General features: G+C 44.8%; 4 protein-coding genes across 8 annotated transcripts; 3 read left to right on the top strand and 1 right to left on the bottom strand.

Annotated features, from left to right (window-relative positions):
* Positions 1 to 3,284: 3,284 nt before the first annotated feature.
* Positions 3,285 to 6,150, top strand: pnx (posterior neuron-specific homeobox). Of its 2 annotated transcripts, none has more exons than XM_018751188.2 (2): positions 3,285 to 3,913; positions 5,299 to 6,150. In XM_018751188.2, the coding sequence occupies exons 1-2, from the start codon at positions 3,667 to 3,669 to the stop codon at positions 5,787 to 5,789; spliced, it is 738 nt and encodes a 245-aa protein (XP_018606704.1). In that variant the 5' UTR covers positions 3,285 to 3,666; the 3' UTR covers positions 5,790 to 6,150. The 2 variants fall into 2 exon arrangements, with proteins under 2 accessions (XP_018606704.1, XP_018606695.1); XM_018751179.2 differs by having other exon boundaries at positions 3,286 to 3,913; positions 5,296 to 6,150.
* Positions 6,151 to 19,177: 13,027 nt separating this feature from the next.
* aebp1a (AE binding protein 1a) lies at positions 19,178 to 39,368 on the top strand. Its single transcript, XM_018754797.2, has 20 exons — positions 19,178 to 19,533; positions 23,478 to 23,795; positions 24,471 to 24,530; positions 24,673 to 24,762; positions 25,335 to 25,406; positions 27,450 to 27,512; positions 27,783 to 27,839; positions 29,519 to 29,596; positions 31,055 to 31,164; positions 31,461 to 31,600; positions 31,958 to 32,042; positions 32,783 to 32,927; positions 34,205 to 34,284; positions 34,465 to 34,588; positions 34,849 to 35,045; positions 35,157 to 35,336; positions 36,277 to 36,667; positions 36,791 to 36,930; positions 37,143 to 37,242; positions 37,975 to 39,368. Exons 1-20 carry the CDS (start codon positions 19,281 to 19,283, stop codon positions 38,526 to 38,528), a joined length of 3,237 nt encoding a protein of 1,078 aa, XP_018610313.2. The 5' UTR covers positions 19,178 to 19,280; the 3' UTR covers positions 38,529 to 39,368.
* Positions 39,369 to 40,989: 1,621 nt separating this feature from the next.
* On the bottom strand, positions 40,990 to 47,520 carry LOC108932222 (glucokinase-like). The gene is made up of 10 exons (XM_018748469.2): positions 47,315 to 47,520; positions 46,487 to 46,649; positions 45,893 to 46,047; positions 45,635 to 45,754; positions 45,446 to 45,541; positions 45,094 to 45,193; positions 44,821 to 45,004; positions 43,847 to 44,002; positions 43,007 to 43,240; positions 40,990 to 41,772 (listed from the first exon to the last, which is right to left on the bottom strand). Exons 1-10 carry the CDS (start codon positions 47,393 to 47,395, stop codon positions 41,634 to 41,636), a joined length of 1,428 nt encoding a protein of 475 aa, XP_018603985.1. The 5' UTR covers positions 47,396 to 47,520; the 3' UTR covers positions 40,990 to 41,633.
* Positions 47,521 to 52,175: 4,655 nt separating this feature from the next.
* Positions 52,176 to 62,437, top strand: LOC108934883 (synaptobrevin homolog YKT6-like). Of its 4 annotated transcripts, XM_018753091.2 has the most exons (9): positions 52,176 to 52,245; positions 52,730 to 52,836; positions 54,846 to 55,008; positions 55,384 to 55,466; positions 56,577 to 56,677; positions 56,997 to 57,101; positions 57,630 to 57,695; positions 57,841 to 57,942; positions 59,113 to 62,437. In XM_018753091.2, exons 3-9 carry the CDS (start codon positions 54,905 to 54,907, stop codon positions 59,146 to 59,148), a joined length of 597 nt encoding a protein of 198 aa, XP_018608607.1. In that variant the 5' UTR covers positions 52,176 to 52,245; positions 52,730 to 52,836; positions 54,846 to 54,904; the 3' UTR covers positions 59,149 to 62,437. The 4 variants fall into 4 exon arrangements, with proteins under 4 accessions (XP_018608607.1, XP_018608597.1, XP_018608588.1 ...); XM_018753081.2 differs by lacking the exons at positions 52,176 to 52,245; positions 52,730 to 52,836 and adding an exon at positions 53,682 to 53,833; XM_018753072.2 differs by lacking the exons at positions 52,176 to 52,245; positions 52,730 to 52,836 and adding an exon at positions 53,683 to 53,805.
* Positions 62,438 to 70,327: the final 7,890 nt, after the last annotated feature.

Here is a 70,327-nt window from a genome sequence, read left to right as displayed (position 1 = left end):
ATTTCACGGAAGCCTTGACCAGCGAGCAACACCGTTTGGAGTCATGGCTGATAGACAAAAACATATAGTTATGCAAAGAGAAGAAACCAATTCATTAATAAATTCATTTATTTATTTCTCAGCATGGGGTGGGGTGCAGCAGGTTTGACTGGTGCCCACTGTGCCGCGGATCTGGGGTTCAAGCCCTGCGTGGGGTGCCCTGCGGCAGACTGCCGTCCCATCCTGGGTGTGTGCCCCCCTCAGCCCCGCATTGCCAGGTTAGGCTCCAGCTTGCCATGACCCCACTCGGGACAAGCTGCTGTGGACAGTGTGTGTGTGTTATTTATCAGACACTTTTCTCCAAAGCGACTTCCAATGAACTCTATTTAGTGTTATCAGCTCACACACCTTATTCACTGGGGTGACTTACACTGCTAGATACACTACTTACACTGGGTCACTCATCTACACATCAGTGGAACACATACACTATGGGTGAAGCTCAACAGCATGTCTTTGGAGTGTGGGAGGAAACCAGAGCACCCAATGACTTTTACTGCTAGATACACTACTTACACTGGGTCACTCATCCATACATCAGTGGAACACACTCTCTTTGTGTCACTCACACACTATGGGTGAACAGCATGTCTTCGGAGTGTGGGAGGAAACCAGAGCACCCGGAGGAAACCCAAGCAGACCCGGGGAGAACATGCAGACTCCACACAGACCGAGCAGGGATCGAACCCACGTCCTCCCGCACCACCCAGGTGCTGTGAGACAGCAGCGCTACTCTCTAAACTTGCAAACCACACTCTCTTCCCTTCTCCTTTAACCGTAATAATCGTGGAATTTCAGACACTTTTGTAACACCGATCCCTCTGAACTTTGCACAGATCAAAAATGTGGATGTTCTTTTAAAAGCCAGAATCTTTATTTGCAGAGTTTCACTTCTTTACATTCGAATTCCTCTGAACACAATGATCTGCGCATCTATTGATGTTTGCTTGTTTACATTAAAGGTAGCATTGAATCTCAACATGTTCTTAAAAAGTGTAACTTCACACTCCCTTACACGGCAAGGCTGTACGATTCAAACCGCATTTCTGGCACGTTCACAATACGAATACGAAACGTTGACTTTTCCTACCGGGTCAGTTAATTTTTGTCCGGCCTGTTTGAAGTGACGTTACGTGATTGCGGCGAACGTTTAACATCACACAAAGGCTCGGCGCGCTCAATACGTCACACGCTGAGCAATTTCTCTGTTAATTCCGTCAGCATTGAAGACGCTGCCTTGAATGGTTTCATGCTTTTTCTCACCCTGTTCTGTCCTCCTTTGTGGTCATTTCTTTGCCCCTGTATGGGGCAGGTCCCATTATCTCCGCGGTCCACCCCGCAGGGCGCAGCTCCGGCAGTAAAGCAGGTCTGCAGGCACACTTCAGCCAGCTGGCCTCCTAACAGCAGCCCTCTGTCCCTGTGCCCCCCTCCCCCGAAAGTCACACAGGTCAGGAGGGGTCAGCACCACTGGGGACATCTGCTAATTGTCCCGGTGGGCCGGGCTCACCTCTCTCGATCGGCCGCAGCGTCGCGGCTGGGCAGCTGCGTTGGGGGGGGACCTGCGCGCTGAGGAAACCGCGCAGGTCCGGCGCCGACATTTACTCCAGACCATCTGGACGCGCCGCTTAGGAGCTGCGTACGAGTCCATTAAAGGCAGGACGACGAGACCTAGTGCGACACGAGGACAAGCGAGCGTCCAAACTGCAGCCAGACAGACAGACAGAGAGCTCACGAACTGTTAGTTTCTCCCTGACGGACTCCCCTCAGGAAGCTTTCTAAATCACAGCAACGGTTATGAGCTTATTGATGTTAAATGTTTGCACGACTTCATTTATCAGACACTTTTCTCCAAAGCGACTTCCAATGAACTCTATGTAGTGTTATAAGCTCACACACCTTATTCACCGCGGTGAATTACACTGCTAGATACACTACTTACACAGGGTCATTCATCCATACACCAGTGGAACATACTCTCTCTCTCTCTCTCTCTCTCTCTCTCTCTGTCACTCACACACTATGGGTGAACCTGAACAGCATGTCTTTGGAGTGTGGGAGGAAACCAGAGCATCCAGAGGAAACCCACAGAGACAAGGGGAGAACATGCAAACTCCACACAGACCAAGCAGGGATTGAACCCACTTCCTCTCACACGACCCAGGTGCTGTGAAACAGCAGCGCTGCTTGCTGTGCCGCCAAGAATATCTTGATATATCTTTAAACTGAGTAATGAACTGAGGTCAGATCCTTCTGATCCCTCTTTTGACTTAACCTCGTTTTTATTTCGGGTCACTCAGCCTCTGCTACTGAATTGTGGGCCATAAGGACAGTTAAACCAGCACTGGATTTAGAATGAAGTGAGTGACAGAGCACAGTCAACTCCTCCTGAGGTACTACGAACAAAGGTTGGTTTTCCACCGCTGTCCAGTGCAACACCTTCAGGAGGGAAGGACACTTCAGGAAGGGCTGCAGCAGCCAGAGCCACTGAAACCATCACAAGAACCAACGCAACTTGGTGTCTGTGGCACGGCAAGTAGCGCTGTTGTCTCACGGCACCTGGATGGTGCGAGAGGAAGTGGGTTTCATCCCCGTCCGGTCTGTGCATCGTTTGCATGTTCTCCCTGTGCCCGCGTGGGTTTCCTCCGGGTGCTCTGGTTTCCTCCCACACTCCAAAGACCCATAGTTTCACCCATAGTGTGTGAGTGACAGATAGAGGGTGTGTGTTCCACTGTCGTATGGATGAGTGAGCCAGTATAAGTAGTGTATCTAGCAGTGTAAGTCACCGCGGTGAATAAGGTGTGTGAGCTTATAACGCTTCATAGAGGCCTTTGGAAGTCGCTTCGGAGGAAACTGTCTGATAAATAAATAAATGCAATATATCACATCAGGAGTGTTGGGTTCCAGGAGTTTGGGTATAACTGTGGAGGATACATTCACAACCCACGTGTAGCGGAGAGCTCTTCAGCCCCATGAAACACCTCAATGCCTTTACCTTCACTTTCTTTTTTATTTTGGTAAACAAACACGTGAATTGCTCTGTTGAAAAAAATCATGATTCATTATTTTACTTTATCGTTCTTCTTCAAGCACCACAACCTAACTTTCTGCACGCGCCACGGCCCCAGCGGCGGACCGTTCACCGTTCAGAGTAAACGCGGTACGTTTACAATTACAGCATTCCGCCGCGCGAGCCGCCCACGTGTGTCCGAATCACAGCGAGCGCCGATCGCCGGGACTCACTTTCCTTTTCAGCGCGTTTCCATCACAAACGGCTTCACGTGTCCGAGCGGCGCAGTAAAACCATAGCAATGCGGTAAATGACACGGCTCGCGACAAAAGGCGAGCACGAGCGTAAAGAAAACGGGGACATTTGGAGCAGATGCCCCCTAGTAAAGAAGGGATTTTACCCTCCGAGGACCATGATTGGCTTAGTTTGCGCAGCGCGTCATGCGGCCCCGCCGGGGATGGGCAGCGGCACGCGGGCGGAACGGTGTAAACGGTGTAAACGGTGTCAAGGCCTCCTTTGTCTTTGATCACCGTGGCTCGTTTTGTCATCGAGAGGCTTTTAAAATGTAAATTCGACCTCCGTGAGGGTTCGCGTCGCGCGCGCGGGCGCGCGCCACCGGCATGATAAAACGGAGCGACACGGCGCGTCGGAGCAGAGCGGCGCGTCCGACTCCGTCTTTCTGGAAATTTCCCCGGGAAAGTTGGACGCGGCTTCGCAGAAGGGCACGAGTCAGCATGCAGGCCGAGAAGGTGCCAGAAGTTACAAAAACCGCCTTTTACATCGCAGACATTTTAGATCCTGCTAAATTTAACGGCAGACAAAGTGGAACCAGGAGTCGAGGCCCTTTTTCGGCACAACAGTGTGGCGGTAAGTGAGGAATTTGGTGCTTTTATGAGGGAAACATCTCTAGTTTCACAGGACATCAGTAAACTAGTCGTCCACTTATGTCGATTTTCTGTGTATCATTGATTATTAGGTCTGGTAGTTTAGTAGTGGTTCGCGCTGCTGACTTTGACCCCAGGTTGTAGGTTCGAATCCCCCCTCCAGCTGTAGTACCTTGAGTAAGGTACTTACCCTGCAACTGCTCCAGTAAACTGGCCAAACTATGTACATAATATGGGTAAATAATTGTAGGTAGAATAACACTAAGTCGCTTTGGGGAGAAAAAAAAAAAAAGCCTCGCCTGAATGAATGTAGTTCTTCACACACGTTTTTCTTTTTTTTTTCCTGTAAACTTAAAACCAGTTTAGAGAACAGGAAAGAATAACGGAAATATTTTGTATCCAAGCAGATCGCTCACAAAGTTCAGAAGCAACAGGTGAGAGAACTTCACATCGCGACCCGCGGAGGAGGGAAACAAGAGCGGTTCGTCTTAGATTTTAATTAACAGTAATTAGTTTGCACAAAATGACAAAGAACCCACTATTGTCTTTTTAATCCTTATCAATTATTATTATTAAAGATAAGGAAGGACAACCACTCTCTCTCACATGAGATGGATGGTTTGCGCTGCACGGCGCTCATCATGACCGAAAAGTGCGTCTCATGTCGCTCATGATGTACAACATACTGTACATGTCTGTAAAAACTTTTTTTTTAAGTATTTTAACGCGGGGGGTGCGGTGGCGCAGTGGGTTGGACCACGGTCCTGCTCTCGGGTGGGTCTGGGGTTCAAGTCCCGCTTGGGGTGCTTTGCGACGGACTGGCGTCCCGTCCTGGGTGTGTCCCCTCCCCCTCCGGCCTTACGCCCTGTGTTGCCGGGTAGGCTCCGGTTCCCCGTGACCCTGTATGGGACAAGCGGTTCTGAAAATGTGTGTGTGTGTGTGTGTGTATTTTAACGCGATGTAAAACTACAAGTACGTGTTCGCTGAGTGATCAGCTGATGTCCAGCGCTAAGTCACGTATCCGTAACAACGTTTCAATAATATTTCGGTGAACATCAATGCCGCATTCGGACGTGGGTTCGAATCCAGCGTGGCTGTCCTTCCAGAGGCGCGTGTTTCACACTCACTGACGGCGCGAAATTGTCCGCGGCGCGTCGGTGCGTGCGCTCCGGCCAGGGATAGGCTCCGGACCACCGCGGCCCTGTCAAGGACGCCTCGTGCGGATATTTGTCACTTGTGATGTTTAGTGTTATGTGAAAGATGAGTGTAATGCGCGGACATGTATAAGTGTGGTAAAAGCAGGTATAAACAACTTGACAAATGTGTTCAGTACAGTTTTTCTGTTTCGCGTTTTCCATCATCCAGCAGAAGCAGAAGGGAGGCAGGAGCGCGAGGAGAAGGGCAGCTGTCCCGATTCGAGCCCACAGCAGGCCCACGCGAGCCCGTCGGGTCGAACCCGTGAGCAGTCGCGGTGCCGGAACCGCCGGCGCATCCGGACCGCCTTCACCCTGGAGCAGCTGCGCGTGCTGGAGAGCAGCTTCCGGAACAGCCGCTACCTGTCGGTGCTGGAGCGCTACGGCATCGCCGCGGCTCTGCGGCTCTCCGAGACCCAGGTCAAGATCTGGTTCCAGAACCGGCGGACCAAGTGGAAGAAGGAGCGCGGGAGCAGCGCGGCTGAGGAGCGCGACCACAGCGCACCCCGCGCGGCCCCGCCTCCCCAGCGCGTGCCCGCGCATCATCATCATTCTTCTTCTTCTTATTATTATTATCGTTATTATTACCACCCGGGGCCTTCGTGGGAGGGGCCAGTGTCGCCGTGTTCGCTCGTGGGCGGAGCTCTTGGGCGCCGCGTGTTTTGAAAGGCTGCGGTCCGCTGCGAAGGTGTCGCGAGGCGCGCGCGCGCGCGGTGAACTCGGTGCGTCTCTCTAAATTATTCTTGTTCTCGCGCTAACGGGGAGGCAGATGTGTATCTGTATTTAGATATTAATATAAATGTCATTACGAGCCATTCTATTTATGAGCCTTTACCTTCTGTTCCTGTTTTTATTTCATCATTAAGTGTCTGCGTGTGTGAAGCTTCATTAGGCAAAAATGAGGAGGTCCGTGTTCACGTGCAGTGGGGCCTTTTCTCCTGCCCTGGGGGGGGGAGAACAGAACAGGACAGGACAGAAGAGCACATCTGGGGAAATCCATAGTATTTTTCTATTAAAATGTATATTTCCAATGTCCTGTCGACTGTCGTTATTCCTGTTTATTCTATTCCTATGTAATTATTTTGTCAGAAAGTGAGCAAACAGCTGTGCTTTGTGTGCTGGGGGGGGGGGATTTGGGACTGCTGGTAAAATACACCATAGATCTGATTCCATGTGAAACACTTTGGGAATTTCCATGGAATAAAAAAACTAAAAAGATTGTTTGGAGTTGAAGAAATCTCGAACGTTGCCCTTCCATTTGGACATGGAGAACCTGTGGTGAAATTCCACACATGGTTTTCATTCACTTCCTTCATCAGTGCAATTTCCAGCAGTAGAACCAGAATTTTTACAAGTATTCTTAATAGTGCTGGGCTAACTTTGGAACTTTTTTTTTTTTTTTTTTTTTTAAATGAATTTTTTTGATTAGATGTGCCAAAAACAGTGCTGGTTTCCTGTGCTAGTGTGATCCAGTAGATCACGTAAGCAGGTAGTGGATGGAAATAAGAATGGAGACCTAGCAGATTTCATATTGGTGTGAAGTGTCTGTCTCTTCAACCACTTGAGTGAATTTTCCAACGTAATAACGGTGCCTTCGAACATCGAGGACCCCCAGGAGAGTGTTTCGTGCAGAATAGACAGCTAACAGCTTGGCCAAACAATTTAAATCTTCATGGATGCTTAGAAGTGCAAGAGTTGGCTTAAGTGGAAAGTGAAATTTCATTTGTTTCAAAGTCCCAAAATTAATGTAAGAAGAGAAAGGCTTTATTCACACTTTGAAAAATATGCATCTTTCTCTTTCTTTCGGAGAGCTTCTGCACTTATGGCGTGAACTAAATCGAAATGGGTCCTGGATCAAGTGAAGAGCCATTTAAATGTAGGGTAACGTGTGTCATTATTCTTAAGTCGGAGCTGCCTGCTGCGGTGAGCTCTGATCCAGGACCAGGGTCCGCAAGTTGCTGTCTCACCTCGTGTGTCTTTCTATCAGATGTTATCACTGTCAGATTAGGTGTGTATATGTGTGTGTCCCAAGTTATGCGATTAGTGCTGATGGTGACTTGAGTATAAATTCCCCCTCCCTCATATAACAGGGTCTCATAAAATGCAAACTATCTATTAAATACACAACATCCTTGTTATTTATCACAATGGGATTTTCCCAGCAATATGGTAATTTTACCTTTATTCACTCAGCTGATGGTTTTCTCCGAAGCAGCTTAGAGTGTTAAACTGACTACAGTTATTTATCCATTTGTACAGGACCAATTTTTTGGGTAAGTATCTTACTCAAGGGAACTACATCCACAGGTGAGATTCAAACCTGTAACCTTTGGCTTCAAAGGGAGCAGGTCTAACCACTACACTATCAGCTGTCTCATTCATACTCCCTTAATAATAAGTTCACGTCCCTAACAAGCGTTTTATTCACTGCCTACTCTGTGTTTCACTCGGCAAAGCATGCAGATTTTATGATTTTTTTCATAAGAAAACTAACTACCCTTTATACTTAATATTTCCTACTTCCTGTCTCAATCGGTCAATATGGACAACTCGCTCGTTTCACCATCTTCATCAGCTCAGAGCCTGGAAGTAACAATTGACTCAAGTCTGTGTTTCTCTCACCATTTCGAACCCACAACATGGTCCTCCATCCACATGCTGCATAAAATCCACAGTATCCACCCTTGTGTCATAAGAAACTCCGCACAGCTCCTGGTCCAGGTCACAGTCATATCCCACTTGGACGACTGCAACTCTCTCCTCCCTGGACTTCCGTCCTCCTCCATCCAGCGGCACGAGTCGTATCTGACCTGCTGAAGTGTTCCCATATACCCCCCTCCATCTCTCTGTACTGACTTCTGTAGCTGCCCGTATCAAATTCAACACTGTGGTCACAGCCTCAACCATCAACGGATCTGCTCCCCGATATCTACAAGACTTGATCGCTCACTACACCCCAACCAGACTGGTACACTCCTCCACCTCCACCTACTTCGTGGTCCCACACGCAAAAGGTCCAAAATCAAAAGCACAAAGGTTTTTGGTTATGGCTCCTATGTGCTGGAATGAGCTCCCCCTCTCCCTCAGAACTGCTGAATCCCTCTCAACATTCAAGAAGGTCCCAAAACACATTTCTTTCAGACTCACTTTTCCCCTGATCTCCTGTGTTCTCGATAAACGTGTACTATGTGATCTGTTTCATAAAAAAAAAAAAACCTTTATGCAGCTACTAGTGTAATGTATACAGGTTTATACTGTGATTCGGAGCAAACTCACTGTACTATAAAATCATGTGTCTCCATACAAATCTCTCCTTCTGGTGAAGAAATGCACTCTTTGTAGTTTTCTTTGAGCTGTATGTTGCTTTGGAGAAAAAGCGTCAGCTAAATAAATAAATGTGCATGTAAATGAACTGCTTTGTTCTTGGTGCCACATTTTTTTATTTTTACTCTTAGTCAAAGGTGATGACTAATCTGAAATCACAAAAGTGTTCTCAAGTTCTGGCAGCCAGACAATGGCCAAATATTTTGCCGTTGATCACGAGGCAGGACTAAGAAGGAAAGCATTTGAAAACATGCAATATTAGGCCAGGAGGAGCACAGATGTTCACAGTCAAGCATGTGGTTCCCATCCTCTTCGTATGGCAGGTCTGTAAATAAATACTCTGGACTTGATTCACAAAAGGCCTGTCTTGGTATTCTTGTTAGAAATGCAATGATGAAACGAAACGTGTCAGAAGAAAACAGATGAATCTGGGTTCCATAACCAAAATACAAAATGCTGCACATTCACAAATGAAGAGATGCAAAAGATTCACAAGTTGTTAATTGTAGACTGTTTTTTTCTTTATTTACTCCATCCCTCATTATTTATTCGTCCCTCATTATTATTTCATCCCTCATTATTTATTTGAGCCCTCATTCTTTATTCCATCCATCATTATTTATTCCATATCTCATTATTTATTTGATCCCTCGCTATTTATTCCATCCCTCATTATTTATTCCATTCCTGGTTATTTATTCCACCCCTCATTATTTATTCCTTCACTCATTATTTATTCCATCTCTCATTATTTATTCAATCCTCCATTTTTTATTCCACCCCTCATTATTTATTCCATCTCTCATTATTTAATCCATCCCTCGTTATTTATTCCATCCCTCGTTATTTTCTCTTATCCTCCGGCACTGTCAATGCATCTTTGCAGATGTCTTATGTATGTAAGTATGTTTATTCTCAATGTGTGAACATGTATGTTGGGAACCGAAGGCAAATTCCTTCTATGTGTGCGCACACTTGGCCCGAAAAATCGGATTGTGACTCCGATACTCCGTTTTTTTCTGTTGTTTTGCACTCACAGTCTCCTCTCGCTCACAGGCGACGGTAAAATGTAGAGCGACCGCCTTCTGTGTTCTCAAGTGTTTATAGCAAGCGTACATGGAAGGCCAGAAATATCCTTTCGAATCAAGGTCCCCTGTGCAGAGACGGTGGACGTAGTTATTAAAGTCTGCTCCCTTTGGTACCCGGAGAGCCTTGCGGTGCAGAGCTTTTCTCTGACTCCTTGTTTCCTTCCCTGATGTCAGAGTCCACCCCACCCTCCGACACGGTCCGATGTTTTGGTTACTACTCTGTGGTCACATTAATGTCACTGGAGATTAAATTGTGCGCGTGTGCATATGTCTGTCTGTGTGCGTTTGGGCGTATTTGAAGGTACATGTTGCGTCAGTAAAGCTCTTCTACGACCTTAACTGCAATAGTCACTATTGACACTTTTTCTGTTTGCATTGACAGTTTTCCTCATGAGGAAAGTGTTACACGAATGAAAATAATGAATGTTTTTAAAAGCTGGGAAGCTGCGGGACTCGAAGGATTGCTTCATTCTGAGGAGAGACGTTCATCCCATGACGGACACAGAGAAACGGGAGGTACTTTATGAGGACGCACAAAGTAACTGAAGGGACGCTGTCCTGCAAAAGAGCTGTTTTACCTTATTTTTGAAATTATTGCATTTTTTCTGTTACTTGAAAAACTAAGTATTGGATAAGAGAAATCTTGAGCAGACAAAGGTAGTCTTGTTGAATAACGCCAGAGATGCAACACCACAAAAGTGTACAAAAAGAAATCGAAAGTGAAAGTAGATCATCAAGGGGCTGTGGTGGTGCAGCGGGTTTCACTGGGTTCCCCTCTCTGGCCATTCTGGGGTTCGAGTCCAGCGTGGGGTGCCTTGCGATGGCCTTGCGATGGGTTGGTGATGGACCGCCCTGGCTGCGTCTCCGGCCTCGCGCCCCGTTTTGCTAGGTTAGGGTCCGGTTCGCCGTGACCCTCCTCGGGACAAGTGCTTTCAGACAGCGTGCGTGTGAGTAACTCGTTGGCTTTTCCATCTTTAGCTGCTACGACTTTAACAGAACGCGTCTTGTAGCTTCCATACCGAACCGCTGACGCTCGTTGACATTTGTCGGTTTTCAAGCACGAACAGCTCCCCTCAGCTCTTGCTGCATAAACATCTCAGTAGGCTTCAGGTCAGGACTTTGACGCCACCGTGTAACTTTACTGTGATGCTGAATTGTTGTTGTACGTTTCCGATCATTCTCTTACCGCATGACCCAACTGGTCTTTAGCTCCCTGAAAACTGGCCTAGAATTTTCCTTCAGATTTTTCTGACACAGCAGAGAATTTGCATTATTTAGCGATGGCAAGCAGTCTATCCCCGAGACACCAAAACATCCCCAGCCTGTCACATCACCACCTTGACCACGCTGGTCTTTGGGAATTTCTTCCGAGAGCCTCCAATAATCTGAGTTTTGCTGAGTCTGTTTACTCTCATGATAAGTGTAACTTGTCCAGTTACATTTTTACACCCGATTGCACATTTGCTGACTTTACACACCAAAGAACTGAAAGAAGAACAGTTATGGTCTCATCTTTTGTCTCTCAGGATACACTTTGTGTATTACTGCATTACAGGGAGTCTCCGGATTTCTAATGAGTTCCGTTCCTAAGTCTGTCTGTAAGTCAGATTTGTACATAAGTCGGAACAGTTCGGTACGGTTCGTATCTAACGACAGTTAGTCAAATGTTTCTCTTAGTATATAGTATATAGTGTAGCTTTCTATGCATAGAAAACATTAAAGGAACACTTACGGACACTCTAAAACATCTTTAATATAATAGTGACCCGGTGTAAATAGTGTATCTAGCAGTGTAAGTCACCCCAGTGAATAAGGTGTGTGAGCTGATAACACTAAATAGTATCTATTGGAAGTCGCTTTGGAGAAAAGCATCTGCTAAGTGAATAAATGTAAATGTAATAATAATAAAAATAATAATAATAACTGATACTACAGTATTTATAATAGAGCGAGAGGAGGAGGAGAGAGAATGTGTGTGTGTGTAGGTATAACAAACAAAGAAACTTTAATGTTCCCTTTTGCAGTGTTCGTTGGCATTCCACGTTTTCCCGATGGCTTTATTATTTCAACTTTAGTTTCAGCTGTGATCGTTTTCCTTTTCTTTGATGCATCACCATCACCTGTATCACATTTACTCTTTGGTGCCGTGGTTAGGAGGGTAAAAACAAAAAAGTTAAACCAAATACGGTAACACATGTAACACTGCAACGTGGTCCGACGGAAAAGAAGGAAGTCTTTACCCTACCCGGGGCTCACGAGCTGACAAACTGCTGTAGACGTTCAATGTTTTGATGCTCGTCGCAAAGTAGCGCCGTTTGTTATTACAAACCATTGTATGTAACTTGAATTTTTAATATAATAGACTTTATGGGAGTTGGTTCATAACTACGGGTTGTATGTAAGTCAGATGTTCGTAACCTGGGAACTGCCTGTTTCCAAAATATATGGAATCAAAAACGATGCAGTTACTTTCTCAGTTTGCCAAATTACTGTCCATTACAAATTAAATCTGAGCAACCAACACCCCGCTTTACAGTGGACCATCAGTACCACAGGTGCGCTGTCATATGTGCCGTTCAGGGCTTCAGAAATCACTTTGTGTCATGATTTGGCCCTTCACAAGAGGAGAGAAAATGATCAAGATGCGCTGACTCACTCTTTAAGAGAATGTGGAGCTTGTTGACTCATCATAATGGGTTTGTTTTTGCCTGGATTTCTGAGAATATTTTTCTGCTGTTTCCTGTCCTGTGCCCCACGCCTCTCTGGTGTTATGTTTCATATTAGCTTTTTGCAACCCAAATCAAAAACACTTACATAACAGCTGTTGTGCATTTTCTCAGTGTTCCTAAAGCTTAAAATATAAGCTGCTGGGAAGCTTCTGGAAGCGTGAGAAGAGGGACTGCGAGCGGTTCTTCGGAGGCACCTCATTCCTCGGAATCGCACCCAAGAGAGGGATGTAGAGGCAGCCTGAAGCACACAAAGGCACCAGAGCTGCTGTCCTGCAGAGGAACAATTCATATTGTAAATTTACATTTCAGACACTTTTCTCCAAAGCAGCTTACAATGGATACTATGCAGTGTTACCAGCCCACACACCTTATTCACCGCGGTGACTTACACTGCTAGATACACTACTTACACTGGGTCACTCATCCATACATCAGTGGAAGACACACTCTCTCTCTGTCACTCACACACTGGGGAACCTGAACAGCATGTCTTTGGAGTGTGGGAGGAAACCAGAGCACCCGGAAGAAACACACACAGAGTGAGCAGGGATCAAACGCGCATTGTCTCGTACCCCCCAGGAGCTGTGAGACAGCAGCGCTACTTGCTGTGCTACCGTACCACCCCGCTGTTTCAGATTTTCATGCTTTTCAAGAATGTTGGTGAGGAAGAGGCACATGAACCACACCTGGTCCAAGTGTACCTTCAAGGTCTTAGGACCATTTGAAATTCCAAGCGGTTTTGAATTGCTTTGAGAGTAACCCTCCTTGGGAGGGAGAAGGTCTGGATACGGTGTAATCCTGAGAAAGAGACGTGTTGAGTTAAATCTTGTATTTTTTATGTCTTTGGCTACATGCAAATGACCGTGGAACTTGTGCGGTTTTAATCATTCTTGATGCCGTGCAACACTTTTCCAGTCTGTGCAACTGTGCAGGACTTCATACGTCCTTCATAAGGAGGCAGCTGGTGGTGTAGTGGCTGGTGGTGCTGCCTTTGCGCTCAACGGTTGCAGGTTCACATTCCACTACAGTACCCTTGAGCAAGGTGTTTACCCTAAATTACTCAACTATATAAATGGGTGAACAACTGTAAGGTGCTTAAGATTGTAAGTCTCTTTATAGAAAAACAATAGATTAAAATAGAGATGTTGTAACACTCGTCCATACTTTGTTACCAGAACTTGTTCCATCTCTGACTCTAGACTCTACAGACAGTCCTTGGGTTACAAACACCTGACTTACGTACAACCCGTCGTTACGAACCACCCCCCGTAAAGCCTATTATATTAAAAATTCAAGTTACATCCAATGGTTCGTAATAACAAAAGGACAAAAGGGGGCTACTTTGCGACGAGCATCAAAACACCGCGCGTGGGCGCGAGGTAGGACAATGACTTCCTTCTTTTCAGTCGGACCGTCAGGCCCACGACGTCCTGACGTCCACAGCTCCCGACAATTGCATCGCCTCCTCTACTACGACATCGGATTCTCCCCAAGACTTACGTTAGTGCATCGACCGTTCCGCTCCTGTGCCCGACCACGAATCTCGCCTGCACCTTTGTGTACTGACAAGAAAGATCCCGCGGATGGGTCCACACACACACGCACACACACACACACACACACCTACCTCAGTCTCCTGCCTGCTCAGTATGACACAGACCACGTTGCTGTTAACAGTGTCTTGTGTGTTATTGTATTTGGCTTAAATTTTTGTTGTTTTTACCCTCTTAACCACGGCACCAAAGCGTAAATGTGATGCGAGTCCTGGTGATGCATCAAAGAAAAGGAAAACGATCACGACTGAAACTAAAGTGGAAATAAAAAAGCGATCGGAAAAAGGTGGAACGCCGACGAACGTTGGAAAAGGGAACATTTGTCGCAATATACCAGTAATATTGCTTCCTGTACGACAGCCGCTGAGAAACTGGACGTTGTGTTTCTGGCAGCGTTTGTACTTCTGCAGGCCACTGTCACTGATTAAAGTTTAGGGTCATTGGCCTAAAGACTGTGGTGTAGTGCTGGAAAATTTAAGCATGAAACGGTCAATTTACAAAGAGACTGAAAGAAATGTGAGCTAGTAAAAACATGTTAGCGAATTCTCGTCAGTCGTTGTTGCCCCAAAAATGTGTTTTTGAAACCGCAGCGGAACCACCAATGACAGGAGAGGGGAGATAAAGCTGTGGACCAATCACAGTGCAACCAGGCCACTTCATTATGCATAAAGAGAAAACTGTTTTCAATAAGGGCTCCTTGCAGCTTGGGAACCCCTTAAATGCCACTTGCTATACATATATCTGTGCATAAAAACTGATAATAATAAATATTTATAAATACATAATAAAAACAAATCTCGTCATTCTCGTCGTATGGAACACACCATATACGGTAAATTACACATTGAAAGTTCCTTCCTTCATATTGTAATTTAATCTCTGTGTACTTTCATTTTCACTTTTTATTTTGAGAATTTAGTGTACTTCACTTGACAAAGTCAGAAAATGTCGATGTAGATAAATGCTTTTCCCGGAAGACAAACGTGCACCAGATGAACGTTTTTTTTTTGTTCTAGATAAGCAAGAAGCTTAAACATGAGACTATTTTGATCCACTCTGGTTTGGGGAAAAGATACAACAGCCAGCAGGGAGCACATTCCAGAAGACTGTGCCAGAGCCTGACCTCCATTGTTCAGAAGAGCCCATGATGAGCAGTAAATACGGGCGATGTTATATACTGGAGTCTTACTGGCTTCAACGAGAGTCTTGAAGGAAGGTGGGATGGAACAGATGTTTTTTTTTCTTTCATTGTGTGTCTTTTGGCTTCTTGGTGCGGCAGCATCCTTACAGGAATTGAACGCAGATCCTGTACGTTGTGCTCATCTGAGTCCATGTGGAAGAGGACGCAGACTAGACATTCAGTCTGTCTTATTCCATCGCTCTGCATAGTCACAGCCAGTGGGAGTTTTCTCAAGGATTTATAAAAGCTGCCCCAGATGTAAGTCCATAGTGGTCTCATTTCCGGAAGAGAAAGGTATTTTTGTTCGCTGGAATACTGATGGCGCACAGACTTCCTTAGACTTCCACAATTTTTCCTTGTTAAGGCAGAGGAAAGGAGACGTGGTGCTGGACATGATGCACGAGCGAACCTTGGCACGAGTGCAAAGTGCATCGTTTCAGTGTAAAGTGTAGTGCTGCACTCTGACATAACCACAGCGGTGCCACAAAATGTTCTCTGTGCATCACTTTGCACATTCCAGTTCAGCTTGAACGATGTGTTGGTAATTAATTAATTAATCAAAAATATAGCAACTATTCTTCTTCTTCTTCTTCTTCTTCTTATTATTATTATTATTATTATTAACAACAACAATAATAAAAATAAGAAATTGATTAATTGATCGATTGATCGATTGGTTAATTGATTAATTGATTGATTTTTTGTGGCGCGACAGTGACCTGCATTGGCACATCCAGTCTTTAGCTGGAAGTTAAATGCACTGAAATGGGACAGGACTGCAGGACTGCCTGATTGCCTGATCGCCTGATCCCACCGTGTTTATAGAGTATTGTTGGTCCAAGATTGGTGAGTGTTGGTGATCAATATCAAGATGACAAACACTGCATGTGATTATGGGACGAATCGATCAACGGCTGACAATGAGGAGTTTGTTGCGGCAACGTCTTTTTATATTTTTATTGTCCGCGATTTACAATTCAGTTTCAGTGTGATGCAGCTCAAAGTTACCAAACTGTACCCAAGACTTTTACAGAGTCTTGCAAAAAATCTATAAGTTGGAGGAGTTCTGTATTATTAAGGCCTTGCTGATGGTGTGGGAAATAATAAAGTCAAAAGAGGCCAAAAGGTGATGAACAGTAGACAGACTTCAGCGCTGAAGCGATCAGTAACCATCCTGAATGAGGGCTTGAGAAGACGACACATTTTCTTCCCAGTGACTTTGTTTTTAATGTTTCGGTTGATGTTTGAGTGCTGTTGTTAACAATTAAAGCCTTACAGAGTATTTTCCTTACAGGTTTACTTGAGATTTTCAAAGAAACTAACCAGCAAATAAATTGAAGGAGGTCTGTGTTACACTGTTTTTACTGACTGTGGTAAAAATGACTTTGAATTTGTCAACTGTGTCCATAAGGTACAGATCCAGGGTATCTGAATGCGGTGCTGCTGTACAAGTCACCTCATCATGTTGAACGCGGTCATGTTGTGATCCTTGATTCCCTCCTTGGGGCCCACGCTGGAGACGAGTTCCATCTGGGCAGGTGATACGAACTCCTCGTTGACATTCCAGATGGATGTTTCAATTTTGGATTCACGCCTGAAGCCGCCCTGCTGCGTTGATCATTGTCTTCATTATCCTCCTCTGAGTGATTCTATACATAGAAGAGACACTCAAAATGATCCTGTAGCATCACACCTTGGACTTCCTGCTCTTGAACAGCATAGAGAACGTCCACGTTTCATCCCATTGCTTCGACATGGATCAGCCTTGGAGGTTCATGCCAGAGGTCTGCTTAAAATAACACTCATTAACCCATGAGTCTGTCAGAAGGTCCTCGTCAGCCTACGAGACCCAGTCTTGCAGTAATGTAAACATACAGTAGACATGGGCTGGTTAATGTTATGTGTCCAAGTGGCATCTCAACTGAGTTGTCATTTCAGAGTAATTTGAGTGTGTAGCACTGGGGCGAGGGTTCCTGCAGCAGCTGAATTTCCCGTATTCCTTCCTCCAATCATCTCGAGCAAAGCAAACCAACCAAAGCGCAGCAAAAAAGCAAATGGACTGAAAGAGTGTTTCACACATCAAAAGAAGAAATAAACAAACTTTCAGCAAAGCAACCAAGATGAGAACTGAACTTGTGAAACGGAGCGAGTCAGATCCCGCCCTGCTAGCTGAGTTCGAAAACATCTCCTCTGAATTGTACCTGAAAACACACTTTCACGCAGCTTCTCCGCAGACCTTCTTTCCTCTCCAGTTTGAGCTTTACGTGTCTCTTGATTCATCTGAATTAGTGCTTGTCTCTCACTCCAGGTTTGGCTCTGAGTCCAGGCGGGGAACGGTGGGGCACCCGCCTGCCAAAGCATGTTTCGGTTCATCCATCCCAAGAAGCTCCATCCATCGTGATGGACATACACACATAAAGCCTACACCGCACACTAGAAACGGCAACGGTCCACAAGTAACGAGGACAAACACCTTCTGGAGGTCTGAGAACTCCTAGCCCTACCCAGGTAAGGGTCGCTGCAAGGAACCAGAGGAACCAGGGTAGCAGGTCGAGGGAGCTACGCTTCAGGGAGAACTTCTTGCATTTTCACTGATCCATTCAGGATGGGTCCACAGCCCCGTCTGCCCTGCACCCTCACCGCATGGAGTAGGAAATATGGAATATGCGTGTATCTCCAGCCAAACCCATGTCTCCTGATTCACACTGACAGTCCCTCTCAGTCACCGGACGCGCTGGACTTTCCAAAGCCGTGTGTTTATAGAGGAAGTTTGGTCTACGAAAACAAAGCTGCAGCTGAGACATGGCCTTACACAGCAAAAAGGAGCTCTACGACTCCCTCATTCAGAAAACATGCCATGAGACCCATCTGTACTCAATTATGATAGTTAAACGCACATTTTCCCTCCCTTTACTTTGAGGTGATCCATTTCTCTTAATTTAGGTTTTGCTGACAGGCTCTGGTTGGGTTCGGCGTATCTCCGTCACCCACACAGAAACGCACCGTGGGGTTGCGTTTTTTGTACGGTTTGCCACTTCCGGAGTCGTTTCAACGCGTGTGTGGACTGGCTGGGAACGGACGGAGCGCGTGGGTGGAATGGACCCCCTTCGGACCCATGGAACGATCTCCACTTTTCAGATAGCTGCTCTTAAAGGACCAATGAGTTTTCCATCCAGCGTGGCTCTGGCGTGGGCTAGAACATCTGGAAAGAGCAAGGAAACTGCTGGAGACCACACATCTACTCCTACTCCTACTCCTGCTAGTGGTACTACTTACTACTGCTGCTTCCACCACCATCGCTAGCAGTACTTCTCCTCCTAAGACTGATGAAAACTCTTCTCTGACTGAAATGTATTTCACTTTGTTGCCTTAAGCACTTTGTTTTCTTTCCCGTTTTTCCGTCCCTTTTCAGCTTCCCACTTTCTTCCGAAGCAAAGACCGAAGTTTAATATTCAGTTACGGAAATACGAGAAAGATTAGCAAGGCATCTTACTCACCTCGCTGAGAAATGCCAAGCCTGGACTTTGTGTGCTTTCAATAAAGAAGGATTAGGAGCCACGTCTCTCTCTCTCTCTCTCTCTCTCTCTCTCTCTCTCTCTCTCTCACTCTCTCTCTTTTTCTGTGTCTCCGTCTCCCTCACCCTCAACCCCCCTCTCCTACCCCGTCCCCTGGCCTCCACCTCTGGAATGTGGTGTCTTGCAAGGTTTCCCGCCCCCCGTAACCATTTTGCTCACCCCTCGCTCTATGACAGGCTGAGGAGGACATTTCTGGAGGCATTCCTCTGCGCAAGAACCTTTGTCAGGACAGGAACAGCAAGAAAACGCTCCAGAGCTCTCGCTGCCCACAGCTGGACTCCCGCTGCTGAGCCCATCGTGACTCGTCCCAGCTTTACGCTGCAGCTCAGCGCTGAGGCATAAGCGCAGACTGGAAGATTCCTCCCCACCATCTGCAGCAAGCCATTCGGACCAACCTGGACAAACCCCCGAGATCCCAACACCTTCCAGACCCTGACAGCAACCTGATATTTCCAGATCTGACTTTGGTCTGATACTGGTCACCTTCATCAGAACTGTCTTTAGCTGCAGGCCACTTTACAATTGAGTGACTCCTTGGTGAAAACCTTGGACTCCTGGAACCCAAATCCACGCTTGAGGTTTGAAGAAGAGTCCCTCTTTCCCTTTTTCCCTGGAGTTTCTGCAGAAAATTCTGAAGACTTTGAGAGCAGAGCTCAATCGTCTCCTTCACCTGCTGGTTCGGGGCTGATACTCCAGCAGTGCGAAACAATGAGGGGCACGGGACTATTTCTCGGTACCACCCTACTGGTCACGGCCTTGGTGTCGGTGTCCTCAGTGATTGCAGATGGCGAGACTACAGGGGTCAGTGTGGTGAAGGACAGGAGACCCTCTAGACACCGGAGGGAGGTGCTCACGCTGGGTGAGCCAGCGGAAGGGATGATGATGGATGACCCCAACCCTGAGAGGGATGCTGGAAAAGTCAAACCTGTGGTCAAGAAATCCCCCGAGGAAGTTTTGGCAGGTAAGAAGGTCCAATGCAGGTTATGTACAGTGGTAAAGCATAGTATATGGGAAGCTGTTTTACCAGCTGGAGACATTTCTCAATGTCGTGACTGGTTGAGTGAAGTACTGACACATGTACTTATGTTCGGGTTACCTTTACCTTGTCCAGTTTAAGGGCCAAAGAGCCCTGTACGTGTGCAATGATTTCTTTCCCATAGTAAATGAGAAATCCAGCAGGTTTATGGCACGGGAAGAGCGACTATCAAGAGTTTACGAGCACTGCACCTCCTCTCGGAGGCCTCTCTTTCGTTCCCTCATTCAGGCTGAAACAGCAGGACTGTCTGTGGTTAAAAGTGCTATGGCAGGGAAATCATGGCTAAATGCTGGGCTTCTGCACAATGCTGATCTTTTGATTTACTGTGCGTTAGGGAATTTTACACATAGCAATTCCTTTCTGAAAGAGTGCCTTGCTGGCAGAAAGTTATGAAATGGATACATTTTTTGAGTAAAAAAATTAATAACATATATTTTTTTCAGTCACCCAGTGCTTTTTTTGTCCAAGGTAAACTACAGTTACTGACCCATTTACATGACTGGATATATTTTTTTCTGGAACAGTTCAAGGAAAGAACCCTTGTCAAGGGTTGCAACGAGAGCACGATTCGAACCTGTGCTCTTCAAGGGTATGATACTACCGTCTGCACTGCTACATTGCAGGAGTATCTGAAGTTTCTGTCTTCACCCAGTGTTCATGTGGGTTTCTACCAGATGCTCTAATTTCCTCCCACACTCCACAGACATGTGTTTCAGGTGAACTGGTGACTGTAAACTGGCAATCGTGTGTGTCTGTATATCTATGTGTGCATATGTGTGTGCGTGCAAGTAAAAGTGAGTGTATGCGTGACTGCCCTGCAATGGACTGGTGTACTGTTTACTGTAACCCCTCTCTTACACTATTGGAATAGGCTCTGGACCACTGCGACCCTGTACTGAGTAAGTGATTATTGACAATGAAACAATGAATAAATGAATAAATGACTGAATGAAAAACTGCCAGTGTGCTACTAATCTAGTGTGTCATTTGATATTGTTGATATAAAATGGCACACTAGATTATTATCACGTTTGCATTGTTGATATCGTATTGACATTGTTTCTTAATCACAATTATACATCATGTTCTGTTGGTGACAGTAGCACAGTGAGTAGTGCTGCTGTCTTGTAATGCCTCGGTGGCGCGAGAGAATGTGGGTTCGATCCATGCTCAGTCTGTATGGAGTTTGAGTGATCTCCCCATGTCTGTGTGGGTTTCCTCTGGGTGCTCTGGTTTCCTCCCACACTCCAAACACATGCTGTTCATGTTCACCTGTAGTGTGTGTGTGTTCCACTGATGTATGGATGAGTGACCCTGTGTAAGTAGTGTATCTAGCAGTGTAAATCACCATGGTGAAAAAGGTGTGTGGGCTGATAACACTAGATAGAGTTCACTGGAAGTTGCTTTGGAGAAAAGTGTCTGATGAATAAACACATGTAAATGACCAGTGTTGCTCAACTTTTGGCTGTTCCACTCCTAACTGGTCAGCTATTGTTCAAAACACACACACAATAACAACACGTGAAGCTTTCCCCTGAAGTTGTGATGTAGAATATGATATTTTACATCAAAAAAGGTTGCTTCATAGCAGGACAGAGGGACAGCTGGTAGCATAGTGGTTAGAGCTTCTGTTTTTGGAGCCATGGGTTGCAGGTTTGATCTCCAACTGTAGTACTTACCCTAAATTGCTCCAGTAGAATTACCCAGGTGTATAAATGGATAACTAAGTGTAAGCTTGTAATAACTGTAACTCTAATGCTGTATGTTGCTTTGGATAAAAGTATCACCCAAATGACCAAATGTAAATGTTCACGAGTGGGTCCCACACTTTGGCATTTCCACAAAGCCAGCTCGTCCAGCACCATCCACTGCGGCGAACGTCCTCTGGCATCGCAGTGCCTGATGCAAACCAGACCTCGGATCTTCACACACATCTGCGCTCGCTTGCGGACAGCCTCCTTGGCGCTCATCGCCAGTCTTGTTCTCCCACGTACAAGCACTTTGCGCAGCCTTGAAACGACTCCTTCGTTTCTGTTTGGTACGGCTCCTGTCCAGCCTTTGCTCAGCTTCCCTCCAAAGCTGAACATATGTTCCTTGTCTAATGACCATAAACACCATCTTGTGTTGCGTTCTGCTCCTATTTTCCTATATCTCTCTTCTGAGCCATATATATTCTTCCAGTTACTCAGTGAAGTGCAGAAGAACACAATGGTAACCTAAAGAAGTAATCGTTAACCATTCAGTAATGGTTGGACAGAGGTCAAAGACAGGTCAGACAGAGGTCTCACCGCATTTTTACACATTTTTCCTGGTGTTTCAGGTCTCGTCTCCTGGACTGCGACATGACTTAGGGTGAACATGGCCTAAATGAATATGGGTTTCAGCCTGCTCTCTCAGTCTGCCAAATATTTGAAAACTAAGATCAGTCCCACTGGGGGCATTGGGATCTGGACTGTGACTTGCTCTATCACAGGTATTGGGTTAGGCGAAAAGAGATCATGAGATCATGACTGTATATGTTTAGTTAAAGGTACTTTTTCATAGCGAAAGCCAGGCTTTGATATTACACCTATGAGTACTTATCTTTTTTACATTTACATTTACATGTATTTATTTAGGGGGGTGCAGTGGGTTGGACCGGGTCCTGTTCTCCGGTGGGTCTGGGGTTCAAATCCCACTTGGGGTGCCTTGTGATGGACTGGCGTCCCGTCCTGGGTGTGTCCCCTTCCCTTCCAGCCTTATGTCCCTGAGTTGCAGGGTTAGGCTCCGGTTCCCCGTGACCCCGTATGGGACAAGTGGTTCAGAAAATGTGTGTGTGTGTTTAGCAGACACTTTTCTCCAAAGTGACGAACATCTCGTAGAAAATACAATGTGTTCATTACATCAGCAGAAAGAGACACTTAGATGCAGACGTGTGATTCTTAAGTGCCGTTAGTTTGTTTCTTTTCACCATATGAACCAACGTTCATCACACGAGTAGCTGCATGAAACTTTATCCGAATATCAACGACTCCTGATCATCTTCCTAGTAATGTTTTTTGAGGTACATATAAACATTTACGTTACATTACAGGAATAGCTGTGTAAAGGTTTATCCATTGTTTAAAAGGCATTATCTTAAAGTTATGGTGCATGCACATTTACACCTTACATGAACTCAAGAGATGATGGGCCAACTGAGTCTGGAAGAGGTGAGTTTTTAGAGAATTTTTAAATGTGCATAACAGTCTAGTTGGGGTGTAGCAGATGATCAGGTCTTGTAGATATCTGGGAGCAGTTCTACTGAAGGGAGGGGGGGCACAGTGGTGCAGCAGGTTTGGCCTGGGCCTGCTCCATGGTGGGTCTGGGGTTCGAGGGCCGCTTGGGGTTCCCTGTGGTGGACTGGCGTCCCGTCCGGGGTGTGTGTCCCCCGGCCCCGTGCCCTGCAATGTCAGGTTAGGCCCTGGCTTGCTGCGACCCCGCTCAGGGCAAGCAGCTGTAGACATTGTGTGTGTGTTCTATAGATGCATTTGCAGGCCGTAACCAGGGTCTTAAATTTGATCCGGGCAGCTTTTTTTAAGCATTTTTTTTTTTTAGCAGGCCACATTTTTTCCTTTTGGGATTTGCATTTTAAATCAGAACAAACTGGTTTCTGTAAAATGCCAGAGTCAGCAGCTTGTGCTGCGTCTGTGTCGGTTAATATCAAAAAGGCCTGTAGTTACACAACACCAAAACATCACATTTGTTATTCTGTTGTGTTCTTATAAGTCAAGGTTTGAGTGGTGCTTGTACATTTTCATGACTTTAATTTCCTCTACAAAATGGGAGAGAATATCAGGCCAGAAAAATTCATGGGGTCACCTCTCTCTTGTTCTTCTCCAACCATCCAGCTAAAGCTAAGAAAGCAGCAGAAAAGGAGGCTAAAGCCAAGAAGCAGAAAGCCCCCAAGTCCACCAAGAAACCAAAGCTCCCAAAACCCACCAAAAAACCTAAACCCACCAAGCCCCCCCGACAAACCAAGAAGCCAAAGCCCACCAAGAAGCCAAAGCCCACCAAGAAGCCCAAGGCCACAAAAGCACCCAAGAAAGCCAAACCCACCAAAATACCCATGCCCACCAAAGAAACCATTGAAGAAGTGAAGCCAGTAGAGCAACCTGGCCTGGAGGAGGAGGAAGAGACGTTTCGGACTGAGCTGGGATGGGACAAGTGTAAGTAGTCCTACCATGGCTCACGAGTGGGCGTCTCTCATATAAAGTCATGGCAACCTGATTCATACTCGAGCTGAAACCTTAAAAAAACTGATATCTCTCATTCCTCCAGAATGTCAGCTCCTCTCTGTTCAAGTAAAATGTGCTGAGCTTTCCATCGTGACGAAGAATGGGATTAGAGTAGCAAGTTAAAGCAAAGAACTTGTGAATTAAGTTGGATTCAAAGACTTTGACAATCCTAGTTGACCGGCAAGGAGAAATTCTCTTCCCTCAGTTTTCTATTTGTCCAATAGTTGATAGATGTTATGTCTCATGGGGAGGGGAGTGCAGTGGTGTGGTGGTGCAGTGGGTTTGAGGGGGTTCTGCTCTCCGGTGGGTCTCGAGTTCAAGTCCTGCTTGGGGTGCCTTGTGATGGAGTGGTGTCCCCTCCCCCTCCGGCCTTCTGCCCTGTGTTGCCGGGTTAGGCTCTGGCTCCCTGCATAGGACAGGTGGTTTCAGGCTGTGTGTGTGTGTGTATATCACTGATATCTTTTGATCACACAATGTAGTCCTCAGAACACATAACTGACCAAAAGAGGCAAAGCCAGATGTCAAACTCAAGCTGTATTATATAATGGCCTATCTTTTTATGACCTGGAGGTCACTCTTGTAACTGCAAACACTTTTTCCCAGCAGTGCTCCCTACGGTAGACCATAAGATTCCAGAAAAAGAAGATACTCTTTATCCTGACCAGGGTAAGAGAAGATGGTTAAATGGAACAAGCAGACGAAGCGCAATGGATCATGTTAGAAAAAAAATGTGTCTTTAGCGGATTCATGGTTCTGCAACCACTGAATGACAAATCATGATGACTGGCCTTTGGTTATTTTTCTGTAGATGTGTTTGGGAAACCCGAGGCACCCATACCCCCAAGCACGGTGACAAAGACTCTGAAAGAGACCGAAGAGGACTACTGGGACGCCAAATGCACGTTTAAAACTATTCCCTTTTAATGCAGCTTTAAGAATGATAGAAAATCTGCATTTTTATCTGCCTTTGTAATTCAGTCCGCAGCCTGGGGTCATGAGCCAAACCACTCCCTGCAGGGTTGGGATTGACTCTTGGCTTTGTTTTGGAGAAGCTGGTAGCGTCGTGGTTAGAGCTACTGCCTTTGGACCCAAAAGTTGCAGGGTCAAGCTTTCCTTCCCTCTGTTGTACTCTTGAATGAGGTACTTATCCTAAAATTACCCAGCAGTATAAATGGGTAAATAATTGTAGCCTCAACACTGTAAGTTGTTTTTGAGAAAAGTGTCAGCTAAAGGAGTTAATGTAATGTAAGAAAAAAATGCAAAGGCATTTATTAGCTGGAAGAGTCATCGGTTGCATGTAGCTTCCTTGAATAACCCTTAATTCTCAGTTCACTTTTTTATTCAAGAAACACAATCTACTGTCTTGACTGCTTCTTTAAGCACCTTGTGAAGCCTGTGTTGCGCACAAGGGGAACCAACTGGTGCTCAGCATAGACCCCGTGTGTGTTAGCATCCTCAATCTCTGGACAGATGATGTGTTGGAGCCCTTCCCCGACGGCAAGGAAGCAGAACCCACGGAGGAGTCGTACCCCTTTATCCCAGGTAACTGTGCCGTGCTGTGGAATGGGATGAAGGGGCGAGTGAGGACTTTTGGGTTTTATCACCAGGACCATCGAGGTTCAATTTGTAACTCTCTCACTTCTCAAAAGGGCTCAACTTAGGATTTTCAAATGGGTGGGGAGCTTTTTGTGCCCACAGATTTTTAAATCTAAAATCTCAGTTAAGCATTATAATAATAAGCCCCTCGACTCGACTCCAAACAGGAGACCATTCATCACTGTCCTGGGAACAGGCAATGGCCTGTTTACATGCAAAGTGAAAGCACGGTCAGAGGTGGCGGGAAGGAACTCTGGGGCTCTGTTTATGGTTCCTCCAATGTGGACAAGCAGAGGCGGCTCTCTATAATTACACTTTATTGACAATAAACACATGCAGACCTTCACATGTGACCACACTTAAAAAACCACCCTCTGCTAGCGTGGGCAAAACATTATCATAACTCAGACCTTTAGTTTGGTTAGCCTGCATGAAGCCATAACTACAATCACATGTGGATTCACTCATTGGTCCAGTTTGGGTAAATAAATTCTTTGCCCTTAGTTTACATCTCATGTACAGAATTGAAGCCGTACCTTGAGGAAGGTGCTTTTCTGTTTCCAGTGAAGATATAGACATGTAATATTTCAAGCAAATGTAAACACTACACAGTATAAGTATGTTTTTCTGATAATTTGCTGAGTGCAGGCTTGGTCACTGTGCTTGACCATGCATTACATGGGTAACTGGATGTAGAACTAGCAGAGAGTGCAACATTTTCAAAGTGATCGACATGAATACTAGCATTAAATAAGTCCCACCATAATGAATTGATAAGAAATACAAAGGTAATTGTGACAAATGATGGAATATATAGGAGACAGGAGGTCTGGAGAGAAGTAAATCTGGAAGAGGTGAGTTTTGAGACCCTTCTTGAATGTAGAGAGAGATTCAGCAGTTCTGAGTGAGAGGGGGAGCTCATTCCAACACACTGAAAATCTTTGTGCTTTTGATTTTGGACCTCTTGCGAGTGGGGCCAAAAAGCAGGCAGAAGTGGGTAGTCTGGTCGGCGTGTAGCCAGTGATCAGGTCCTGTAGATGTCAGGGAACAAATCCATTGATGGTCTTGTCAGCTGTTACCAGAGTGTCGAATTTTATCCGGGCAGCTGTAGGAATCCAATGCAGAGAGATGAGGAAGGGGATACACGGGAGCGGTTTGGCTGGTAAAACGCCACTCGTCCTGAGGAATTCTGTATCATCTAGAGAGCTTTCATGGAGGAGGCCATGAGACCAGGCAGGAGGGAGTTGCAGTAGTCCAGGCGGAACATCACCGTGGCCTGAGGCAGGAGTAATATAAAGTTTGTTGTGAGACGTGGGCGAATCCTGCGGATGTTATGCAGGAGGTGTCTGCAGAAAAAGGTTGTGGCTTCGATAAGTTGAGAGAAAGACAGACTTGAGTTGTCCAGTTTAATAGAGGGTTCTCGACAGGAGGACGGACCGCCTGGGAGGTGAAGGACCTCTGTTTTTGGAGTGGTTGAGTTGTAGGTGGTGAGCAGACATCCAGGCAGTGATATCCAACAAGTAGGTGGTGATGAGGAAACCTCTGTAGCTCCTGGAGGGGGAAAAGCAGGAAGAGCTGAGTATACAGAGAACTGACCACAGGTTGCAAATTCCAGGGTTTTTCACAGATAAGGGATGAGAGAGATTGGCCTGTAGATCTGGACTCCGTTGAGGTCCACAGAGGGTTTCTTGAACGGAGATGAGGGCAATTTTGAAGACAGATGGGAAGAAACCAGAGGAGAGAGAGGGATCAGTGATCGGAGAGATGGAAGAAATAAGTTGGATGGAAAGGGCCTACGAGACAGGTGAAGGGTTGGGATTAAGGGAGCGGGTGGTGGTTCTGTTGACATGTATATGTTCAATAAGTACGTATCATGAAACATCTGATGTGTGTTATTTACGTGTATTTGAGTCGTTCGCAATGTAGTGTTGGGTTGTGTGGGAAATTCGATCATTAAAGACTCTGCTCCTGTGCTTCTGTGAATTCCAGAGGAGACGTCCCCTCCGCCTCACCCCATCCCTTGGTACGAAGAGTACGACTACGACGACAACGGTGCGTATAGCGGCTCAGCTTTAAATCGCAGAAACACCCATCCGCTGACTTGACGTTTCTTATGAAAAACTAGTCGTCCTTCTTCAGCCTGCCCTCCAACTCTCACAGCGGCTTCTTCCTGAGAGGAGACACCTGATAAAGCAGAGCTTCACTAAGTGCTGTCTGACTGTGGGGCTGTAAGCCCGTGGTGCCCACCATACACCACTGACACTCGCACGTCTCAGCCCCACTCTAGCGGCCGCCAACCGCTCCTTTTTGTTTCCACAACAGCCGAAAAGAAGCTCGAGGAAGAGCGGGAGAGGGCTCGGAAGGAGAAGGAAGAGAAAGGTATGACTCACTCAATGCTCATTATCGCCGTGGTTGAGAAAGAGAGAAGAGAGCTTAGAATATTGTTTATGAACATTCTTTAAAGGCCAATTGCTCTGTTTGTCTTTGTGTTCCAGAAAGATCTCTTGCGTGGGTGGGAGAGCTTCCAGTCAAGCTGTGTTCTTAGTGACAGAGTAATAATGGTCAAGCAGTGTATTACTTGGGACTGGATGGGAAACGTAGTGAAAATTAGCAGGGCGGCAGAGCGAGCAGCGCTGCTGTCTCACGGTGCCTGGGGGGTGCGAGAGGACGTGGGTTCGATTCCCACTCGGTCTGTGTGGAGTTTGCATGTTCTCCCAGTGTTTGTGTGGGTTTCCTCCGGGTGCTCTGGTTTCCTCCCACACTCCAAAGACATGCTGTTCAGGTTCCCCCATAGTGTGTGAGAGAAAGAGTGTGTGTGTTCCACTGATGTATGGATGAGTGACCCTTTGTAAGTAGTGTATCTAGCAGCATAAGTCACCGCGGTGAATAAGATGTGTGGGCTGATAACACTACACAGAGCTCATTGGAAGTCGATTTGGAGAAAAGTGTCTGCTAAGTAAATAAATGTAAAATGTGGGCGGGGAGGCTGTGTTGTGGTATTTGTACAGAATTAGACAAAGGCCAGAGGGCAGGACTGGAATGCCAATGGGCAGTGCAAGTTGTGTTTCGGTAACAAGGGATGGGGGGGGTGCGTAGGAGGAGAGAGGGAAAGAAACAGGGCACACACCATGTGTGTCCTGCTCACTTGCTTCACTGGACGATGTTTGAGATTTTCCTGACCTGGGACACGCTGCGTCTCCGGTGTAGAAGAGAAGAAGTGCACCTAGCAGAGCAAACTTGCTGGATGAGTTGAAAGTCCAGGCTGATTCTGTACGGGAACTCAAAGGACCGATTTTACCTCACCTTAAGTGCTTTGATGGAGACACCCAAAGCAAATGGACAGTGACCCTGATGACACCGGGACTTATGACACACTTAACAAACAAGTGCAGTGTTGGCCCCCCCCCCCCAATATGTCAGTCAGCTTAAAATGATCTCTCTTTTTTTCTCGGTATGGAATTTTCCAGGGCAGCAGCTTCTCAACAATAGAGCCTCCAGTTATGGAGCTCATATAATCTATTAAATATTTCTGAGATTTACATGTATTCATTTAGCTGATGCTTTTCTCTAAAGCAACTTACAGTGTTAAGGTTACAATTATTTACCCATTCATACAGCTAGGTAATTTTACTGGAGTAATTCAGGGTAAGTACCTGGCTCAAGGGTACTACAGCCAGAGGTGGAGGTTGAACCTGTGACCTTCAGATTCAAATGCAGCAGCTCTAGCCACTACACTACCAGCTGCCTCGCACTAAGAAGACATGGGTATGGTATTCTGTAAGCTCCTAGAACACATAATTCCATCTATCAGAGATTCAGCAGTTCTGAGTGGGGGTGGGGCTCATTCAACAACAATGGAGCCAGAACCGAAAACCTCCATACTTTAACTTTCATACGTGGGACCACCAAGCGGGCAGATGTGGAAGAGCGTAGCGGTCTGGTTGGGGTGTAGCAGATGATCAAGACTTGGGGTGTAGCGATGATGACCGAACGGACCCCCCGAATAGCTGCAGTGGTGTCATGCCGAGTCACTATCTTCCTCTGATCTTCTTCAACAGAAAGAGAGAGGAAGAAGTGGGAGGAGGAGGAAGAGGAAGCCAAAGTGAAGCCGCCTCCCGTCTATATGGAACCAAAGAGTAAGAACGCTGTCTCATCCCTCAGGCCACTGAAGAAACCAGACCTGACCGTTCCGTCTTGCTTAGTCAGCGCTTCTATATTTTATTCCACAATTCCAAAATTATATGGAAGCAAGCTGGTAAAGGGGCTTCGAGTTGGAGATTAATGTTACGAGCCTGTGTGGTACCTGTTGTAGTAGTTCTGATGAACTCGCAGGCAGGTGTGGGATGGGTGCGTATAGAGCGCGGCAAAGTTGGGTCGAAAGCGGATCAGAGACTGTGGAAAAGTGCTGCAAAATACGTATCGGCGGAGGCGGGAGGAATATCTTCCGATTTTGGGTCGAACACCGACGGCACACGGTTCCCCGGCAGAGGCCGTCACAGCAGCTCAGTCGTACAAACACAATTTGTGAGGAAATGAGTTCCAGCTGAGCGATGCTCGTTGGATCTAGGAACCCAGCCATGGAAAATACCAGAAGAGAGGCGTGCTGTTCTGCTTCATGCACAGTCGCACACTCACACACCCACACACACACACTCAGATAAGAGACCTACTTAATACTACACACTCACACAGCGCACACACGGTAGACATTGTACACAACACACAATGTAACCCCCCCCACCTACAGACTAGTAGAGTTCTGCAGAGGGTACAAGCTGGAGCTCATTAGAAAGGGAGCGCATGCCGAACACACTCGGTACGAGGTTCATACCATTGGGGCGGAGCTGTATGGCGGAATCTCGTCGTCTTCATTTGCCGTGTTTATATCGTCCCTTTGCTTTCGTGCGCTCGTTCGGAGACTGAGCTCCAAATTTTCAATATGAACATCAGATCTCTGAAACATGGTGCCACTAACAGTGTCCCAGTGACTCGCCTACGAGGCTCGCCGGCCAAGAGCCTCGAGCGAAAACGTTTGCGCAGAACTCCGCACGAGGCCACTGTGCTGGAAACGGAGGCGAGCCTCGAACCCAGCTCCCTCGTGCTTCAAATTGCTGAGAAACAGAAAAAAAAAGGATGAGGCCTCTTGAGGCGCCAGTTGTAATGGCAGACAGGTATTTATTACAACAAATCTTTCAGGTCTTTTTCAATGAACACATGACTCATCCGTTTTGGAGCTATAAACTGAAGCTAGAAAACCAACTCTGTGTTCTGAGTTTGGTTCCCAAATACTGCACTGCCCAGCGAAGGGGGAAAATGGCCAAGGGTAACATGAACACCGTGGTTGGGTTTTCGAGGAGCCTACTGTACGTTGCTCTTGGCCCAAGTTCCCGTCGTGCTCTAATGACCTGCCCTGTCTTTCCCCAGAACGGCCTCCCCACCCCCTGTCCAGAACAGAAGTACGGAGCGTAAAATCAGACTGCAGGCGTCTCTTGTGCTCCCTTGTGTCAGCCAGACTTCATGCACGCAATAAAATCCATTAAGAGCACATGCAAACGTTTGTTCTGTACCTTGGTTTGCTCTTCGCGCCCTTGCAGTTTGCCCCCCGCTGGGAATGGAGTCTCACCGTGTGGAGAACGACCAGCTGCTGGCTTCTTCTATGGCCCACCACGGCCTCGGAGCCCAGAGGGGGAGGCTCAACATGCAGGTGGGCAGCTCGGCCCCCTCTCGGCATGTTCAAAGGACGTGACCGAAGTAGGGCGCTGAGAAGATCGTGACCATGGCTGTGGACAATGGAGCCGCTGGGTTTAACTGGAGCAGTCAAGTCACCACCTTGATCATTTCATTATAAACGAAATTATTCAGTGCATCTCTTTGTGTGATTTAATAGGCACAGAAATTGTTACGATATCAATATCTATTACATAAAGGTATAGTATCGCTACGGTGGAATGACTTGGATTTTGCGATAAACGTTATGTCCTGCCCCCTCAACGGCTGCAGGGATCAGACGATGACGACGACATGTACGGCGGTGCCTGGTGCGCTGACCCAGAGGAGCGGAACCACTGGTTTGAAGTGGATGCTCGCCGCGAGGTCCAGTTTACCGGAGTCATCACTCAAGGCCGAGACTCCAGGACACAGTAAGGGGGGCTGCTCTTGATGCTGCTGGGGGGTTGGTGGAGGGCCCAGCTACTGTCTTCTTCATAATTCAAATTACACTTGTTGATAGATGTCAGGAGATGCTTTCATTTGACTCACTGGATGAGGTTAAAGAGGAAGCGAAACCTCGTTCCTAAATTCCAGTTTAAATCCCTGAGCTTGAGCAATAAGGCACAAACAATCCTGCGCTTCTCCAGAGTTCACTGTAAAATCTGTGTGTGAGAGGGTGATGCCTTTGGGTCAGAGAAGCCACATGGTGACCAAACATGGTCAAGCTAGGCGGTAATTTGGACTCGTGACAAATGAGACACCTCTTTTGTGTGCTCCGCTTGTCTTAGTGAGGACTTTGTCTCCTCGTACCACGTGGCCTTCAGCAACGACAGTCGGGACTGGACGGTGCTTCACGATGGTTATGCTGAGTGGGTGAGTCTCTCGTTGCTATCAAAATAAAACAAAACAAAATGAAACGAAACAAAAGAAAACAAAGTGAATCGAAACAAAACAAAACTAAATGAAACTAAATGAAACAAAGTGAAACAAAACAAAACAAAAGTGAAACAAAACAAAATGAAGCAAAGTAAAGTGAACCAAAACAAAACAAAACTAAATGAAACGAAACAAGACAAGACAATACAGAACAAAATTAAACAAAATAAAAGAAAACAGAACAAAGCGAAACGAAATGAAATAAAACTTAACAAAATGAAACAGAACAAAACAAAACAAAAGTGAAACAAAACAAAACTAAACTAAATGAAATGAAAGAGAACAAGAGAAGACATAACAAAATTAAACAAAAGAAAAGAAAATAAAGGTAAACAAAACTAAACAATACAAAACGAAACAAAATTAAATGAAACTCAACAAAAAGAAACAGAACAGAACAAAAGAAAAGAAAACAAAACATCATTCCCCCTGTGTGACTAGTAGACAGTTTTACCCCTGGAAATGCACACCCTTCATTCAAAAGTTAAAATGTGTAACGTGACCTTTGAACTTTTGTCTTTACAAGTCTGGAAATTTCAGCTCCCAACCACATTGCAGACCTATGGAAAGACATAATGTTTTTGTGCACAATGTTATAAACGCAGCAAGAAGCTCCAGGAATACATAATGTAGCCCGTGTCTCCATGGCGTAATGCTATCCTCCCCACGCCCGACAGCTCTTCTTCGGAAACGTGGACAAGGACACGCCGGTGATGTCCCAGTTCGCCGAGCCCGTGGTGGCGCGTTACATTCGCGTCCTCCCTCAGAGCTGGAACGGCAGTCTCTGTCTGAGGCTCGAGGTGCTGGCCTGTCAGCTGAGCAGTGAGTGACATCCCACCGCATGACACACGACTCAAGAGGCTATCGGTGGACTGAACAGCCACGCCGCAACGTACCCGTTATTTCGTAAACGCGGCGTTATACGTGTATGTTTTATCATTCAGCAAATGCTTTTCTCCAAAGTGACGTTCATCTCAGAGAACAATAGAAAGAGTCCGGCACATCAACACGAGGAGAGATCTGGACCCAGGCGCATGATTCTTGAGTACGCACTACAATTTGGCACAATCTGCCATAGAAACCAGTACACATCGCATGAGTAGCTGCACATAGAGCAAAGGCAGTCCCCGGATTACGAACGAGTTCCGTTCCTAAGTCTGTCTTTAAGTCGGATTTGTACGTAAGTCGGAACGGTTCGGCACGGTTTGTATATAATGTTAGTTAGTCAAATGTTTGTCGAAGTATGCGGTATATAATGTACCTTTCTATGCATAAAAACATAAAAGAAACACTTTAACATCTTTAATATAACAGTACAGTAATAATAATAAATGTAACTACAGTATTTATAATAGAGAGACATAGAAAGAGATAATAATAAATGTTGCTACTGTCATGATGAAGAGAGGACACGGAGGAGGTTGGACCCAAGTGCAGGATCGTTTAGTCAGAATCAAAGGACTAGATGTGTTCTCATGGTCAGGGATGGGCGAGTGGTCAGTCGATCGGCGAACTAACGGAGGCGAGGATCCGCAACTGTGGTCAAGGGACAAGGCGGACGGTCGTTATCAAAGAGATGTGGAACAATGAGGGACGGGACTTGGAAGAGCAAAGCGAGGTAGGTTTGGGAACGCGGATGGGAAGAGAAGGAAGTCATTGTCCTACCTTAGGCCCACACAACAAACTGCTGTGGATGCGCAGTGTTTTAATGTGTGTCGCAAAGTAGCGCTCGTTTCTTATTACGAATCACTCTATGTAAAGCAAATTTTTAATATAATAGGCTTTACGGGGGGTGGTTCGTAACTACGGTTTGTACGCAAGTCAGACGTTCGTAACCCGGGGACTGCCCCTATTTTCTTGCGACAGATACTGCAGGGCATGTTTATTGAGTATAAACCCCAGCTCATTTTGCTCTCCACTTCTTCACACTGCTGACCGCTGACACTGAAGGTAATACCGCTGCGTTGTGTCAGAAAGCCTCAAATTCAACTGTGAGACTGAGCCATCGAAGGAAACCCTTTCCCTCAATCATCATTTTCAGCTTTCAGTCCTCCATGATGACCGCTAGTCATCCCCTCACAGCATCTGTCTGCCCACAGGCAACCACCTCAGTGAGAACGAGGTCACGCCCGTGGATTACCTGGAATTCAAGCACCACAACTACAAGGAGATGAGGCAGGTATGGAGCACTGTTGGGACACCTCGTCATTCTCAGCAAGGGCTCACCGCAGTCAAGGAAGATCGGTCCCGGATCTCCCGTGACCATCTTCACCGGGGGGTTGGTCTCATCTTTCTGTCAACCCTGTCCTGTTTGCTGACACTCAGCCGACCCAGCGTTGTCGTTTCTCTTTACACCCAGCTGATGAAAGTAGTCAATGAGGAGTGTCCTAATATCACCAGGATCTACAACATTGGAAAGAGCTCCAAGGGGCTGAAGATGTACGCCATGGAGATCTCTGACAACCCCGGGGAGCACGAGACAGGTGGCCCGCCGGATTTGTGCCATGCTTCAGCAGCTGTCTCCATACTCACCACAGTCAGCACAGCGAACACAGTGACTCTTAGAAAAGCTATTCTGACCATGCTGTAGTCGTACATGATGATTTTATTATAATTTGTGACGTGATGTGTTCAACAATCTAGTTATCATGTGGGCGATGAAATGTCGCAAAAGCAATATTGATTGTAATCTATTTTTTTTTTCTAACCTTCATCTATAATAACCCTGGGTTTTCCCTATCAGGGGAGCCTGAGTTCCGCTATACGGCTGGTCTCCATGGAAACGAGGCTCTGGGACGGGAGCTGCTGCTGTTGCTCATGCAGTTCCTCTGTCGGGAGTACAATGACGAGAACCCCAGAGTGCGTCGCCTGGTGGATGGCGTGCGCATCCATTTGGTGCCCTCGCTCAACCCTGATGCCTATGAGCTAGCTTATGAAATGGTGAGTCGGTAGCTCTCTGTTGATCCATCTTTCGTTTCATTCTTCACAGTTTTACCCAGTTCCTGTCACTCGGTGTGTGCCATGTCAGCATCTTTCTTTACTGCTGTCCAGGGCTCTGAAATGGGCAACTGGGGTCTAGGGCACTGGACAGAGGAGGGATACGACATCTTCCAGAATTTCCCTGACCTTAACAGCATTTTGTGGGGGGCAGAAGACCGGGGTTGGGTCCCTCGTATTGTCCCAAATCACCACATTCCCATACCGGAGAACTACCTGGTAGAGAACGGCTCGGTGAGTAGGAGGGCGTGACACTCAGAGGGCTTGCGTTCATTTTTGACCAAATTCATACAGTACTTAGATACACTGGTTCCATATGAACACAACTGGGACCAAGAGTCAGTTTTTATCTCAATTCATTCCAAAAGCGAAAGGCAGTTTTGCCACTAATTCACATTCAACAAAAGTATTTTGTTGAGATGTCCCTCAATTTAGGGGGTGCGGTGGCGCAGTGGGTTAGACCGCAGTCCTGCTCTCCGGTGGGTCTGGGGTTCGAGTCCCGCCTGGGGTGCCTTGCGACAGACTGGCATCCCGTCCTGGGTGTGTCCCCTCCCCCTCTGGCCTTACGCCCTGTGTTACCGGGTAGGCTCCGTGACCCCGTATGGGACAAGCGGTTCTGAAAATGTGTGTGTGTGTGTGTGTGTCCCCCTCAATTTATTTGGGGGTTAAGTTGTGCAAAAACCTCCGATAAAGCAATAACAAATTTTTAAAAATCTCAGTAAGACTTCAAAAGAGCTTTAAAATTAATTTAACCCTACGGAAAATTAAAAAAAAATAAAAAACTCTTTTCCACAACCTCATCATCATCCATGTGCAACGTTTGTCAGTTTCGGGCCGCTTTCAGCTTTCTTTATTATCTGTACAATTCAGAGGATAGTAATACAGACATCACTTGATTTAATTATGGGTTAAGTTTTGTAAATGTCTCAGAAAAACTGTAGCTTTTTAAGTGAAGATTAAGTGAAGAATATACAATTAAAAATACATAAATAATGTGGAAAAATTAATCTTCAAACATTTGTGACTCGAAAATTCAGAACATGAGATAAAATGTACCGGTATTTTATTTGCTTAGTCACTTTTGGGAACCTGTCACAGAATTAAATATTCACTCCTGTATTGGTAGATGTGGGTGTGACTATCTGGCGAATGTGTGTATTCATTTGTTCATCAGGTTGCCGTGGAAACCCGGGCTATTATTGCTTGGATGGAGAAGAACCCCTTTGTGCTGGGGGCAAACATCCAGGGTGGGGAAAAACTGGTGGCATATCCTTTCGACATGCAGCGTCCCCCCAAGATAGAACCACTTGGCCAAGAAGGGAGACGCTCAGGGCGGCAGGAGGCGGAGGACGAGATCAATGAAGAGACCTGGGCCAGGATGTACTGGCAGAAGGACGGGGAGCTGAGGGAGACACCGGATGACTTCATGTTCCGTTGGCTAGCCACATCTTATGCTTCCAGCCACCTCACCATGACAGAGACATACCATGGCTCATGCCACACGGACGATGTCACCGGTGGTCAGGGCATCGTCAACCGTGCCAGCTGGAAGTCCACTGTGGGCAGTAAGTACGAAGAGAAAGCAAGCCAAGGTCTTTGGAGCCATCGCATCCAGGAAAATACACAGCAACCGTATATAGGGATAATGTGCTCAATGTCCTTGCTAAAATATCCTTGGTCTCTCTCAGGCATGAACGACTTCAGCTACCTGCACACCAACTGCTTCGAGCTGTCCATCTTTGTCGGCTGCGACAAATTCCCCCACGAGAGTGAGCTGGCCCTTGAGTGGGAGAGCAACCGGGAGGCATTGCTGGTCTTCATCGAGCAGGTGACAAAGAGTTGAAGACCCCTTACACAACTACGGGGTCAAAAAGACTGATCATCTACAACCAATGGCTGTTTGATCAATGTGATAGTAAAGAAAGGATGTCCTCTAAGTTGTAGGAAGGAAGAATGTTCCGGTACCAGTGCACAACTGTAGAGAGTTTTGTCCACTGGAAGGTGTACGAATCTCAGTTTGTCCTTGGACTGTTTTTTCAGGTACATCGTGGGATCAAGGGTGTGGTGAGGGATGTGCTGAGCAACCCAGTTGCAAATGCAACAGTCTCCGTTGAGGGGATCAAGCATGATGTAAAAACAGGTGACTTCTCTGTTTTGAGAACTTAAACATTTTTAATGTACAATACAGATATCCCCCGATTTATGAAGTTAACCTGTTCTATCCCGTTCTACTATAAACATCTGTGATCCAAACGATCAAAATATTTCCGAAAAAGGCAACGTCTAGTAGATGTATGAAATACAGGTGGTCCCTGATTTACGATGGGGTTGGGTTTCGCAAAACCCATCGTAAATTGAAAATATCGTAAGTCGAAAATGCATTTAATACACCTAATACACACCTCCGTGTGACAGACTGGGAGAGGCGGATCGCCGTCGCTTCCCAACATCGCGAGAGAGTATCGCACCGCATATCGCTTGCCCAGGAAAAAAATAAATATTCAAAGTATGGTTTCTACTGAATGTCTGTTGCCAGCTCACCATTGTAAAGTCCAAGAATTCGTAAGTCGAACCATCGTAAACTGGGGACCACCTGTACGTGAATGTTCCTGTAAAAGCTCTGGGCAAGATTTGTTACAAGAGAATAAATAGAACGTTAATGAAATATTTGTCTGTGCTTAGCCTGCTTGTAAAAATGTAATAAAAAACATTATGAATGTATTATTTGTTTATTTGTAGTAAATTTCCTTTCTCTATGTTAATGTGCCCATTTTTGATTCTCAGGTTCGGATTCTTAATGTTCATTCTTAGAGGTTATACTCTGGGGTGCTTTCTATTCTGGCTTAACAGTCCTGTTTCTCGTCCCGCTCAGCGGCCACCGGAGACTACTGGAGGCTGCTCAACCCTGGGGAGTACCGTGTGACGGTGCGAGCGGAGGGCTTCACGCCCCAAACACGGCTCTGTCTGGTTGGCTATGACCAGGGGGCAACCTCCTGCAGCTTCACCCTGAACAAGTCCAACTGGGACCGCATTCGTCAAATCATGGCCTTCAACCGGAATCGAGGACACAACAAGGGAGGGGCTGGTGGAGGGAACAGGGTTGGCACTGGGAAGGGTCTCTCGCCTGAAAATGCTCGGCTGCACCGCCTACGTTTGCTCCGCCTACGGAGGCTGAGGCAGCAGAGACTGAGGGCCAACTTGACTACCACCCTGCCTCCCACCACCACCATCACCACCACCACCACCACCACTCTACCACCAACCACAACTCTTCTACCTACAACCACATTTGAGCCGCTGACCGAGACCTTCCCCTCCAACTATGACTGGATAGAGAGCTTTCTGAACCCCACCTCCAAGGATGGCCTTGAGGAAACATGGCCCACGCCAGACTACGGTTTTGAGTACAAAATAGATGATTACTGAGAGTGGCGGCGGGTCGTCCGAACACTGCTGGTCTGAAAAGGGCTTTCAGAAGATAAGCCTCGTACATACAGACCTCCCCAAAGATCTTAGGTTTCACAGTCTAAAGACTCTGAATGCCTACGACCTACAGGCAAAGATTCTTGCCCCCCCACACATTTAAAAGTCTACAGCCCCAACTATCAATGGCTCAAAAAGATCCAAAGACCCATAGACCAATGATCTACAACCCAGATGTGTTTATCTGAAAGACTCACAGTCTCAAAGACCTACAGACCTGCAAGCTTCAGAAAAAAATGCTGCAGGGGAACAATCAAAAAAGGCCAAAGATGCACAGCTCCAGAGACGTACGTCCGAGACCCATAGCCTCAGATGTGTAAAATCCTTCTCTACTTGTGTTTGCGCCCAGTACACGAACACATTGTGATACGTTCCTCATATAAAGGCCCATAGATTCAGTCGTTTCAAGCCCCTTGTATTTTCTGCTGAGCAGAGATGAGGCGGTGTGTTCAGCACAGTTTAAAGATTGTAATTGTTTTTAAGAACGCAAATTTCCAGTGGACTGTCGTTTTAGGGCCACACCGTGAAAGCACTTCAAGAACACAAATCTCTGCAATGAGACTGATTGCAGGAGACAGACGTGCATGGAAACATGAACGCAAACCCATTCGCCTTCACCCACAAGCATTGCAAATCGAGAAGAAAATTTTTGTTTCCTTGATTCAAAATACTCTACATTCTTCTTTTGCTTTCTGAAAACCTTTCCGAGCGGTTTATTTAAAAGCAAACGTTTGTACGTCATTTAATTTGCAGTAAATAAAGACAGATTGAAATGGCAAAAAAAGTAAAATTCACCTTATTTTTGCTTTTGTAATTTCCTGAAATCCTCCATATCTGCAACGTCATATTTCTAGTAATAAACCGTTTTTTGCTTTGTGATCACTGACTTTCAATAATGTCTCCCACTAAATACATCTCCCCATATGCATGAAATCTGAGCAAAGTCAAAGGGAAAAAAGTGAGATAAAGCTTTTAAAAGCTGGAAGGAAGGGTCTAAATATTTGAATGCATCATGCATGTTTAATAGCTTAAACACTGCTGGTGTTAAGAGCTCCATAAGGAACACCAGTTTGAAAACAATTGAAAAAATGTACTGTTGTCAGCAGATGCACCTTTCAGTTTAAATTATATGATGAAATTCAGCAGAGATTAACTCAGCACAGTAAACTTAATTCGACAAATTTCCTTTAGCAGTACTTCTATCCCTGGACCACAGTTCACATTGTTTTGACAAATTCAGTTGCAAAGAAATTCCTTAGGTCCTTGGCCACCAAAATTTATGCAATATGATGCTGCCATTAATTCCTGAAGTGACCTGTTAATTTGCTTTAGGAGCCAATGCCAAATATGATGGCACTGGTTTACCATCAGTGTACTCTGCTGGTTTCCTATCTCCCATTTGCCTTGAGTTATCAGAGCGTCAAAGCAATACATTTTACAAGTATTTACTTAGCAGACACTTTTCTCCAAAGCAACTCCCAGTGAACCCTATGTAGTGTTATCAGCACACACACCTTATTCACCGCGGTGACTTTCACTGCTAGAGACACTACTTACAAAGGGTCACTCATCCATACATCAGTGGAACACACTCTCTCTCTGTCACTCACACACTATGGGTGAACCTGAACAGCATGTGTTTGGAGTGTGGGAGGAAACCAGAGCACCCAGAGGAAACCCACGCAGACACAGGGGAGAACATGCAAACTCCACACAGACTGAGCGGGGATCAAACCCATGTCCTCTCGCACCACCCAGAGGCTGTGAGATACCAGCGCTACTCACTGGCCCACTGTGCTGCCCCCAGTTACCTTTCAAAATGCACTGCCAAGTAAAAAAGCCATTCATGAGCTCATTCAGTGTTTGATAATTAGGTTGTTTTCTGGTAAGTGCTTTATACTGTGCTGAAAACGTTTTAGTGATATTTTGGAAAATGGTTTTGGGGTTTTCAGATGGGCTGGGGGCAGATTATTTTTCCCATTGAAAATAATGCTAATTAGGCATCCACGATCCAAAATGTTGGTATCCCCAGAACTTTCCGGAACAGATTTCATACATTGAGGAAATGCAGTTTTTTTCTCCTCCTCATCTCTAAATCACATCATTTCACTCAGTTCCAATGATACTGTGTTTTCAATGCCCTAACCCTATTGATTTAAAAAGTCTATGGTATCAAATTTAGAGGTTACCTCGCCACAATGGCATAGGGCACACATGCACGTCTCAGGGTGGATGAAAAAAAAAGAGCTGCACATGGATCTACAGGAATCCCAACATGTCAACATGACACAGCGCTACGACACCAGTATGTGACCTTTCAAGAATGAATTAGAAATGTACAAGACAGCTGTAATCATTTTTTCTTAATTTTAATTCAGGTTTAGTCTGAGACAGTGTACACTTATATACAGCACAGTATTTACAAACCATAAGCTCATGCCTCACATTATAACTGCAATATCACATTTTTCAGAAAGCCTTTACAAAATGCTAATTTACAAAATAAAAAAAGTTCCTTTCTAAACTGAAACCTCCCCAGAAACACATGAACAAGGGAAATCATTCAGGTTAAAGAAATAATGATTTAAAAAGAAATCAGCATCACTTTAAATCACTTTGGTGTTCGATGCTATCTGACAAATATTTAGCCTAAAATTTATTGCTCACCTTTTCTGCACAAAGCTTTGCCATTAGGTAAATAACACGAAAGAGAGTGTGTCTGTGTAAACATTGAATACGACACGAAACGACATAAAATGTAAATAAATAACACGGTTTTAAGCTGCATTGGCTAGCATTATTCACGCCTTTGTTTAGAAGCATAGGGCAGAGATGGGATGTTTTTGCTGTGTGGATATAGACCCTCTCTCCTTCCCCGAATCGAATGCTCATCTTCGTCTTCTTGTGGCCCGGACAGTATCTGTTTCCACGGCAACCGAAAACTGCAGGTGATTTATTGAGAAGGTGGCGGAGCGGCCGTTACTCAATCAGCAACGCGCCCTCTTCCGCCACCTTGTGTCGGGAGGTCGAACGACGCCCATCGTCGCATCACCGTGACGCCGCCATCTTGCAGGCCACTGCGGAAACGAGCGCCGCGCCTCGTCCGCTTCCTTCTTCCGAGTGGATGAAGGTGATGTCGCACCCAGGCGTCAGCTCGCGAACGACCGCGTGAAACTTCTCCTGAAAACTGGGTCCAGAATCGAAAACAAGAAAGAAAAATCAATGAAGGGGTCATATGTACACAGCTGGAGACGTCATTTAAAACAAAGAGCTCCATCATTGCTAGCAGATCAAACCAAAGATGTCACTGGAAGCTCAGTTGGAGAGAAAAGTCAATGGAACAGTCCAGGCCATGGTGACATCCCGTCTGGATACTGCAACTCTCTCCTCTGTAGTCTTCCTGCTATTGCCATCAAACCTCTACTGTTCATAGAGAACGCTGCTGGTGCACGAGTTGTGTTTCACTTGCCGAAGTGTTCCCATGTATCTCCTCTACTCGTATCTCTGCGCTGGCTTCCTATAGCTGCCCGGATCAAATTCAAGACCCTGGTTATGGCCTACAAATGCATCAATAGAACTGCTCCCAGATATCTACAAGACTCGATCGTCCACTACACCCCAACCAGACCGCTTTGCCCATCTGCTTCGACTCGCTTGGTGGCCCCACGAATGAAAGGTAAGGGATGGAGGTTCTCACTTCTTACTCCGTTGTGGTGGAACGAGCTCCCCCTCTCACTCAGAACTGCTGAATCCCTGTCCACATTTAAAAAGGGTCTGAAAACTCACCTCTTCCACTTCACACATCATCTCTTAAGTTCATGTAAATGTTCATGCTCTATAATTTTAAGATGATGCCGGAAAAAACTTTACACAGCTACTCCTGTAATGTAACGTAAATGTTTCTATGTATCTCAGAAAGAAAAATCATTTCTAGGAAGGTGATCAGGAATCGTCGCTATTCTGATAAAGTTTCATGCAGCTACTTGTGTGATGAACGTTGGTTCATATGGTGGAAAGTAACAAATTGCACTTAAGGATCACACGTCTGTATCTAAGTGTCTCTTCCTGCTAATGTAATGAACACATTGTATTTTCTATAAGATGTATGTTGCTTTGAAGAGAAGTATCTGCTAAATGAATGCACGTACATGTAAATGTAAAAGGAGATCACACTGGGCAAAGTGGAAGGTCAACGTAGAAGCGGAAGGACTGCTATTCGGTGGATCGACACAACCACCACAGCCATGGATGCCTCACTTTCAAGTCTCAGTCGGTCGGCGAAAAACCGGATGCTTTTCAGGGCAACGATCCACAGAGTCGCCATGAGCCGACATCGACCTGACAGCACTAACAACAACAATCGTTGCTAAGATGTTACCGGCTGCGGTTTGAAACCTGCTTATTTTGTCACACTTGTTCACCTGGGATGGAGTTTGTACACGGAGCCGTCGACGCCCACAGTGATCTCAAGTGCTTCCTGGCAGCGGCGCTCCCTCATGCGGTTGATGATCCCAGCCAGCCCTGCCCCACACATGTGGGCGGAGCGTGTGGACACTCTCTCACACGCCAAGCGCACAATGTCGCAGTCCAGCTCTGAAGGCATCAGTCCCAGCATTGTCAGAACATTGTAGATCTGCTTCCGGTCACCAGAATCACTGTCAAGAGAACAAGAGATCTTGTGAGGTCACCTGCACCAATGGGCAACCATACTGTATTATTGCATATTGCAACCATTCCAAGTCAACAATTCAGTAATTGTAGTAAAAGTACAGTACATGCATCTAAAAACTCTTTCCCTGAGCCTCAGAATTTTCTCTTTAATTACATGCTGATGGACTGGCATCCCATCCAGGGTGTGCCCTCCATGTCTCTAGCTCACTGCAACCCCACTCAGGGCAAGCAGTTCTTGAAAGTGGGTGGTTCTTACTGATGTTATTTATTCATTTAGCTTATGCTAAACTCCAAAGCAACTTATAGAGTTAAGGTTACAATCATTTACCCATTAATACAGCTGGGTAATTTCACTGGAATAATTGAGAGTAAGTACCTTTCTAAAGGAGGTAGGATCAAACCTGCAACCTTGGGCTCTAAGGTCAGTAGCACTAATCACTATGCTGCCAGCTGTCCCCTGCTTTCACTTGTCTAAAGGTTTTCAGTCTGGGTTTGTTCTTCTAACTGCGGTAAATGAAAATGATAATGAATTCACAAGTGAGGCCAGACCTAACACTTGACCTTGGCTCCGGGTCTTGCACCTGGCTCACCTTTCAATCTGTGACACGAAGCGCGTCTCGAAGCTGCCCCTGGTCCTGAGCTTCTCGGAGGCCTCGCCGTGGAACAGCAGGTCCTCGTTGACGAGCTTCAACAGCACGAGGCGCACCAGCTCGCCCATGTACTTTCCGCTGATGATCTTCTCAAACCTGGCAGGGAGCAGAATTTAGGATGCTGTCAGCGAGAGCTGCGTCACCAGGGAATACGCTCTGCGTCAGTTGCCTCTAAACGGTGCTGTAAGGAGAGGGTGCAGAGGGCCCTCGCCATATGCCAGCATCAGCCGGTGTGGGGCTCTGCAAACATCCATTAGCATTATGGTGCACGGGCCTGTGCCGGTGGGCAAGATTGATGGTCGCTTTATGGCACCCAATTGACAGGCACTGTGCAAAACAAGGCCCGCTGCCAGGAAACGACAGGAGAGCCAAGACAGTAGGGTGTCAGCTGAGTGGCGTTAACCCCAGGGAGATGTGCACACTTTGAGGCACCCGTGGAAAAAAACGATGTGCTTCCTTCACCTGAGCATACACTTAAACCAGGAGTGTTTACATGAAGCGACGCCAATATGGCATCGTGTGTTAAATCAAAATGCAATTTCGTGTCTTGAATGCGCGCAATGTTTTTCATCTAGAACTTGGAGTCTGAGTTAAAGGTTGACTAGCACCTTCCTTGGCCGAATGTCGGTAAAAAAGGAAATAACTGGTTCGATTGGGGGGGTGCGGTGGCGGAGCAGGTTTGGCCGGTGCCTGCTGTGTGGTCGTGGTTCGAGTCCTGCTTGGGGTGCCTTGTGATTGACTAGTGTCCAGTCCAGGGTGTTTCCCCTTCCCCTTCAGCCCTGCGTTTCCAGGATAGGCTCTGGCTCGTCGGGACAAGCGGTTGTTGACGTTAGTTTGTTGGTTGGTTGGTTGATTTCACTCGATTACGAATGAAAATCGTGGTTTTTGGTGGGGGCCGGGAAATGTAGACTTACAGCTGCCGCCCAGGGTTGAGTGACGTCTCGTCCACCTTCCGGTCATACTCGAGCCGGTACTCCTCCAGCTCTCCGTTGTCTCCGAAGGCTCCCCACTCAGTGTTGACACACATGCGCCCCTCATCGCCCTCCACCAGCTCCACCATGCTCATCTCCTCCATGTAGCACGCGTTGCAGCCCGTGCCTGCGAGGAAGTAGACTCGTGAGCTCTTACAGCACATCCGGGTAGTTCCCACTCTACCCTGCATGTCCTACACGGGGGTGTCCACTTACCCACAATCATACCGACTTCACAGTTTCGGTTCTCGTAGTAGCAGGAGATCATGGTGGCAACCGTGTCATTCACCATGGCAACCACATCCATCTCAAAGTCCTGTGAAGTACAGTTACCTCAAGACTCAGTACCTCTAGTGGCTCACCAGCTATGCACCATTTGGAGAGGAATATGAAAGTGTGCACAGTGGTAAGAGCTCATCTCTTTGGATCTGAAGGTCACAGGTCACACCTCCTGCTGTAGTGCTCATAAACTACTCCACTATGGATTACCCAGTTGTATTCAAGGGTAAATTTTGCTTTGAAGGAAAGTGTTGGCGAAATGAACGAATATGAGGGCCGTGATACTCACCCCACGTCTTTTAATGGCATCACGGAGAAGGCCCACCACGTTATTGCCCTCAGCTCCTGAGGCCTTGAAGCCTTTTGTCCAGTTGAGCAGGATTCCCTGGAAAATGGCCAAGCGTGACCGTTAGAGAGACGCTCTTTTTGGGAAGGTGACGATCAAAGGCATCCGCTCGTCACGTCTGCAGCCCTTCACCTTGTCGATGTCCTCGTGACGCACAGGGAAGGAGAAGGTGAAGCCCAGAGGAAGCTTCTTGTGCTTTAACTGGTGCTTGGCCAAGAAGTCTGAGATACACTCTGCGATGTAGTCGAAGAGCTTCAGAGAGCAGGTGAGAGACGCATATATAGACAGACAGGTAGCGAGAGGGAAAGGAGGAAAGACAGGATGCTCAGTTAAACACGTGCTTTGAAGGTTGACCAGCTACTCTGAAGTGACCAACGGCCAAAACCTCACCATTTCCGCTGTCCCAGTCATGGCATCTTCTGGGATGGAGTACATCTGGTGCTTGGTTTCCAGCTTCCAGCCTGTCTCCTCATCCTCGCCCACCTTCACGAGCATCACTCGGAAGTTCGTGCCCCCCAGGTCCAAGGCGAGGAAATCTCCCACCTCTGACACAGAAACACACCTCTGCCATCACCACAACATCCCTCCATGTCATTTACATCTCTCTGATGCTTTTCTCCAAAGCTACTTACAATTATTTACCCATTTATACAGCTAGGTAATTTTTACTGGAGAAATTCAGGGTAAATTGCTTGCTCAAGGGTACTACAGGTGGAGGGGGGAGATCAAACCCCCGATCTTTGGACCCAAAGCCAGTAGTTCTGACCACCACTCTACCGGCTGTCCCTGTTCACACATGACCTTATTTCCACACTATATTACAGCATTAACACTTCAGCTGTACTGGTTTCCACGGTAACCAAGGTCATATAGTGCGCTTGCTGGTCACTGTTTTGTGTTCAGTACGGTCATTTTTCTTCCTTAAGTCGGCATTTTAAAGACATTTTTGGGGCGTCGGTGGTGTGGGTGCCTGAGGGTACCTACCTGAGCCCTCTGGGGTCGAGCACACGTACGTGGGCAACATTTTCACGCTGGCTTCCTTGTGGGTTTCCGAGCGAAGACCACGATCCATCTCCCGCTGCAGTCTCCACATAACGTCTTCCAGTTCCGTCTTCTCCAGCCGGAACTCGGACAGTATCTGGTCCACCTGCGTGAGGGTGGAGGTGGAGGTGGAGGTGGAGGTGGAGGTGAGGGATGCAAAGAATTAGAGTGTCGGTCTGCTTGGGGCAACACGACACTGCTCACCTTCAGCACTTCCTAAAATGACTTTTACATGACTTTTCACCATTTTACCTATTAAAATCAACTGAATACCTGTCCATCCAAAGCAAGGAATAAATATTATATTTAGGTGGCACTTTTCTCCAACGCAACTTATAATACTAAGTTTATAATTACTTAGCCATTTATACACCTGGGTAATTTTACTAGAGCAATTTGAGGGTAGGTACCTTGCTCACAAGTAGGAATCAAACCTACAACCGCTAGACCCAAGGACAGTGGCACCAACCACCACCTTACCACCTGCCCCGTATTTTGGAAAGTACTAAAAGTAAACCTCTATTAATTTTTAAATTAGTTGATGTAACATTGCTTTGATTTGGTTCCATATATACAGTATTGTTCTCATCCTGCCCTCTTATTTAATTTCACATGTTAGTGCATCTACTCAGCAAGTCTGTAATACAATTTTTCCTGACAAATCAGGGAACACGGTCAGCATTTACTACCCTCAGCATGACCTCGAAAGCATGGTGTGTGGGATATTATAAGCAATAGCTTAAGCTTATTTTATATTATATTATAGCTTACCATGAGCACTTGCTCCACCAAGGAGCCGCGCCGGCGGGTCAGCCTCATCTTCTGGTTGTGGCAAGAGCGAGGGCACGGCATCGTTAGGGGAGTGTGTGTGTCGGCGTGGAAGAGGAATCAGTCTAAAGAGAGCAACAGCTGGAAGGTCACTGTTCGCCTGAGGAGATGGACGTGCCGTTTTTATGCTGCCTGGAGGAGGGGTGGAGCAGATCGCTCGGTTACTTCACACACACACACACACACACACACACACACCAGCATGTACACATGACATGGCATCACATCCAAAGTGGAGCACTATTGGTCAAGCGCACTTATCTTTTCGGACAGGCTAGACCTGATCAGAGGTTAGACTGCCACCAAAGCAGGACAAGGTGCCAAGAGATAATGTTCGGAATTTATTTTTAGAAACTGATGCTTACCTTTCATGTGTAACATGTTGCCCCCCCCGCTTCTCCATGACCGGATTTAAATTATACTCACTGTTATTTTCAATAAAAAAGATGCTACCTGCAGTGTTTTTCAAAATACTTATAATGATAATAATAATGTGAATTCAATTTTCGTCCGCTCTAGAATGATAGCACGTATGAACGTGGTTATTGCCAATTTTAATACATTTAGAAAACACACATAATTTTTATGATATAATTAATATATAATAATGCTTATACAGAACAATGACATCTGCCAGATTCTGGCATATAAGTATTTATCAGATGCTTTTCTCCAAAGCGACTTCCAGTGAACTCTATGTAGTGTTATTAGCCCACACACCTTATTCACTGCGGTGACCTACACTGGGTCACTCATCCATACATGAGTGAAACACACACACTGTAAGGATTAAACTATATACATACCATACATTACATACATCCTGTGGCTCTCTTCCAAGACACCTGCTATTGAAACATGGCTTACAGATTCTTCCCTGGGTTCAGTGACCCAACATGCTGTATTTTCAATGTGATTCTTCTATCAGAACAAGCTCTGCTTCAGCTACTATATGTGCTGATTGTGTTGAAATCATAAATCATAACTGACTGCCATGAACTCTGCCATTTCTGGCCAATTTAAATGAACAGCATAAAAAATTTTATTTATGTTTGTAACATATGTTTTGAACTTTGAGTGCAGATATAACTGATAGATACAGTATATTTAAAATACATTTTAACACTTCGTCCTTCAGCTTTTTGGATGTCTTGATAGAAAAATGAATGCATACGTTTTGCGTTGGTTGTATTAAACAAATCATGTGTAGTAGAGGAATATTAGACACCTCCCTTTGGTCTACGGGTGATGCATGTAGGGGTGCTGCTCTGGTCATTATTATTATTATTATTATTAAGCTGAGAACTTTTTCCAGGGTAATTTATTATGCTAGATTCTAGGTCCTTACAAGTATGTGTGCACCCATACAATGAAGCAATGTAACCCACACACACTCAGATCCCTTTTCAATGCCCAGTTTACCTAAACATGTTTTTATTGTCAGAGGAAACTGGCATAAACACAGTGAGTGCATGCAAAGTCCATACAGACAGCGCTGGATTTGAACCCAAGTACGAACCCACAACCCAAGAGTGACCCAACACACACCGGGGTACTGTGGCTTCTTGTCAGTTATGTGCACCTCAACAACAGCTGGTAGTGTAATGGTTAGTGCTGCTGCCTTGGGACATGAAGGTTGCAGGTTTGAATTCCACTTCCAGCTGTAGTGTCCCTGAGTAATACACTTCCATACTGTAAACTGCAGTTGCTGCCCCGTTAAAACTGTAAGCGGTGAATAAGCGCAGACATTTTTCTCCAAAGCGACATACATCTCAGAGAAAATACTATGCATTCATTACATTAAGAGAAAGAGACTTGGCTGGAGATGTGTGATTCTTAAGTAAAGCAGGTTTGTTACTTTCCACTTTTACCACGGTGCACCAAGTCAGTGGTTTTAATGGAAGATAATGTACAATGGGTCATCATTCTCCAGGGAATTCCACACAAAGAGTTTATTGGGGGCTTTCAAAGAAGAAGCTCTGGTGACGTCTTTACTCTCAGAGTCTGCAGAATGACATCTAGAAGATGCTACAGAGATGTGGCACAAAGTCTTGTGGTCTGATGGGGAAAAAGTGGAACTTTCCGGCCTGAATGCTGAGTTGTGCGTATGATGCAAGTGTGACAGTCCACACCAGGCAGGTGACACCGTGACCACCAGGAGATGTGGCAACAGTGGCGTTGTGCTGCCGGGACGCATTTTGTCAGAACTGGTAGGCAGACAAATGGTGTACATTAGAGGAAAAACCCTGGATAGACAATTCATCCACACTTACCACAGATTACCAAACATTTACGAAAAGCACAAAATGGGTAAGAAGTTCACTTTTCGACAAGACAATGATCCCAAGCACTGCAGAGCCTCAGCGGTGTGGCTTAACTCGAAGAAGAAAGACATTCTCGACTTCCACTCACAGTTCAGACATCAGTCGGATCAAAGCACCTGATGTAAGACCTCGGCTTTACTGCACGTCACTGTTCCCGGACTAAGCTGTCCCGGCTTGAGCAACTCTGGGAGAGGAATGAGCAAATATTGCTTCACCTCAGTGAGCAAACCGAATAGACCCAGAAAGGTTACCGGTCGTCATGGCGATCAGAAGCTGCTCAAGAAAATCTCAAGCAATGAGGATAAATACTGATTAAATGATCATTTTCATTTTGTAAGTTTTTCATTTGGATCACTTTATCGTGTACCATTGCCTTTATTTTTTTGGGCAGGTGGGGGGTGGTATTCTGTGAAAATGAATGAAAATTTCAGATAAAAATTCCTATTCCATAAATGCCACGTTCTGAGATTCTAGTGCGGATAAAGGGGTAAAAAAACTTTTTCCAGACACTTATTGGCACACACTGTATTGTACTTATATATTTACACTGTTAGGTGACACTTTTCTCCAAAGCAGCTTACTATTATTTATTCATTTACACAGCTGGACAAATTTCACTGGAGCAATTTAAGGTAAATCCCTTGCTCAAGGATATTATGGGTGGGATGTGAACTTGCAACTTTTGGATCCAAAGACAGCAGCTGCAACCACCACATTATCAGCTCCTCACTGAGAACCTACATACAGTACGTAACACATACCTGTATTGTGCACATATTCACGTATGGATACATATTACACTACAAATGAATTTCAGTCCGTTTATACACACAGACAGACAGAGATACACTCACACACACACATGCACAGACATGGCTACACCTGATCATAGGTCAACTTGCCACCAGAGCAGAACATGATGCCAAGAGACAGCATTATTTTTAGAAATTCAGCTTAACCTATTATCGACTCCTGACCTATACAGCAAAGTTAGTTCTATTTTGGTCTGCTATTGCAAAACAAAACAAATATTGAAGGGTGGACTGAAGATGGAATTCAGGTCATAGAATACAAACTTCGAAATAGACTTTTCAACTCCTATTCCTGTAATGTATTTTAAACTTCATACACTTTGGAATTCCCACAAAAGAGTGGGATCAAATCCATTATCCCGCGAGATAAAACTGCTTAATTAAAATGCAATTCTAATCGATGGTTATAAAAAGTTTTCTCTAAGTGCCAAGGCACTTTTATTCAACACAATTCCTTCTAAAACAATTTAAATAGCACTACTTTCCGTCAAATTTCTGTACGCATTTTTACACTTTTCATATCATCGAACCCTATGGAAAACAATGAAGAAAAGGCTGTAATTTGAAAAAAGAACAACGACAATGCTTTAGACCTTAATGGAGAATGGACTGAATGGAACATATTAGCACACACACAATGTCTACAATCACTCGCCCTGAGCGGGGTCATGGTGAGCTGGAGCCTAATCCGGCAACACAGGGCGCAGGACTGGAGGAGAGAGGGGACACACCCAGGACAGGACGCCAGTCTGCCACAAGGCAGCCCAAGCAGGACGCAAACCTCAGACCCACCACAGAGCAGAGATGTTACACTGTTACATGGATGTTACATCTTACATTTAAGATGTTCCGGGGGGCACAGTGGCGCAGCGGGTTTGGCTGAACCCTGCTCTGTGGTGGGTCTGGGGTTCAAGTCCTGCTTGGGGTGCCTTGCGACAATTTCCTACGATTGTTGGAAAACAGTGCTGTAGAGTTGGAAGCAATTACTGGGTTACTGGAGTTGGAATGACACAGGTTAACATATAAACAAAATGCATAATGAAGTTCTTGCATGTGAGCACTGAGATCTATTCATTTAGCTGATGCTTTTCTCCAAAGCCACTTGCAATGTTAAGGTTACAATTATTACAAGCTTACAATTATTAACCAATTTATACAGCTGGGTAGTTTTACTGGAGCAGTTTTTTTTACAGTAAGTACCTCGCTCAAGGCTACTACAGCCCACTACACTTGGGAAAGTGCATTCCTTCTTTGGTAATGCAGAGGCGTTTTAACTCAAAGACCATCGAAGTTCAATGACTGGCGCCACCGAGAACAGCGGCAAAGGTTACTGTGACGGTCTTTCAAATATTTCGCAGATAAAGAAACATATATTTTTAGACCTGACAATTTCTCACTCGCTCTCGGTGACCACTTGTCCTGATCATGGTTGCGACAGGGTTGCGACAGTCCAGAGCCTATCCCACAATCAGTGGGCACAAGGCTGAAGGGGGTCCAGCCTGGACAGGACAGGACCGGACAGCAGCCCATCATTGGGTAACCACCCTCAAATATTAGAGGCAATTCAGTATCTCCCATTTACCTGAAACACACATCTTTGGACTGTTGGGAAAAACCCACCCAAACACAGGGAGAACATGCAAAGTCCACACGAGCTGAAGCGGATTCGAACCCATGCCCTGGGAAACAGCAGCGCTACCCGCTGGGCCACTCTACACCCTTTGACAAGCCTCGAAAGGTACATCTTATACGACACACGCAATTAAAACAACACATATAACTACCAGTGTTGCAGTAACAAAGTATTTCATTAAAGGCGTTAATTTTACTCCGTACACTATGTTAGCTGTAAAGTATATTATTTTAGAAAATGTAAAAGATAGTAGAAGTTACTAGTATACTTTTTACACAAAACGCACCACATTCCTCCACGTTTTAAACACGAAAAAGACCAGAATATCAGAACGCTTCTGGAAACATTTAGTCCAGGCTTAAGAGCCACATGTTTAAAACCACTTACACATTGCACATTTGCACTGTCCTTCTTTTTAAATTCGCTTTGCTTCTCATCATTTAACTTACTATTATTTGGTCGCTTTATTCTGATGTTCTTGTGATTTGACAAATGCGATTCAATCTTTCAGTGTCGAGTTTGCACAATCTCTTTGCTGTTGTTATTTCTACACCTGTTAGATTAGAAATTGTCTTAATTTCTGTCTCAGCCTTCTGCCACCTCAGAGCCGTCCGGACACCAGAGACCAGTGATCACTGGGAGGATTAAGACACAAGAACAAGCAGACTGTTTCGTTCCAAATCCTCAAGTCAAAAGGTAATGTTAAACAACAGAGCACTGTGATTGGTTATACATATAGAGGGGATATATGATACTTCCGTCGCAACCGTTGGCCCTTTTACCTTAAACAAAGAGAGAGAAGTTAAAACAAGAACTCCAACGTGCACTCACATTCTTGACAGGTGTGACACAAACCAGAAGAACAGAGAGGTCAGAGAGGTCAGAGAGGTCAAGGTAGAGAAGAGACACGAGAGCCAGTTATTTCTCACAACGCCAAAAGAAGCAACTTTAAATAATCGCACCAGTAATAAAGAACACTGTAAACACACAAGCATACAACTCCACCTTCTCCTTTCAGACAAGTCACAGGGTCCAAAAAGCTCAAAAGAGTGTCTTGCGTTTGTATTCTTCACATATTTAAACATAGTGTAAAGTTTAAACATATTGTTCCAATTCAGTTTTCTACAGGGTAACTTTATTGTTATTGAAGTGACCTTTTGGACCATTTTTCTTTGTGTATATCATGTTTACCAAAGAGGAGGCCTATGCACAAGGTTTATAATTAAAAAAAAAAAAAATTAATAAATGAAAAATAAATAGATATTAATTAACATCTTTATCTGTGAAGTTCACTTTTACTTTCAGGTATCTACACAGTAAACTCTGCATCCCACATGAGAACATTTTACTGTGGTTTACTGTGCTTGAGCTCTCGTTTGTATGAGGTGTCTGAATGAAATGCAATAAGGGGAATAACCATGCAATTAGAAGAGCACATTGTATCTTAAGTAGCAGTTATAGCTTATTAGAGTAACAGACCACGACTGAAGCTGCGCTAGACAGTAAACACAAACATTTATCTTTTATTTATTTTCTGCGTGTCCGGAACTATACATGCGAGAGGCGCTTCCTGTCGGTACTTTTATTGGACGGACGCATTTCCGCCTCTGACGTGGTCCCGGTGTGGAGAGAAAAATCAAGCGAGTTTCAGTTTCGCCTCAGCTGGTATTTCACCGTTTTACAGCTGTCGGGTGTCAGTGTCACTTCGAAGTGTCTTTCTGGTCCACCTCGTCTGCCTCTTGGCGGGTTCTGCGTGCGCTTTGCCGCAGTTCTTACCCTGTTTGGGTCCGTTTTTCCTCGGGCGGGAGGAGGACAGGAGGACGCGGGTTCGTGGTCTCCTGGATTTAACAGATAAATAACAGCGACGGTGAGGCGAACGCGGGTTCACAAACTCTGTTCGACTTCGTGTTCGTAAGTTGAGTGTTCGAAAGTTGGGTGTTCGAAGCGCTTAAGACGCAGACGAGACGCAGGAGTTCGTGCTCTGGAGCGCGAAGGAAGGTTGTCCTCTCAGTGTTCCTGTTGAGACTGTCACTGGGTGTCCCCACTTCACATAACGAGTCCTCTCTCTTGGCAGAGTCCCAACAGAGGTGTTGTTGTTGTTGTTATTAAATAGGAAGTAGCGCTTCGTTCGATCTCCGCCGCTCAGTCTGTCTGGAGTTGGCTCGTTATCCCTGTATCTGCGTGGGTTTTCTCCGGGTGCTCTGGTTTCCTCCCACACTCCAAATACATGCTGTTCCGGTTCCACCATAGTGTGGGAGTGACAAAGAGAGAGAGAGAGAGTGTGTTCCACTGATGTATGATTGTTGGAAAACAGTGCTGTAGAGTCGGAAGCAATAATTGGGTTACTGGAGTCGGAGTCAAAGGTTTTGTGATGATATAGAAGACAAACTGTTATGAGGTTTCTCAGATGCTGCAAGCCAGCTGAGATGTGCTGAAGAAGCCACTTTGTGTGGCGCTTGGTGTCACCGAGGCACATTTTTTAATAAAAATTACCGTTCTTGCTCTGTCAAAGAGCAAGGTAAAGGAGAAGGTCAAGTCTTAAGTTGCACGGCCCGTTTTATATTCAACTGTTTCTGAAAAGAATTATCACTGAAATCTCAAGGTTTCTGAAAATTGCGGTTTTGGGCAAAGGTTTCATGTGTGGATACTTTTCTGATTCCATTGTCTGTGTTAAACATTAACGCAGTGGGTATGTGTTTGTTCAGTCATTCCAGGATTCCCTGTGCTCGTACTGTAGTTTCCTTCAGTTACCAGTGAAGCCACCATGAAACTCTACAGCCTCAGTGTCTTTTACAAAGGGACAACAAAGTCCAACCTCCTGAAAGCAGCGTATGACCTCTCCTCCTTCAGCTTCTTCCAAAGATCCAGGTATGTAGCGTTACTCTAATAAATAATAAATTATTTTCTGTCTTAAAGGCCTAGATATATAATTTCTACAAGTGTATAAAACTCGTTTATATTGTAACGTATACTTGCTTCACAATTTCTGCGTGGCAGATCTATCTTGGCTTCTTTATAATTTTTCTCGGCTTTTTTGCAGTTGAAAACAGGCTGTAACATTGAACCAATATACTTTTCTATTAGCTTCCCTTTTTGCTTGGTCTGCGTTTCTTGGTGAACCTCGTCTAGTTTTTAATCAGAGGACTCAATTTTTTTTCATATGGAAAAACTCATTGCTGATTTGTTCTCGATCTTCCTCTCTCCCTCTTTGTCTCTTCTGCTGTGCGTGTGTGTGTTCCTCAGTGTGCAGGAGTTCATGACATTCACAAGTTCCCTGATTGTAGAACGCTCCTCACAAGGGACACGGGCCTCTGTCAAAGAGCAAGGTAAAGGAGAAGCTCAAGGCCGAGTTCCAAGGCCTGTTTTATATTTAATACGTCTGTAATTTTATTTTTGTGAAAACCCTTTGTAGCGTGCATTTGAATCATGTGCCTTCTGTACTGTGCCTGATGTCAGTCTCTACTTGAATTGACTGAGAAGACAAATGAAGCTAAAGGCTTCCCTTTCTTACTGAAAATAATTCATTCCTGCTCAAGAATTCTCATGAATTCTCAATTACCCTTTTATTTAAATGAGGAAAATGTAGTACTGAGTCACTTTTTTTAATCAAACGTAAAAATATTCAAGCCGTATGTTTTAAATTCATAAAAAAAATCTAAATCCATACCATGGCAAGAATATCAAAACTACTTTGGACATCTTTAAATCCAAGTTTAGGAGCCACATTTGTGTGCTCCTGTTTTGGTCAAACTCTCCCTCTCATAATTTAACATTATTTTGTTTTTATTCTTAATTTTTTTTGTGTTTGAGGTGCTTGGTGCCTCACAACTCCTGGTCTTTGGATTTGAACATGGGCTCAAAGCTGGCTCGGTCTCTATGGCGTTTGTATGTTCTTCCCTGGACTATGGAAAACATGCTAACTGAGCTGGAATTAAAGATGCACCCAAACAGCCCAGGATTTGTGAGGCAGCAGCACTACCCACTGTGTTATCCACAGTCAAAGAACTGTATGATATGCCTTACTATTGTATGCCTTCTGTCACATGAAATTTTAAACTGAAAGGTAAGGCTTTCCTTTGCCTTTTCAACTTTTTAGTGCTTTATTTAAAAGTACTGTGCTTTACGGCACATTATTTTAGATGATAGAGTTATGAGATTTCTGAGATGCATGCAAGCAGGAGCGTAGCCGTAAGCCAACTGAAATGTGCTGGAGAAGCCACTTTGTGTGATGCTCAGTGTCACCAAGTAACTGTTCTCACACAGTGCTTCTGTTGTAATGGCTTATTGTGTGAATTTTAGGGTATACACTACATTTGCATGTAGAGCTCTGAATTCTCATAAAAGCAACATTTATAATATGTGGGAAGCCTGGAATTGTTTTACACAATTTGATAGGCTGTGTGCAGAACAAGATGGCTGGTGTTTTCTTCCTGCAGAGTACTTGTGCCATGTGTATGTGAGGAACGACTCGCTCAGTGCAGTGGTGATTGCTGACAACGAGTATCCATCTCGGGTGTGCTTTACATTACTGGACAAGGTGAGCGGCCACATCTTGTTGGCAGTGACTGAAGAAGAGGGCAGGATCTGTAACACTTTATTTACCTGAAATACAGGCTTGGTCTTCCTCTGATCTGACTGTTTACTTTGGTTTTTGTTCCAAGTGTCTGTCATATGAACTTATAGTGGGGAGCAGAGAGGAACGCTATTATTATTATTATTATTATTATTATTATTATTATTATTATTATTATTTATTTAGCAGGTGCTATTGCCCAAGACAACTTTCAATATTAGGTTTGTAAAAACAGTTGTTATATGGGGAGTTGTCATTTCTTTTCTTTTGTGCTCTGTTGTAGGTTCTGGATGATTTCTCCAACAAAGTTGACAGGATAGACTGGCCTTCTGGGTCTCCGGCCACTATCCAGTACACTGCCCTGGATGCCTATCTTGCCAAGTACCAGGTGAAGATTGGCATCTAGCAATCCAACAACTAGTCAGTTTATTAAACACTACTTAAATAATTAACTTTGGTTGAGATTTTCAACTAATTTGTGGGAAAAACTGTCCATATGTTTGAAATGGACAGTTGTACACACACATTTTCAGAACCGCTTGTCCCATACGGGGTCACGTGGAGCCAGAGCCCACCCGGTAACACAGGGCGTAAGGCCGGGGGGGGGGGGGGGGGGGGAGCAGGACTGCGGTCCAACCCACTGCGCCACCGCACCCCCGACTAAGTTAATTTTTCCATTGTCAACAATAGTTGTGTGAAATGAAATGGGGGGCTTATTTAATTTTAAGTGTGTGTGTCTGTTTCAAAGGTGTATATGCTCACCAAACGTGTCCTGCCACTGAAATAATCAGTGTGTCGGTGCATCACAGGATGAACATAGCCTTGTTGTGTATAATCGGTGTTTCTAGGAGGTTTTTACATTTGTTGACCTTGAAATTGCTGCATCTGACAGTTTTGTTTTATATGTATGTTGCAGAACCCCCGGGAGGCTGATGCCATGAGCAAAGTGCAAGCGGAACTGGATGAAACCAAAATCATTTTGGTGCGGCTTAATATTTGTCCCGTTCACACCCAGGATTCTGTGCTGTGTTGTTTCTCTCTCCGCTGTTGATTTGTCACTTACTGTACTGGTGTTGGCTTGTATGCTCTTTATACTGGTCAGCTCAGTTTTCCCTCCATTCTTGCAGCACAACACAATGGAATCGCTCTTGGAGCGGGGTGAGAAGCTGGATGATCTGGTGCAGAAGTCGGAGCATCTTGGAAACCAGTCAAAAGCCTTTTACAAAACTGTGAGTGCAGGAGCCCCACTCATCCGTATCCAGTGTGTGCCAGAGGACGTCCAGATTATACAAACCGATGACTCATTTTGCAGTCAGTGTCTGCTCCCTCCTTTCAGTTGCTGATGTGCAGTGTTTTCTCTTTTTTTTAGATGCTATGAGCCCCTCTGACTCTTTCAAAGTCTTTTATTTGTACAATTTGCAGTACAGTTAGATATACAGCGGTCCCTGCTATACATTGTTTTGCAGAGACATCACCCGTTATTTGACACACATCTCACTATTTGTGACTCTCTGCATTGTTAGAACCACAGGTGGCTGCAGTTTAGCTCAAAATTGGAAGTTAAAATGTTGTTATATGTGCGCTGTAGCTCATTGTAGCTGTTGCTCCATTTTCAATCACTTTGGATTAGACCAAAAACATTAAAATTATTAATGCAAGAGATTGTTCAGAATGCAGAATAAGGTATTGTCGCCTTAGTGATGTAGACAAGTTCCTCACCCTCACATCCATGTTGGGTCTTACACAACCAATACAGTCCAAGTTGATTAATGTCCTGTCTGTCTCTTGTTATGTATGTCCTTGAGTCCTTATGACTGGAATTAACAGCAGCAGTAGATAAAATTGGAAACTATGATTTAATTATGAAATTACAATGGATAAAGGAGTAGTGGCATTGTGTTCTCGTGGGATGGAGTTGAAAATGGTCTTTTCTCGGATCAAGTGCCTTCTCAGAATTTTCCAAAAGACCTTCATCCATTAAGCAGTTTACACTGTAAACATATGTTTACTGTTATCTGGCACAAAAATGCATTTTCTTGCTGTAGTCCACACCAGAAGCTACCTCATCAAATATGTGGTAGTCAAGTGCCTAACTTTCTTCCACTAGAAAAGCTGACGTTTAAGCTATACTGTATTATTGACGTTTCTCCCTTCAGACTGAATAGCACGAATGCTGAAGATTCATTCCTTAAATGATCGATGACTTATAGAAAAAGACTTGTCACCTCCATCTGGTTTTGGTACTTAACATCCATGTAACCTGTATGATTTGGAAGTTGTCAGCTTACAACTTTAGTTGAAACTGTATTTTAGGTGAACTGACACAAAGTTGTGCTCATGTTTTTAAATGTCAGTATAAATTCATGTTTAATGTGTTTGTGTGTCCATCTATCCACCAGGCACGGAAGCAGAACTCTTGCTGTCAGGTGATGTGACAGAGATGGACAGTTCTGCCGAAGCCCCCGATCCTCCAACCCAGCACACGCCTGAACCCCGACAGCTGGCATGTAGAAGGGCGCTTTTGGGTGGGCTGGATCCAACCTTTCGCAGGAACTGGTGACGCGCTGAAGAGCTAGGGGAATTGGGGATAGGGGTAGAAAGACAAAACGTCAGAAAAGGGTCCCGAGGCATTTAAAGTTCTCTAAGAAATAGTGTTGTGGGTTCACCAAAAGAATTGTTAATTTGGGGTTTTAAGGTAAATGTTTTCAACAGTCAGTGTTTAATTATACCACATGTGCTGCTGTTTAAGTAGAAACAAGCCAATTCTGCATCACTTTAACTACCTGAAGAATTTTGCGTTATGAAAAAAGAAAGTTGTTCGACCAAGGGGAGCTTGATCTTGGCTGGTACTACCGTGTCATTTCGTTTCAGGTGTGGTGAAAAGGAACCGAAACTTGTGGTGTTCACGTTCAAAAGACATTAATTTCTATAAGTGGTGCCGCTGCTTAACTGTGCTTGTTAACATGATGTAGGGCAAGCAGTTGTTCTGACATAAGTCTCGCACACACGCATTGCCAAGGGTGTCTTTAATTGACCTGCTGGAGCCACACGATGGAGCCATAGTCTCACTGCCTTTTTCCACTTCCCAGTGTCACCACTCTAGTTTTGTTCCCTTTTGGCTGCAAGCCACCGTACTTTTTTTTTTTTTTTTTTTTTGCGCAGTGGAAAATGAGGACCTCTGCATCATGTCAGCCTGCTTTTTAAACATCTTACCAAATGTCTGCTATTAGCTTAGTTCTTGGAAATGATACATGGGCTGGGATTTGCAGCTAAACCTTTGACGGTGAAAGCATAAGATGACTTTAGACATGGATGGTGTTTGGAATTTACGGTCAAGCTGACTGTGACCTTTTTGGATATTAGTCACCTATGAATATCAAGTCCAACAGTCTGAGAAATGATTTTAGAAACTGTTCTTAAGAGGAACAATTTTTGAATTGAGAAAAAGAAGAATTATACAGCTTTTTTGCAGTGGGGTTGGATACTGTGTTAGGTTGACTTTGCTACTTGAACACTCCAAACTACGTTACCGGTCTTAGTAGCATAATAAACAGGATTAAAGATTTTTGCACTTTGTACAGAAGTATATTGCAAGTCTTTACTGTAACGGAATGACAGGTCTGCTCATTGTTCATGAGCCAATTGAATGTCTTCATGTAGAAAATTGTCCAGCTTTCCAGTAATTTAAAGTTTATTAAATGCTGAAATTTTTTTTTTTTTGTATAACTGCTGCCTATGTTTTCAAGTAGAGCTCTTGCACTTACCAACCACCAACTGCAGAGGGTATAAATCGGGACCGTTTTGGCTGTTGTTAGTGTGCCATGTATGTTTGGATTGTGCAGTGTCTGCATTAGCTCTGGAGTGTCTGTCTGCAGTGTTTAGTACCATGCGCCAGTTTTCTGTAAACTACCTAGGTTCCCGTCAGACCAGTTTACATCACCAGAAACACCACTGCTCTGCTTATAATCTGTATTTAACTGTGGTGCACGCACCCTGCACTACACACACTGTAAAGATCAAAATAGTCTTGTTGTTCCTGTGATGTTGCTACTGAAGGTTCATGGGCTAAATGTACTGAATTAATATAATTGCTGCATTTATAATGTGTATTGTCAAGGAAAAAAGGCTATTTAATGATCTGATTCAAAATAACACAGAATCCTACTAGTGTGCAAGTTTGTCGTGGAGAATATTTTGTACAGCAGACTCATGTTTGGTGTGCCTTCAATGTAGGTGTCATAGTTCTCTCTGCTGTGTGTGTGTGTGTGTGTGTGTGTGGTTTTTCTCTTCCAGGCCTGTGAGTTTCCTTTGACTTTTGTGGGGACTCACTTGATTCAGTCTTCATTGCTGTACAGAGCTGTCTGTGTTCTTTCTGTGCAGAAAAGTTTCAGTCTCTCCACTAAGTTGTGTTGTAAACTTGAGAACTCACTAATAATGCCCTTAAAGTGTTTGTGTGCACAAGGTTCACTTCTTTATTGTGTAAATGAATGTGGGATGACTGAGTTGGTTCTTCAGAATTAAAGAAAATATCAAAGGTTTCATTACGGTGTGTCAGTACAGTTCACCTGCACATAACCAGACCTCAGGTGCCCAGATTTTGGAATGTACATCACAATATTTGTTATATTAAAAAAAAAAAAAAAAAAAAAAAAAGTAGCTTGGTAATTAATAGAAACCAAATTGTTAAAAATGCCAAATACTTAATTTAAGCATATATCTCTTGAGTGCATACCATGAGAATTTTGGGTCATATTTTGTGCACCACCCTCATACGATCATTTGGTCTTTTTTCTCCTTAGTAGTAGGACATTGTGTAAAATGAAACATAATTTGATAAATATTTCACATGATTGGCATACAAGTCTAAATACAAGACACTATTTTGTTAAATCATGTATAAATAAGATTAGTTTGTGTCAAAGTGGGGGGGAAAAAAATAATATGTGATACATTGGAACAACTGGTTAATTGCATCACTGGACACCCCCTGCCCCATCCCCCCATTTGTCCGGTCACGTGAATATGAACTGTACACTGGCCTCTTTATTGAATGCTGTGATATCGGATGGTGTTGTTCTCCTTACACATTCTGTTCCCGCTGTTGATTCTGCCTTCCTCTTGATTGCGGCAGTTCTGTGCAGAATTATGAGTCACATTTGAGACAAACTTTAATGGGACATGTAACATTTAGCCTTATTTCTGTTCTAAAAATGTATTTGTTTAAGCTTAGTTATTACATATGATCAATTTAATTTGTGTGACCTTTAGGTATTTATTCTGTGTATATGTGATCCAGGTGGACTGTGGATTTCTGTAATATTTTCTTTTTTTTGGTGGAACCTGGTATTTTGTACATTTAAAAGGCACCACAGCCACAAATTTGGCCCTAAGCATTACTTTCCAATGGGCACAAATTTAGATTTCTTAACTGAGGACATAATAGATAGATGTGTCTCAGCCCCGAATCAGGAAAATCGGCCATGACGGTATGGTTATTGATTATTGTTCATGATGGGAGATGCACAAGCCACTGAAGTAAACTCTACTGAATTACTCTCCCTGCACTCCTATACGCTGAAAAAAAACTGAGTCGTGTTGGAAAATGTTTTCTTAAGTGTGTAAGTTTCTGAAACTGAAGTATATATTCTTGAATAATCAAATTCATTTGTCTCAATTGTTTTACACATATATTTCTGTATGTGGCTTACTGCAAAATGACATTTTAATTAACATTGCCTAAATTAAAGTGTTACATTTAACCAGTTCTTGTTCAAAAAACTTGGAATTTGCCTAAAAGGATATAAAATACTTTTGGCAACTGGTGTTTGTGTATTTTTTTTTCTTTTTCATCAGTTAATATGCTATTACTAGCTTTGAAAAGTGTAGGTGGACCTAAAATTCAAATCTGATTTTCCGATCTTCGATTAAATCAAATGATGTAAACTATGGGTAATGTATTGATAATTACACACACTATAGTCAGTTTTATGTATTAATAATATAAGACGACAAAATAAGAGGGCAGCTGCTAGCATAGGGATTAGAACTGCTGCCTTTGGATCCTATATTCACAGGTTTGAATCTCAATTCCTGCTGTAGTACCCTTGAGCGAGGTACTTACCCTGAATTGCTCCAGTAAAATTACCCACCTGTCTGAATAGGTCCACACACAGAGTGTCTACAACCGCTTGTCCCGGTGAACCGGAGCCTAACCTGGCAACACAGGACGCAGGGCTGGAGGAGGAGGGGGGACACCCAAGACGGGATGCCGGTCCACAGAGCAGGCCCCAGCCGAACCCGCTGCGCCGCCACATTCCCCCCTATGAATGCGGAAATAACTGTGAAAAGATTAATATTGTGAGTCACTTTGAAGAAAAGCATCAAATAAATGAATAAGTGTAAAAACTATATTAATACACGTAAAAATACACAAAGCTTGTGAGATGTGTTTCAGTTGAGGCCTGTTACGTGCGCAGCACTGTGGGGGTTTCTCTCCTCAAGAACTGCTGACAACACAGGATTGATTAGTGAGCAAAGAGCACCGTTCTCATTGATCTCTGATCATCGGTGACCGACGGGCTCTGCGTTCGTCATCAGTGTTTCTGTTGTCACCCTGCAGCTGTGCGCCGTTTCAGAGGAGCGTCACATGCTGCTGCACTCGAGCAACATCCGCCTTCGGTCGGAACCCCGGTGGCTCTGCTCTGCGACAAAGATGACAGCGCAGTGTGTCACCAGGGAGCTCCTCACCGTGCTGCGGTGGACATACCGTCTTCTGGGTGTAAAGGCAGAAAGAGTGTTATTTTCACACACGGGAGGAGAAATGTTGCTTCAGTTTATTACACTTCCAAAATGCTCAGTAAAATTACGATAGCTAGAGAACTGGGAATCAATATTATAATTGTTATATTTAAATAATTAGCTTTGCTCGGGCTTTAACATTTCACAGTAAACTGAATTAAAATGTTTCGTACCATTTTTTCTTCCACGTGCAGTGAACATAGCTTTATTGCTGTGGTAAAAAATGTCTGCAGTTTTTTCTTTTGTTGTTGTTAACGTGTGATGAACGTGTAGCTCACTTGTGAAGCGTTTGTTTCTTCTGTTTTGTTTTGATACTATTCGTGCAATACTGACTCTGTGTGTGTGTATGTGTGTGTGTTTACTTCACAAAGGCCCTGAGATGTCCACCCTAATGGAATCTCTCTGGCAGCACAAGTGTCCGATTCGTTCTGTTCTGGTGCCCCGACTCACTGAGCCTTGATGATATTGAGGATGGACGAGAGACAGAGTAGGACAAGAGAAAACAGAAGAGGACACAGGCAGGACATTACTGGTACAGAGGCAGGACAGGAGTAGGAGAGGAATTAAAGAGAAGCAAGACACAAGTTGGACAGCAGCAGGGTCCAGGAGGAGGACACAAGCAGGACTAGAGAAGAGCACAGTCTCCGTGGACAGTGGCAGGACACAATTTGGCCAGAAGCAGGACAGCATTCGGACAGAAGAAGGGGGAGGAGCAGGGCAGAAGTAGGAGTGGAGAAAAAGAACAGCTGGGCAGAAGCGGGACTCTGTGAGTGCGGGCTGTGGGGCTGCGGAGACACTTGATGTGAGCGCTGGAGATGAGCTGCGGCTCCTTGCCTTTGCAGCGAGGGAACAAAATCAAATGTGGACGGATGTGAAGAACGAGACGGAGCTTCTGTGGCTCCGCGGCAACTCCTCGCAGGTAGCTTCACCTGAGCGCGAGCGCGAGAGAGAGACAGTGTGAGGGCGAGCGCGCGCGGACGCTCCTCTGAGGTGGACTGCTCGTGGCACGCGCTGCCTGGCGCCAGTGGCGGGCCTTTCTGCCTGTGTCTGTTCGCCGTTATTTCCACTTGTTGTATACAAAGACAGTAAAGCAATCGGACGCAAAGCGCTGAAATACGGTGGAATGTCCGCGTGTACTTTACCACGTTGTGTGTGTGTGTGTGTGTGTGTGTCTGCGCGCGTGTGTTCCTGCGTGTCTGTGTCTGGCGGCGCTCGCGCGCGCGGCTTCCCGCTCTCTCCCTTAGCGGACACGGCGCGCGCACGCGTCAAAATGTCGACCGCTTGAACGGGAGGGAAAAACACACAAAAGTCATAAAATTGAAACGCAGAATTGCAAAAAGGCACAGTTACTGAAACTAGGAAAATGGGGCTTCGGTGGCGCTCAGGTTCATGGTTCGAAAACTAAACGTGATTCGGGAACTTTGTTGTTTGATCGAAACTCCAGCAGTAGCTCGAGAGAGGGGAAAAAAAAAAACACAAGTTACTTGGTGGAAAACAAGTATTTCAATACACTTCTTTACCACGATCTGACCGATGTATTTGTAATGTATTTCTTTCACTGATGGACTGGCTGTTTTAAACCTTCCACCACACCGACTGCGTTTACAAAATCACGTCAGGATTATTAATTGCGTTTCTCAGACGGACCTAGTCGAATGAGAATATTTAATATATTTATTATTTGAAATTGTTATATGTATTCAGACACACGTCCTCGTGTGTCCTAATCCGACTGAAGGCGTTTGAGATGAAGGGGTATACAGGTGAGGTGAGGAGCGACTCTGCAGCACATCTCATTGTTCTCCTAAAATGTGTCCTTCAAAGTTAAAGTGTCTCTTTTTTAAAACACTCTTGTCCCAGTTAGGGGAATGGACATAGCAGCTAATGCAGTGCAGTCTTCAGTCTCTCCAGAGACCACCCATGGCATCTGGGTTGGTGGCTGTGAGTTCAAGAAGTTCAAGGGAGGTCAACTCCTGCAGAATACTCTGTAACTGTAGAAAACGTGTGTCCAAAATCATGAACAGATTAAGTAGTGATCTTTATTATAAACTAACCTTCATTATTTTTTTAAAGATGTTCTCCTGTTTAGTTTGTCCTCCAACAATCTGGACCCTGAATCCATGACTGCAACATTATGGGATGGAGTTAGTGGGAGGAATACATGTAGATTGTTGTACATCTCCACACACAGTTAGACTGTGCTGGGTTGTGTTGGGAAGGACACCTTTCTGTTGGGGATGAAGAGATGTTTTCCAGGAGTGTGGGTGTAAGGGCTCAACCAGTGACGACAAGGGATGGAAGTGACATGGATCCTGTGCTCTTACCTTGAGACATGACATTGAGTTTGCTGCTTATCTGGACTCTAATGGCTTTAAGTTGAACTTTTACAGAACTGAATCGATATACAGTCACCCTCTGAGATGCAGCCATTCAGATTTCTGGACTTTGATGCCACAACAAGTTTCATTTAACTACCCCGACTTTAGTTTATGAAGCATTTACAAGAAATTAATTTGGATACTGGGTGCCTCCCAACAGCTGAGCACCTGGAGATCAGAGACACCATTTGGTCATCTTCTTAGGAGCAGTTTGGCTCATTCTGTGTTAAGTTCACAACCTCCAGTAGCCCTTGTTTGCTGGTTTCACCTGTTATTTCAGTAATCATCATTTCCTCCTTATTTACCTATACAATGTCAACTGTTCTTAGTCCTCCCCCCCTTAACTATTTAGCTGATGCTTTTCTTCAAAACAACTTAAAATTATTTATCTATTTATACACCTCCAGCAATTCTACAGTGTGTACCTTGCTCAAAGGTACTATACCTGGAGGTGAGATTTGAACCTGTGACTTTCGGGTCCAAAGGCAGCAGCTGTAACCACCATACTGCCGGCTGCCTTATTAAGGCTAAGTGGCGGTATGGAATGCCGGTCCGTTGCAGGGTAACCGTATGCACAAATTCACATACGACTGGCAGGATAGCCTCGCTTAACACTAACACACTGCTGGCAATTTAGTGTCACCAGTTAACCAGAACTGCATGGTTTTGGATTGTGGGAGGAAAGCAGAGCACCCACAGGAAACTTGCACAGACAGAGGGAGAACACAAGGGCTCAGCTGGATTCAAACGCATGCCCAAACATCCCGGGTACTGTGATGGAGCAGCGCTAACTGCTGCACCACTGTACTGCCCCTTCTTATGTTATTACTGATTGTAACTATTCAAGTAATTGCACCCATTTTAATTTGATTTGGTGATATTTTTAGCATAAATGGGTGTCAATTCTGTGACTGAGTGCAGAAAGAATTGCTGTTGAAACTGATGGCAATTATACCTTTAATTTATGAGAATTCACTTCATGATGGATTTTTGAGGGACAAATGACCTTTGTAAGGTGGCGAAGAGTGTACATGATAAATGGTGGGATTCTGGGTTTGCTGAAACCTTTTAACAAATGCATCACGGTTTTCTTATTAATGTTAACAAGAAACATGTTAAGGAACAAAACTTACATTTAGCATACATATATGCTTGAAATTATGCTTGCGTGGAAAATATGAATATACCATCATGTGTCCCAAAGGATGTAATATGGCCCCAAATACACAGCAAACTGGTACTTTGCCTCCCTGAACTGTATCATGTTTGTCCTCTATAGCTGCTCATTAAAGGACAATTATCATATTAGGAACTTGGCCACAATCAATCACATGGGATATAATAAGCACTATAAACAGATTTTCTGGGTGACGCACAACATCGATAACTGCGAAAAAGACATGGACTCATACTTGAAGGACTGTGTGATCTCTTGCAATGCACAGGTATGTGCATTTACTTGTATCTCCTCTTCCAGGTGCTCTATACATTTTGTAAAACTGTGTACTTATGGGCTCTTTCATTTTGGACCAAGACAAAATAAGATGGTTGAATAGATTTGGATGTGTAAGTCATCATGTAAACTTATCTATTGAAAGGAGCCAAAGAAGCAGACAACTAGTGTGGTCTGAGGGCAATGTGGTGACTTGCTGTACGCCACCCTTTGACCCCCTCGCCTTGGTTACTCAGTAATTCCATTTAGATCTTAATCCCTTCATATTATACCTACCCAAGTAGTGCTGTTACGACATGATGTGGACAGTGTGCTTCGTCTCTCACGTGAGGTTTACACCCCTGAGAACCTCATCTAAAGCAGTACTGCCAGATTCTGCAAATATGGTGTTGGACTCATGCTTCTGAGTATCTGCCACACTTGAGTTAAAACTTAAAAATTTAATTCATGATTGATTAAAGGTGTCTTTTTGGGGAGAGATTGCCTTCAGCAGTGTCTGAAATCTCAGCCTGAAATAGATGGACAAAAAAATAACTTTGTCTAGGGTCAGGTGCTTCCAGTTAGCGGAGAATAACTTGCTGAACTGGCCATTAATAATAATATAATTTACTTCACTGTATGATGGGGCCACTGCTGCTCCTGTCATCAGAGTGCACCCCAACCCCCCACCCCTCTCTGACAAGAGTACGTCCTGTTTGTACGGTGCAAGTATCTAGGCAGCACCTCCTGTGATGATTTCTCCCTGTCTTTCAGAATGGTGTCTCTCAGCTGCAGTGGGGTTCCATGGCCAATGGTGAGTGTGTGTTTGTGTGCGTGGAGGAATCTCGCCATCCTTAGATTTTTTTTTTTTTTTTTTTTTTTTTTTTTCTCTCCCCTTCTATTTTTAAAAGCAAGGTCTTCTATCCAGGCTGATTGACACCTTTCCAGAGAGATCCAATAGGCCCCTTTCCTGGGACTTGAACCTAGAGCTTGTACTTTCAACACTGCCAGACAGACATTTGAGGAACCCAGTGTTCATCTTTACATTTACTCATTCACCTGATGTTTTTCTTCAAAGTGATTTATTTATCCATTTATACAGCTGGGTAATTCTGCTGGAACAATTGAGGGTAAGTACCTTGCTTAAGGGTACTACAGCTGTGGGTAAGATTTGAACCTTCAACCTTTGGGTCTAAAGGCAGCAACTTAAACCACTATGCAACCAGCAGCATGCATTATCATGTAACATTCTTAAAGCATCTTAATTAATAACTTTATTTCCAGTTCAGTTGTAAACACTTCTTGCGTCATAGAGATCGGTGGTTCGAACTGCTTATCTAGTACATAGTGTTGTGTGTTGGTCATTTAAACAGTAGTTGTTTAGCTAAAACTTACCCAAAACAAATTGCACCACTTGGATGTGTTCCTGTTCCAAAGGCGGGTCCGTTCTTGGGACCTCAACTGCCACCCTATTGGTTCGGTGCTGAACCTGTGCCCTTTTGACAACATCAGCATATCATTTAAAGTTTAAATTCCTGCTTGCTCAGATTTTTTTTCTTGTGTGTGCACTGATCTCACATCCACCGTTTCCTGTTTTGGTGGAAGAAGCTGATTGAGGACTATTAAAGCAGACTAATAAATCATCTGCTTTACTTTTGTGCACACTTTGGCTCTAAAGGGACCGAGGCCCCCGCAACCTTTCACCTTTGGCAGCTGGATGACACACTTGCCATTTTCACTGTGTTTCAGCACTTTGTCATATGTGTTTGGTCACTCAGTGGTGGGGATTGTATTGCTTTACATGGCGTCTTTTTACCACTCAATACAAAGTGTTTATTCAAGATAGAAAGTGGAACATGGACTGGAGCCAAAATAATTATTTGTGAGGCACACGGTAAACAGGATGTCTTGTCAAAACAGGGTTTTGTTAATTTGCAGGACACCCAGAAGTCTTGCTGTTTGATGATGGCCTGGTCACATGATCCTATTGCCAGAGTAAATTTACATTTAGTCATTTTAGCTGATGCTTTTCTCCAAAGCACCTTACAATTTTTTTTACCCATTTATATAGCTGAGTAATTTTACTGGAGCAGTTTTAGGGTAGGGACCTTGCTCAAAGGTACTACAACTGGAGATGGGGATCAACCCTGTGACCTTTGGGACCAAAGGCAGCGGCTCTAACCACAACGCACCCTGCTCTCCCTGGGATATAGTTCTTGCCAGGTGGACCTGTGGCAGGGTTGAGTGATGTGAGACATGGTACAACTGAATGGTCATGATGCTTTTTCACTCCTCCTCTTCTGCAGATTCCATTGCCAGCCCACACCCTTCACAAACGGCGCCCCCAGTGGACAGGGGCAGCGGCATCATCCCTGGTAAAATGCTTATTTACCTTGTTCGCCCACACTATATTTCTGTCCTAATTTTCTGATTCTGGTATGTCAGTGTTACGGTGTAATAAATTAAAAACAAAGCCTTGTAACGGTTTAACGAAAACAGTATTTTTAAATGTGATTTTAAAGAAAGACAATGGTGTTGTTCCTCTATTGCTGGACTGATTACTGTTCCCTTAGAGAAGGACTAGTGTTTGTTTTAGTTTCGAGGCCTCATCCTTCTCGCATGTCTGATTATGCCAAACAGCTGGATAGTTGTCACAGCACATTCCATTGATACGTTGAAGATGATTAGAAGTGAGTGTAATCTCTGTCTGCTTTCCCAGTGTGGAAAATAGTGTTTAAATGATGGCAGTTATTCCATATTTGTAATCCTGTACTGGAAGTATTTGAAAAGCCAAATTGATTGCACACTGGTTTAGTACCTGCCTTTTGCTTTTTTTTTTTTTTTTTTTTTTTTTTGTAAATGGACACATTTTCAAGAGATGCAAACATTGTTCAGTTTTTTTCATCTTCAGTTGGTTGTACTTCTGGCTTCCGGAAAGGCAAGTAGTGCTGCTGCCAGCTCACAGCGACTGGATGGCGCGAGAGCACATGCATTTGAACCGTGCTC

Source organism: Scleropages formosus, chromosome 6 (genome assembly GCF_900964775.1).
Source record: "Scleropages formosus chromosome 6, fSclFor1.1, whole genome shotgun sequence".
In the NCBI taxonomy this organism is placed as follows: Eukaryota; Metazoa; Chordata; class Actinopteri; order Osteoglossiformes; family Osteoglossidae; genus Scleropages; species Scleropages formosus.
The sequence above is the reverse complement of the archived record's forward strand: the minus strand, read 5'-3'. Positions and strand labels throughout refer to the sequence as shown.

What these genes read in the sequence shown, in the direction of transcription:
- pnx (XM_018751179.2), top strand. Translation starts at nt 3,667, where the DNA reads ATGATAAAACGGAGCGACACGGCGCGTCGGAGCAGAGCGGCGCGTCCG. An exon ending in TTCGGCACAACAGTGTGGCG is followed by an intron (nt 3,914 to 5,295) that starts GTAAGTGAGGAA and finishes TCCATCATCCAG; the next exon opens with CAGAAGCAGAAGGGAGGCAG.
- aebp1a (XM_018754797.2), top strand. Translation starts at nt 19,281, where the DNA reads ATGAGGGGCACGGGACTATTTCTCGGTACCACCCTACTGGTCACGGCC. An exon ending in CCCCGAGGAAGTTTTGGCAG is followed by an intron (nt 19,534 to 23,477) that starts GTAAGAAGGTCC and finishes CCAACCATCCAG; the next exon opens with CTAAAGCTAAGAAAGCAGCA. An exon ending in GTACGACTACGACGACAACG is followed by an intron (nt 27,513 to 27,782) that starts GTGCGTATAGCG and finishes TTTCCACAACAG; the next exon opens with CCGAAAAGAAGCTCGAGGAA.
- LOC108932222 (XM_018748469.2), bottom strand. Translation starts at nt 47,395, where the DNA reads ATGCCGTGCCCTCGCTCTTGCCACAACCAGAAGATGAGGCTGACCCGC. An exon ending in TGACTGGGACAGCGGAAATG is followed by an intron (nt 45,755 to 45,892) that starts GTGAGGTTTTGG and finishes TGCTCTCTGAAG; the next exon opens with CTCTTCGACTACATCGCAGA. An exon ending in GTCACGAGGACATCGACAAG is followed by an intron (nt 45,542 to 45,634) that starts GTGAAGGGCTGC and finishes GCCATTTTCCAG; the next exon opens with GGAATCCTGCTCAACTGGAC.
- LOC108934883 (XM_018753091.2), top strand. Translation starts at nt 54,905, where the DNA reads ATGAAACTCTACAGCCTCAGTGTCTTTTACAAAGGGACAACAAAGTCC. An exon ending in GCTTTACATTACTGGACAAG is followed by an intron (nt 56,678 to 56,996) that starts GTGAGCGGCCAC and finishes GCTCTGTTGTAG; the next exon opens with GTTCTGGATGATTTCTCCAA. An exon ending in ATGAAACCAAAATCATTTTG is followed by an intron (nt 57,696 to 57,840) that starts GTGCGGCTTAAT and finishes CCATTCTTGCAG; the next exon opens with CACAACACAATGGAATCGCT.